Source organism: Telmatherina bonti, assembly GCF_933228915.1.
Source record: "Telmatherina bonti genome assembly, chromosome: 24".
Classification (NCBI taxonomy): domain Eukaryota; kingdom Metazoa; phylum Chordata; class Actinopteri; order Atheriniformes; family Telmatherinidae; genus Telmatherina; species Telmatherina bonti.
This window is the reverse complement of record NC_136633.1, coordinates 18,275,854-18,347,942: the sequence shown is the minus strand read 5'-3', so window position 1 is coordinate 18,347,942 and position 72,089 is coordinate 18,275,854. Positions and strand designations below refer to the sequence as shown.

Below are 72,089 nucleotides of genomic sequence, written 5' to 3'. Positions count from 1 at the left end.
GTGTTGTAGATGGAAAAGGGATGTTCTGGAACGTATTCACCGGACTGCCAGGGAGCTTGCATGATGCGAGGGTCCTGAGACTGTCAAGTTTGTGGCAACTAGCCAGCCGAGAAAACCTCTTCTCAGACAACTACAGAAACATTGGTGGGCTGCAGGTTGGTTACTACATCCTCGGAGACTCTGCATATCCCTTGCAGAAATGACTTAAATGGCATTCCAAGACACCGGACGCCTGACAGTGGACCAGCAAATGTTTAATAGAAGATTCAGCCAGGCATGGGTCATTGTTGAAAATGCTTTTGGCAGGCTGAAGGGAAGGTGGCGTTGCCTCTGAAGTATAAACTTTATTGGTGATGTTGTGTGCCCTCATTCAATGGTGTTGTGGGAAGAGAATCCTGTTTTGCAGAGCTGCTTGCTTATATCACTGAAGAAGGTAAACTGAGCGTGTGAAACAACAAAAGTTATGGTCTCATGGTGTGTGTGTGTGTGTGTGGGGATGGTTGGCCACCTCCCTTGCGCTCCCACGTTATGTTGCAGAATGAGGGGTATTAAAGCGGGGAAGTCCCGGACTTCGGTGGAGTCTGCTGCGGGTCTATCTGATCAGGACGCCCAGCTGGTTTTGGCACTCTCTACCGGGGTTGTGGGCTCCCCAACCTATCCGCGTTACGGTAAGAGCTGGAAACTGAAAAGTGCCTTAATCGATGTGCTTACTCTTGTGCTGCAAGGTTAATAAAACGCTGAGTTAATCATTGGGCAGAGAGTTTGTGTGTTCATTATTTGCCGACTTCCTACGATCCTGCAAAATAAATAAAAGTGTTTCATTACAGCCTCCTTAAAAGGAATGACTATGATGTACAACTGGTGAAAAGTATGGTGCTGACATGCTGTGCTCTGCACAACCTGTGTGAAGATCATGGGGAGACATATGAAAATTCATGGAACGTACCTGCAGCTGAACCAGCTCAACCTGGGGTAGCAGGAGCACCGGGTATAGAGGAGCAGGGGAGGGATGTAAGAGATGCTCTCATGCATTACTTGTTGGCCAGTAGTTAAAGATTTTACTTAACAGCCAATGCCATGTTCATAGTTTCATTCATAGTTAATAGTTTGTTCATTTGAGATTGTCTTTACATCCAGTTTTGGGTGATAATATTCAATAAAATGTTTTACTTTATGAAACTGTCTTTTGTTTTTAGACCCAATTTGAAAAGAATAATAAAAACTGAAGAACTGACAAAACCACTGTACTGGGATGTTTCTCTGCTCTTTCACACTTGATACAAACAAATAGGTCATTTTGCAGTAACAATCTGATCCTTTATTAGACATGTGTGTTGGAGCTTGGAAAACGTAGAACTGTGGTCCTGGAGGGATGGAGCTTGAAGTTGTTAAAGTAAAGCGTTTATAAACTACATTGTATTGGTAGAACTTGGACCATATAATTGTTTAAATCAGAGACGTATGTTAAATTATTAGTATAATACTGCTGCATTTGTCCGCTTGCTGCATTTCATCAAAATGTCAGTAATGAATGCTTGGTGCACACTCTTCACTGGGTTCATCTGTGTCTGAACAGGCAACATAGAATAATGGCACAGTCACTTAAAAAGATGTTTTTATTTCAAATTAACCAGAAATATGTACCAAAGTCAAAAAAGCCAAACACTTAAAAAGATATATTTACAATTAAATAAGTGTCACGTACGTCAACCACTCAGTGACTGGGCAAGCTGGCCTAACACTCCAAGAAATGCCTGATTAAACTGTGCATTTTGCTGCATCTCCTCACACCGTAAAGCAGCTTCCTGCTCCCTCGCCTCACGAGCATCACTGAGGAGCATCTGCATGTGATGATCCCGCTGGGCCCGGTTCAGCTCATCTTCATTCTTCATCTCCTTGAGGACAGTAACAAGGTCCGATGAAGAGTTGGCCCTTTTCCTTTTTCCTGGTCACTCAGCAAGAAAGGATTTTAATAAAAAATGAAGTTAATGAATTAATTTATATTCATTGCGTGGACATTAAAAATAAAACTGAAAAGTCAATACATAAATTTAAAGTTCATTAATCCTTTCATGCATGAATTAATAAAACAATGCAACATTTTTCACATTTTTGTAAAAGAAAAAAAAAACTGAAGTGGTTTATTTACAAAAAACCCCTGTAAGGGAAAAACTTGTAAATAGGTTCCCACTACAGGGTCACTATGCATGAAAGGGTTAAAAACATAAAAGTTTTACATCTAGAGTCATTTAGCATATTACCACACTAATTAACAGTGTATTATTATTACACTTTTCCTCTTTGAAATATGTTTTTCCAAGCATTACGCCTGGTCCATGCAATATTATCTTAATTTTAATCCAGAAATAATCTTCTAAAACTCAAAATACTGACCAGCCGTACACTTAGTTTGCAGCATCTGACCTTCTTTGTCTGGTGTAATAAATTACTGTTAAGTAGTACTGCTGTAGTAAATGACTGTTAAGTAGTACTACAGCCATCACTCAACTCTGCTCTAGTTTGTAACATTACAGCCACAATAGTTTTTTTTTCTCTGCCTTTTCTCTCATATAAAGCACTCCACTTCAATGTAAACACAGAAGCGAGTCCAGGTATGCACTATACATTGTAAAAAGTAGTAACAGTACGCACTACGCTGTAAAAAAAAAAAAGAAAAAAGAAAGAAAGTAACGGTACGCAAAGCGATTAAATTTAAAGCACTGTATCTGATGTTAATCTCTATCCACTTAGAGTTACAGACTCTGTTCTTCCTTACTAGAGATAACACGTTGCGACACGTTGCGACTTGTCGCTCAACGTATCTGGCGTCTGGGTGCGTGTCGGTGTTGAGGTAGCTGCCAGTGCCAGGGTGTTTTGGGAGTCTGCGAGGAGGACACTTGAACTGTCCTCGTTTTGGGAAAGGCAGCCTTAAACAGACACAAACACAAACCCAAATGACAATAAATAAATGTATATAAAACCAATTCAGAAACATTAGCTTTTAGGTAGTGTTGGCTTGCCAATTGTAGCTTTTTGCTTGGCTGGTGTTTTCATCTTAGCTAGCTTTCGCTTTATCTAGCACACTAAAGCTAATTTAGCTCCAACTGATATTAACTGATATAAGCCGATATTAACGGTCACACAAAATGCTGAAGAGTATAACACCACCATCCATTCCTAACTAGCTGTTATTATTGTTATTATTACTTTAATTTATGTATGATCTCCTCTACACCAAATAATAACTAATGTAAACAATGGAAACCCACTCACCATCCACCAATATACTCTCCAACGCAGCAGTGGCCGAATCGACACCAATCGTCCTTCCCTTGCTTGCCGGTCGCTGACCATAAATCGCTTCCATTTGTTGGAACCACTTCCAGTCTCTTCTATTCGATCCACTTCGACCATTGTGGTCCTTGACCTGCCGATAGTCGCTTTTGAGCTTTTTCAGCTCCTCTCGGCACTGCTGGAAACTCCTTTGGTATCCGTGTGTAGCCATGGAATCAGACAGCTCTTGAAATATTTTTTCATTTCGTGTCACTCCATCGAGTTCCCTTTGTATCCGTTCTTCAGCAACCAAACAAAGAAACGTCTCCACCTCAGCGTTGAACCACGGAACAGACTTTTGTTGTGCCATTGCTTATCACATTGTACTGAAAAACAACAACTTGCGAGTTGGAGTCGTTCTTCCAGTGATGTCACTCCCTGACCCTGACCTCTGATTGGCTGCACCCCTGACCAATGGCGGCATGCAGTCTGGCGACATCACGCACAACCCAACTCAGCTCGCTTGGAACCTGGGCTGAGGAGTTTCAAAAACTGTACTAGTTAACTGGTACAAAGGCCTAGTGGAAAACCTTACAAACCGAGCCGAGTCGAGTTGAGTTGAGACAAGCTGATACTAATGGAAAAGGGCCATAAGTCTCCTGTACCAAGTATTCCACACTACGGGGGAGGGTGTCATTAGAAACATGGCTTACAGCAAGCTGCAGAGAGTGACACACACAGCGAATAAGAACCAGATTTTTGAGGCCATACTCCTCCTTCAACACTGTATGGACCCCATTGTTAACCCCTGTCATAACTGAGGCATTTTCAGTCCCTATCCCCAGGAGTTTCTCTTTTTTTAGGGCCACACTTCTCCAGAAAAGCAACAACAGCACGGGCTATAGACCTGGCATCTCCTCTCTCCAACTCAAGCCCCAGAATTGTTGAGACGATTGTGTTTTTGGTGTTGCTAAAGTACCTGATCACAATCCCCAGGTACTTAGAAACGCTTCATCTGTTGACTCATCGAGGAGGAGGCTGAAACGCTGGTCACCCACATCTGCAACCAACCTTTTCACAAAGTATGGTGCTAAAACACCATTAATCATTTCTGTACACTTTTTCCTGTGCATTTTTAAATGAGTAGCTGCAGGGGAATCAGAGAAAGCAGCTTTACATGCTTCCCCAATGTGGTCACATGCTAGCATGGAGCAGTGTTCAGCAATAGCTAATGCCATGGTGACTTCAGCTTTCTTTGCTGAGTCTAACTTTTTATTTATGAATTCTAGTTTGCTTTGACTTGTACCATTATAAGGCTTTACTTTTTGGACATCTTTTTGAGTTGTCATGTGTTTTTCTTATATCGCAGAGTTTGGCTTAAAAATCAGCCTTATAATACAGGCAGTATGCCCTTGTGTCATCTCCAATAAACAGCTTTAACCAGACTTTGAATTCTGGGTTTTATTCCCACTCCTTTCTGTACTTTTGACTTCACAGTTTAGACTGAGACATAATGAGACGGAGATCAATGTGAGAGGCACACACGCAATGGACGAGGTGAGTAAATGATTGAGGCTGTGAGTGTCATATCAAATGCAATTAAATTATTTTGGCGTGACAGTGAAAAACTTTGCAATGTGCATCCCACTCTTTAAACCAGGGCGGGATCGGAGGTGCATTTGCACATGCACTGTTCATTTTGACTGTGTACCTTGAGTCGTACAGGTCCTCCTTGCTCCCTGGCTGCAGCTGCAGCCAGAGTGACTGTGAGACTGGCCGCCTGTGAGTGCTTCAGTACTGGGAGGGGCTTCTGCTGCGTGACAGTAAATTGCAGAACAATACGTGCCTTCAAGTCAGTTGCCAAAACCCCAGAAAAGTCTCCAATAACTCCTGTAAAAGTTGCTAGATTTGCTGCTAGGCGCTTTTAGCAAAAGAAGTCGCCGAAGGGGTTTGGAAAGTCGCCAGATTTAGCGAGAAAGTCGCTAAGTTGGCAACAGTGAATCTGTTCCACTGTCTTCTAACATAATTTCCAGGACTTCTTCCGCCGTGTAGTTTGTCTTCTGGAGGTCCATTCTCAATTTTTTATAATGATGTGTTGATAGCGAAACGCTGCGTAACTGACTACGACAACGAGCATGTTTGGTGGGTGTAATGCTCTCTGCAGATGCGCGAACAAAGTGTACATTTATGTGTGTCGCCTTTACGAGAGGCTGTAACCTTGGCTATGATTGGCCAATCTGTATGACCGACCCCTCATTTTAATCATATGATAGGGTAGATTCACGCTGATGTCATCATGTTTACATCAATTTGACCAATCACCAATGGTAGAAGAAGAAGTGTTTGTGACGCAGAATGACTGACACCTGTTGCTGTCCAATAAAATTGATGTTACCAGGCAGGAATCGATTTTGAACGGCTAATTACTTCCAAAACTAAATGGGAAACGTAGTTGTTTTACTAAATGCAGTTTTATGTCGGTGGATTAACATTTTGGAGGCAAAACAGCAAAGGTAGGACAGAATACGCAATGTTTTTCAAACGTGAAGCAAAAATTCAGCCTTTTTTTTTTTTACTCTAGTTGAGTGAATCTTTGTCCTAGCGAGTTGAAACTGGTATGTGTTATGCTGATGTCAGGTAAGTAGAATTCAGATGCGGACTCTGCTCAGAGTTCAAAACAAGATTTTATTCTCCCTCTCTGGGTCCAGATTATCTCCGAGACAAATGCGGAAGACAGGTTAGCAGGCAGGCAGGCGGGCAGACAAGCGAGGAGGCGAACCGACTGGCTGGGAAGCAGGCAGGCAAGGCAGGCAAGGCAGGCAGGCAGGCAGGCAGGCAAACAAGCAGAATCTCGCAGGGCATTCAACAATCTGGCGATGAACAACACGTTGAGCTGGTCTTAAGTACTGCTGTCGTTGATTGCTGAAATGAAGATCAGGTGCTGATCCAAGTGCCAGGATGCCAGCCACACCCACCAGGGAATGGGATCACAACAGTATGTCTGGAATCTGTGGGATGTGTTCTTTCAGTAGACGTTTTTTTTTTTTTTTTTTTGTTTTTTTTTTTAATGCTTTATTTAAATTCACAATATATCTTAAAATTCACAGTGAATGACATCGCAAGAATTTACAAAAGAACTCAATTGAGGAAAACAAAATAAAGTCATTGTTTGAATTTAAGACATTTAGATTCTTAAAACAAGAAAAAAAAATTGTTCAGGGGTTATTTTAAATAAAGTGTTTAAGCATGTTCAAGGACATAGGATCTAAACTTAAAAGACAAGAGACTCTGACATTGTTTTGTAAAACTCAAGTATTGACTGATTTTCCTCTGCTAATACATTTAGGGGTGTTATGTAGTTTTTAATTTCAATTTTAAAACAGTTTATGTTGGGCTTACTGTTATTCCACCAATTTTTATGTATATAATACCTTCCCATAACAAAAATAATATTTACCATTTTAGATGTTCTTTTTGGAAGATCTTCCATATAAATCATCACTTGCTGTGTGTTGAACCAAAAATTGCTGATCCACCTATAACCACCTGTAAACATCTTTCCAAAACATTGTTGTAATTGAACAAGAAAAGAAAAGGTGTTCAACTGTTTCATTTTTTGTCATACAAAAACACAGATTGACTTCAAAATTGAATCTTTTTCTTATGGTTTCAGCAGCAGGATGAATGTTATCTATCAATTTGAATTGAACTTCTTTTACCTTAGGTGAAATTGGCCATTTAATTTAAAATAACTTCATTTTCTGTTATCTTTATTTTTGTTGGCTTATTGATATTGTGGAACAGATTCTCTTGAAACATCCTTCCAAGTAATTTATTGTTACATTTGTTTTCACCAATTTTCAGTTCACCGATTTTTAAACCAGGTAATTTGATAGAAAAATTTGAACTTGTGAGTATATTTTTAATTGTATGTTTCAGGGCAAGTGGAATGGCTTTACTGATTTGATTAAATTCTCTATACGAGCATTCTAAATTAAATTTTTCTGCAAATGAATTAAATTCCAACAAATTGCCGTTTTCATCCATCAAATCGGTAACATATACAACCTTTTTGTCATACCATTTTTGTTTGAATAAAGTATTCCTATCAATTAATATGGTTCTATTATTCCACAAGGTGGAGCTGTGTGGTGTGAAGTTGTGGACGAACATCAGTTTCCAGTAGAGCAGAATTTGTTTATGGAAATCAGCTAGTTTGATCGGTAATTTAGTTATTTCAATGTCACATCTTAACAAAAATTCTAATCCTCCGACTTTTTGGAAAAGATATTTAGGTATGTGGAACCATATGGAATTTGGCTGTTTCAAATAAGCTTTTATCCAATTCATCTTTAGTACACCTATCATGCATTCAAAGTCTGCTGTTTTTAACCCACTGTGTTTATAGTCTTTAACCCTTATTGACTTTTTAAGTCAATAAGGGTTAATATTGACTTCTTATTTTTCCATATGAAATTAAAGATGATTGAATTTACTTTTTTTTATCATTTGTAGGGGAACATAAAGAGATTGGCAGGGATATACTAATTTAGATAAACCTTCTGCTTTAGTTAATACAATTCTGCCAAGAATGGAGAGATCTCTCATAAGCCAATGGTTGAGAGATTTTTTTATACTATCTATTTTGCCTTCAATGTTTAGTTTTTCTTTCATCTTTCTATTTTTAGACATTATTAAACCTAAGTATTTTACTTTGGACTCGACAGGGATGGAGCTTATGTTAGTCTCGGCACTTGTATGTAGAGGTAGTATTTCACATTTCTTTAAGTTAATGCACAGACCTGAAGCTTTAGTAAAGACTGATATTATATCTGTGTTTTTCAATTAAAGATTTATCTTTTAGGAAAATGACCATGTCATCTGCAAATTTACTTATTTGTTATTCATAATTGAATGTAGTAACTCCTTTAATATGAGGGTGACTTACAATTAGATATGCTTTTGAGTGCATATAATAAATAATTTGGCGAAATAGGACATCCTTGTCCAATACCTCTTGAAATCTTAAGTTTTGGTAACATTCCAGAATTTAGGGAGATGTAACTGTAAATATCATTATAAAACATCTTGATAATCTTACAGAACCCTTTTCCAAAACCAAATTTTTTGAGCACTGTAAACATAAAATCATGTTGCACAGTATCAAAAGCCTTGACAAAGTCTATGAACAACACAAGACTCTCTGATTGAATGTATGATTGGTAATCTATCATGTCTAGAATCAGTCGAATATGGTTGTGAATATATCTTCCTTTGATAAAAGCTGACTGATATTCTTGTATAAGTTTTCCAACTACATGTTTTAGACGATTTGCATAAGCTAAAGCAAGAAGTTTGTAATCGTTGCATAATAAAGTTATTGGTCTCCAGTGTCAATCATCAACAAATCCTGTTGTAGTTTTGGTAATAAGGTTATTAAACCTGTTTTTATAGTAGGGGATAAACTTCCTGTCTCAATACATTCCAAAAAAGTGTTATAGAATAATTTCTTCATTTCTTCCCAAAAATGTTTGTAGAATTCCAATATTAAACCATCAATCCCCGGTGATATACTGGTATTCATTTGTTTGAATGCAGTTTCTATCTTTAATATATTTAAATCTTCGTCATGTAAATGTTTGTCTTCTACATCCAGTTTTTTTTTATGTCTTCGTCAACTTTGTTACAAAAATAGTCACTGTCTGATTGATTAAATTTGGATTTATATAGGTTACTATAGAAAATATAAATTTTGTCTTGAATTGATTTCTGATCTTCAATTATATTGTCTTTTATCCTAAGTTTAATAATTCTTTTCTCATTTTGTCTTTGTTTTTCAAGTCCAAAGCAATAAGTTTAACTTTTTCACCTTTTTCAATCAATAGCTCTTGACCGAACATAAGTTCCATTTGCCTTTGTTGTGTAAATGTCATCTAATTGGGATTGTAGCGACTTTAATTTAGACATGTTTTCTACAGATAGTTGTGTTTTACTTGTTAATGTATTGATTTTGTCAATTAAGTCCCTTTCCTTTTGTTTCCTTATGCGTTTTTTGCCTGTGTCGACAATTTGTTTTGTCATAAACTTAAACCATTCCTATTTACTTATATCATTCATGTCTAGCTTTTCAACTTCCAAGATAAGAAACTTTACCTGGTTACAAAAATTTGCATTTTGTATAAGGTCATTATTGAATTTCCAGGTATTTTGAGAATTTGGTTGTTGTTTAGTTGTTAATAAGTTTAAAGTGATCATGCAGTGGTCTGTGAGCAGAGAGGCTGATATTTTACAATCTGAGATATCATTACATAACTCACGTGAAATCAGCCAGTAATCTGATCTCGAACATTGACTGTATCCTGCAGAGTTTCCAAGTATACTGGATTGATGTTGGGTTCAATGTTCTCCAATAATCCAATGTTGTACATAAGGACATTATTGTGTCGCTATATATCTGCTGAGAATTCCTATGAGGTAATCGGTCTAACCATGAGTCTGGGGCTATATTATGATCTCCTCCCAGTATTACTTTGTCTGAGTTATACGTTATTTTCCAGTTATTTATGAGTTGGGTTAATTTTGTACAGAATTTCACATTCATTGTTTGGTTGTTAAAACCATAAATGCATATCAAAAGATAGCGTTTGTCATTTATCTCCACTAACACCATTAACCCGTGACCTTCGCTGTCTTTTTTGTGATCAATTACGTTACCTGGGAATCTATTAAATAATATCATAACTCCTGCTGATTTTGATGTTCCATGTGCAAAGAAGGTGGTATCCCCCATTGAATTTTCCAGAATTTTTCATCAGAGAGAGAGTGAGTCTCTTGTATGAAGACACATTGTGATTTTTGATCCTTACAAAACAAAAAAATGGCTTTACGCTTTGTAGTGTTTTTTCAGACTACTAACAGTCAAAGACATAAAAGAAACGATTGTTCTGAAACTCTCTTAACTAATTTCTTTTTTTTTCTCTATGGAGGAATGAATGTGTTGTCCTTAATAGTATCTTATCAATATATGAGAAAACAACAACTTGAAAAAAAAGGTTCTCCAACTCCCCTTTCGTAAATCAAAACAGATTGTCACTGGTTTCATATTAACAATATGTGCTTACTCAAAGAAAAAAAAAAAACCAACTATGAAATGTTATGTAAACATATATCTTTCATTCTGGGCCTGAACATTTGCTTACAGTACTAGCAGTAGTTAGGGGTCAACTCTGCCTCCGTCTATTAGTGCATAACCTTCTCTTAGGGAGGCCTTCTTTCCATTTCTTCTGGCTTCTTGTACCTTGGGCCACAGTTTAGCACGAGCCTCACGAACTTCTTTTGAGAAGTCCTCCTCAAACTGAATGTTCATCTCTCTGCACACTTTTGCCTCTCTTGATTTCCTCCATACTTGATCATGAAAGGTTCACATGGCAAACTGGGCATCATGTTTGTAGCTGCATCGTTCTTCTTCCCCAGGCGGTGCACAGTGTCTACTGACTCGCAAAGTTTCTCCACTGACATGGGGATTACTCACTGCCTGTGTGTTAGCTTCTATTTGGGTTTCAAAGGATTTCAGACTTTCATCTTGTTCATCAAATCTTTTTATCAGCGTTTGAATTGCATTTAAGATAGTTTCATTTGTAATCTCACCCGGCTGGTTTCCCTCGTCTTGATTCCTTGGTTTTATTTTTTTGGGGTTTGGGCTTGGCAGTGGTGTGTGGCTATGGAGTGTTTTTTTTTTTTCTTTTTGGTTTTCTTCTTCCATCGCCTCTATCTCTTGAAGTTCTTCTTAGTCACATGCCTCTCGCAGGGCCGTCAGGTTATAGTCGTTGTCTGTTTGTACCTGTGTTTTAGCTGTTATGCTAACGTTAGCCATCTCGTTCTTGTAGTGGAATAAAGACCTCGAAGAATGGAGAAGACAGAAAAATAGCAAAAAGCAACTTCGTAGTCCTCAGGAGTTGTTCATACATTTCGTTTGGCCAGCTATTGCTGTTTTGTCAAAGAATAAATGTCTAGGACAAGTTTTAAAAAACTTTTACAGCGGAGCCTGCAAAAACGCTACTGCTCATTCCGCCATCTTAACTCCTCCCCTCTTTCAGTAGATGTGTTGTTTGTTCGTTTCCATGACACTGGGTGGACACGAGGGTCTATTATGTTTGTTTACGTATTCCTGCGAACTTTGTTTACTTGGTGTTTTAATTGTTTATTGTCCGATCTGTGTTGGGTGGTTATGGTAATGAGTTTTATGAGCTTTTAGCTAAGAGTGAGGACTATCTGTGGATACCACACGTCTATTTTTGTATTACTTACATGAAGTTACACCTGTGAAAACGGGATGTTTACGTGATGTTTACACGTGCAATCCCCCGTACAGGGGACTTGGCGAGGATCAGCGCATCAGGATCAGAGCAAGTTAACTCTGTGAAGCTGCCTGTTTAGCAGCGAATGTTTTGCTACAAGCTTTAGCAATAAACACGATAGCAGTAAGTACGAGTCAACCAGCACCATGGATAGTTGACCATGCTACTCAAACATGTCCTTGCCAACTATAGACCAGGACAGAGTCTTGTAATATTTGGCCACTTTTCACCCACCCCTCAGTATAGGATATAAATAAACAAACAAAAAAGGAAAAAAAGTGACAAAAATAGAAATCTACAGAACTTAATCAGACACAACACATCAACCAATGACCCAAAACCTCTTTTCTTTCTTTTTTCACCCCACCGTTTTCAAGATCAAGATCACGATTACTTTATTCATCCCCGAGGGAAAAGAAGTTCTTTTCTAATTTCCAGTTTTACAACTCCTCTTAAATCCTATTTGACAACATTGGATGTGCTTTCTTTTTCACCTTCTTTATTAAATCTGTTAAATAAGATGTCTTTCATTTTTCTTTCAAACAGAATTTTTCATTCTTCCAGCTCAATAGATTTCTTGTTTGCTTTTTATTTAGTCGTTATAGATTATTTCACTAGAAAACCCTTTGGTTGGCCTCTGGTTTTATATGTGCTTTATAAAAATACTTGGTATTGACATTCACGTGTGCAAAACATTCTTACACGGCATGATATACACAGAACACAGGAGGTGATTACTACCTCAGAGCAGTACAGAAATGAAGAGCACAGCTTGAGAATTTCTGCACCCAGCTGACAGCCGGCTTCTACCAGTGTGAGTGAATTAATGGATAAAAGAAAAGAAGCACTTTCTTGTTTTCTTTCTTTCTTAGCAGAGGGTGGGTGGGGGGGTCATAAGATCTCCTTTATGTTTCTGTACCGGTGCTGGTGTGGTAGGATTGCAGTGTTTCAGTCTATGACATTTCTGATGAGTTTTTTTCTAATCAGGCAGATGAGATGAGGCCTCTACAGAGGACTTCATAAGGATGCTTACTTCAAAGCATCTGAAGCACTAAGGAGTGGAAGTGGAGAATCACTCAGGACAGATAATATTGCTGCAGTATTTCCAGTGTTTGGTTGGATTTGACTTCAAAACATCCTCAGTGGAGAAATTTATATATACATATTGTATATGCGTGCTTGTTCTGCAGACCCAAACAAGGCTGACTTTGTCATTTTACCAACATTTTCTGTTAGGACCAGCGTTGACCTGTTCTGCTGTTAATCCATGAACACAATAAAGATGGAAATAAGGGAGCAGTGATTGAATTGCAATTTATTTATAAATCTGTGGCAGATCAGGGTATGGACACGTGTAGCTCTGTATGCTCTGAGCATGAATTAGCTGACAATATTAATCATAAATATGTAGAAATCTAAAGTTAATCTAACAGGAGCAGCTCCAGCAGGGGAGAACTGGAAGCCGAAGTGGACCTTCGGAAGAGGCGTTTGGAGACGTAGAGGAGACCCAGCAGAACCTGGAGGAGGGGTGTGAGGGGAGAAAGAGCCCAGCAGACGGCGTGGAGGCGGCAGACCGGACGTGGTGTGGCGATCAGCGCAGAGATCTGAACAATCACCGCTTGCTACGTCTCCCTGAAGGACGCATGTTGGTCTGACAGCTGCGTGTGAAGGTTGGTCGTAGCTGTCCTGCTGAAAGAGGACTCCCATTATTTCATTTTGGTTTATTTTTACTCCCATTTATTATCCGCAGTTCCCGCGACCAGCCGAGGGACGGCGGAGGACCAGAGACAGCCGATACGGGAGGCGGCGGGGATGGAGGTTGAGACCCCCCAATGCTGTGATGGCGTGAGTTAAAGGAATGACGTCTCTTCTGTGGACTCGCAAGTTCTATAAGCTTCGCACGACTGGGAATAATCCCACTTTCACTTCCTCCTCGGCGGTTCGGAGGAGGGAAGCACGGACACCGCGAGGACCCCCTTCATGCCGTGACGTCATGCAGGGGTCCCCGCGACAGCCGCGTGGAGTGTGGCCGTCACAGACCACTCCTCAAGACTTCCACCAGCAGGGACATTTGCGTTCACAGTAATTATTGGAGTTAATGCTGTTACATTAACAGTGTGGTGTTTGGCAAAGGTGTGTGTGTGTGTGACAACGATGTTCTGTTATTCAGCAGCTGTTTTGTAAATTGCCCTCGGTGACTTAAGTCTCATCATTTCTTCAGCTTTAATGTTTTTTTGTGCATAAAGGAAATTTGTCCTTTTATTTAAGACCACTGAAATAAAATATACATTATGTCTATCGAGCATTGATTGTCTCATTTTTGGTTTTACCTTAAATTATGCTTGAACCCAAAAGTATTGTGAGTGGTGGCTTGTGATGCAGTTTGTGCTAAATATTGAATGTTTTTGTGAAGCTTTATAAAGTAACATTTTAATTGGGACATAAGAAATCAATCTCTCATCATGTTTCATTACAAATTGTATTTTTATAACAGCAAGTTAATAATGGAAGTTGAGAAAACTTCACTAAACGTACCAAAATTCCAGTATTTCAGGGAATTAAAGAACAAATTCACTTGGAAATAATGTAATCTTTTGTGTTTTTATTAGGTAAAAATCACCTTGGACCAAAGTAAAACAAAAACAAACAAAAAAAAAACTTTGTGGTCTCTGAAATTGGTTCATTTTAAACACAAATTTGTGATTCATGCATAAAACTAAAAGTAAAGTTTGGTAACAAGGGTCCTAGTCTGAGACAACTGAGACATTTACTGTAAGAAAAATCGCAACCTGTTGCCCCCTCCCTTCCCTTTCACTTGATTATTAAGCCCGTGGACGTGCATTGCTTTTTCAGACTGTACTGAGAGGACAGCTGGGTCGTTGGATCGTCATGGAGATAATTCTGTTTTTTTTCTTCTATCAGGTAAGACAGAGAAGGAGGGCATTTCGTAGAAGCAGAATTTTCTATTTTAGGTAAAATGAAGAGAACAGAAACATTTTCCTCTGTATGCAAATATTTCTGTTAAAATTACATAAAAAACTAAAGAAGAGCCCAGTTTCCATCCTGATTACAACGCAGAGATCTATAACTATTACCAGGAAGATAAATATTTCTGTTTCTGTGTATTTTTTTTTAATTTTTTTATCATGGATGTGATCAGATATTGCTGCCTTTCTTCCCCTCACTCTACTCTACAGACCTACTGTAGTATTTACATGTATACAGCGAGTGAAAAACCTGCTTTTTGTCTTCTCACAATGTGGATAGAAACCAGCTGCCATGAGGATCTCATGCTTTAATATGAACTTATTCAGTTCCACCTGTTTGTTACCAAACACTGAATTTAAAGTAACTTTAAATGAAAATTCCCAATGTTTATTTGATGAAAAAAAAGAAAAGCTGAACTTAAATATCAACCGACAGAAAACTAAAAATGCAGATTTTTCTGTGTGTGGCATCTGGTACGTCTGCGTGCAGTTAGCCGTCTACCTGGAAAATAAAAAAGATTATTTCACCGAAAAATGAAAAGAATACCAACATATGAAAACAGGCCATTGAAGTATTTATCTTCCTTGCTTCATGTGATTTCTGGTCCTGTATGTCAGAACACAGCGTCTGCACATCAGGGCTGTATGCCGTCATCTTTACGCATGGCTGGAAAGGAAACCGAGGTAAAGTTAGTTTGATGATTGATATTGAACAGATATTCGGACACCCAGTCTCCCGACCCGAAGCCACCTCGTCGTGGGGTTAAGATGCACGATGCAACGGCCTTCTCAACTTCATACCATCCATCTATATTCGGACACCCAGTCTCCTCGTAATAAATTGCCGACCCTACGCTGCTTTGTCGTGGGGTTGTGACAGCAAATTTCACCTCAGCGGTCTTCACCACCGGCGGATAGTTAGGGAGCGTCAACAAATTGACGATAGCCGAATTTAAAAATAACTATCTCCGCAACAACAGGGGCTATAAATGTCAAAACCATTTTAAACAATTTACGATTTGTCTGTGAGTGCTACACTGCTTTTACTTTCTCCATTTTCATCAAGTCTTATTTTATATGAATTTTTAAATAATTCAAACATCAATAGGTTTTTACTCACATGACTTCCACACCTCAAATCACTGCCTAATTACTCATCCAGTCCTGCCACACATTTCACAGTCTTTATTTTCTCCATTTTCATCCCAGGTTATTTTATATGAATTTTTTAATATTTTAAAGTTCAATAGGTTTTTAGTCATGTGACTAACACGCCTCAGTCCTGCCACATGTTACACAGCCTTTATTTTCCTCATTTTCATCTTGTGGTATTTATTGTGAATTTTTAATATTTTAAAGTTCAATAGCTTTTTAGTCATGTGACTTACACACCTCAAAACACTGCCTTGGCTAGTCCTTGTAACTGTAACCAGCATAAAGTTATTGAAGTTGGAACACAAGAAAAATTTTCCATTTTTTTCCCCTCGTCTGAATTTCTCTTATACTTTGTCAACATGCTGCACATGGAGGGATGGAGATGTGGACTGGAAAATCAGATGGAGCTGTAGCATGAAGCCTTTCCTATGACAAGTTAAATTTGGTGACAATAGCAGCCACAATTATTACTCTATGAGGGCTTTACTGTAAGTATGTTCATGCGCTCCCCAAAGTGGCCATTTGGAGTCTCCAAATGGCCACTTTGGATACTCCAACTTCAATAAGCTATAACTCCAGAATACTTCAACACACAGTCATCAATGAGACCTCTAATGAAAGGTGGCTTCAAGAGGAATCTTGTTGTATATTCATATTTACTATCAGTATTATTGAAATTCACCAGGTGATGGATAAACACACTAAAAGCTTATTTTTTTTCTAATGTGCATTTTGATAAGAGTCAGAATAAGTTTTACGGTCATCATTTTTATATATGTAAACAATATAATGCCATGTTATGTAATGTAAACTAAATGTAATAATAAAAACACCATAACTATAATGGGGACTTTCCTACACTGATCTGGTTCAGTGTTGTTGTGATCGAGTGTGCATTGGTTAAAATGCAAGAAAAAATCCAGGGGAATCCTTTAGGCTCTTTTATTCCCAGCCATGGTTCACATACTAAATGGTACATACATGTGGATATGAGACTAGTAATACAAACTTCACAGATGATAAACTCACAACCAACTTATAAACAGAAATAATGCAGGTCAATTCCAACATAAAGAAGCAGCCACGCTCTGCTTAAAGGCACTGGATAGGCCTCAAAGTAATCACCACTAATTGCCTGGCTCTATTCAGAATTCAGAAATAAGATTGAGCACATTCCTGATGTCTGGCACCATGCACAAATCTAACATAGTGGGCTATTCCACCCATGTGAAGAGGTAGACACAATCAAATAATATATGTACGAAGCCTGCCGGACAGTCGTGGTTAGCTTACATATTAGCTTTGGTGCTAACAGGAATAATCAAGAAAAATAAAGCTTACAACATAATCATAAGACCATTAAACTTATGAAGAACCTTTAATGTCACACTGTAAGACACCCACCTGTCCCATGGACGCACGCTTAAGATAAAAAACCCACAAAAGAAGATGCCACCATCCCCGTAGTTTAGGACCAAACTAATAAAAACAATTATTGAACATTTTTGCTCACAAGCGGCCGCGCCCTCTGGTGGTCGGTCTGAAAACTGCACCCAAGGTACAACGCACAAATAGTCCTAATAGAGTCCTGTCTTCTTACCAATAACACAATACAATTTACATATTTACATTAGATATGAACTATTGTCTGATAAAGACTGTGTGTAAAAGTAAAATAAAAAAGCTGAAGAGCAGAATATGTAGCTGTTATGATGAGCAGGGGTCCTGGTGGTCTGAAGGGCAGAAATGTAGGCTTCCTCTGGAAGGAGCTGGTCCTTCTTCATCTGAAGAGCTGCTGGGTTTCCACTCAGAATCAGATGACAGACTAATAAAGACAAACAAGAAGAAGTTTTTATCCCACATTAGTACTGCGACTGTAATAAGTCTATGTTCTAACAGACACGCATCCCTGCACAGATTATGAAAGCGGCCCACACACACGCAGATAAATCAGCAGCTTATTTTCTTTCTATGGTTTTGTATTTATGAACAAATGTTTACAACTGGAGGGAAATATGGGTGCTGAACCGCTGCATCTCTTTCATCGCTGCTCTGTTTGCTTTCTTTTTTGCGTCTTTAGCAGACCCACCCCTCCCCCCCCCCCCCCCATCCCGACGCACAAAGTAAACAAGCCCCCCCGGCCCCATAAACAACAGAGTTACTTATCTAAACAGCTTATAAAGACACAGCAGCTGCATATAGAAGTTTGTGCTTACTTTTCATGCACTTCTCATTCAGGAACCGCATCTTCTTCTGCAGTCAGAGATGTCTTCCTCTGTAAAAAAAAAAAAAAAAAAAAAAAAAAACACTGTTCCTCCGTGTAAACGACTCCACCACCTCCTCGTGGGTGTATTTCCGCTTTTGGCGTGTTTTGAAAAAGTTCATACAGAGAAAAAGCGGACAATAAAGGCTTCCTCTGCTTTTGCGCACGGACGCACACAAGTACGCACGTTGTCACAAATGTTTACGCACGTACCCCCTGAATCCATTATACATCCCAAAAGCCGCACATCACCATGACGGGAATTTTATTGGAACTAGCATCAGAGCTGGTGGGCGAGGTCTGGAAGCAGAAACGTATGTGATTGTCAGACCACCTAGGTTGACACTCAGTGGGTATTATTGGCTAAGGAAGGACCATGGATCAATCCAGTTGGTCAAAAATGTGATCAATCAGAAGGGGAGAGCCTACCGGTGCGTCATGCACAGTTTTATTGAAAAAGGAAACGTCTCAGATATTGTAAGAGCGTGATATTAAAAAAAGTACGGAAAACGGCCGCCGACGGTTAAGGGGTTAATGATGTCGTATCAGATGGAAACTAGACGGAAAAACCCAACTCGGTCAGAACTTTGTATGTAACCTCCAGTCACACACCCATCTTACCTGAAAAACTTTCAGAGTGAAATTATGTCTCTTAGTTCCAGGTATCCTGTGTTCAGGGTTTGTTTCAATGAGTTTCTCTTCTTCACCGAGTCTCAGGATCAGGATGATGATGGTTATGACCTGTGATGCAGCCTGCATTAGACTTGTAGTGATAAGTGCTTCTTACAGAAGGTGACTGGAGAGCTGGAAATTACAATGAAATACTTTGCTGGCTGCTGCAAATGAAAGAAAATACACAGTAAAAGCTTCATAATAAGACGTAAGTGCTGCCTCAAAAGATTGTTTCTTCATTAAAACATCCTCCAGGTTTCTTGTAAAGTGGTACTATATGAATATAACTGAAGTCTGTCCAATAAAAGCTTCAGCATTAACTATAACTGCTGGTAGGAGCCAGGATAGAAATATGAGTTGTAGAAGCTTAGAAGTGTCAGAGAGAGAGGTGCTGGTTGGAGTTTCCTTGCTTTTACTGGTTCAGTTTAACTGCAGAGTATGTGGACATAAAGATCCTGATACAGCTGTTTGCAGCTGCAGGACAGAAACAGGATCTGAGAAATGATGCAAGAATCTGACAGTTTCATTTACAAACCAGAAACACTGTAAACTGGTCTCTCTGCTGGGTAAACTTGTCTCTCAGGTGGCTAAATTGGTCACTCTTATAGTAAACTGGTCCCCCAGCGAGGTAAAGGGGTTACAGAGATTGGATACATGATCACTCTGCTGTGTAAACTGGTTTCTCAGCCACGTGACCTGGTCTCTCATTTGGCTAAACTGGTCAGTCAGCTGGCTAAACTGGTCAGTCAGTTTACTAAACTGGTCCGTCAGCTTGGTAAACTGATTTTTCAACTATGTCACAAGGTCTCTCAGCTGGCTAAACTGGTCACTCTTTTGGTCAGCAACTTTCTCAGCTAAGTAAAGTGTAAATTGGTGTCTCAGCTCGGACTTGGACTGGACTCGGGGTGGAACCCTCCGTGCATATATATATATATATATATATATATATATATATATATATAAATGTGTGTGTGTGTGTGTGTGTGTGTATATGTATTCGTCAAAATACAGAAGCTGCTCACCATGCACGGAGGGTTCCACCCCAAGTCCAGTCCAAGTCCTAGCTTATTTACGAGGAATACAGTCCATTACAATATTGTGCCAAGATTTTTTTTGTTGGAGCAGCATTCTTGGTCCAGAAAAGGAGGATTTTTTTATTCACAGCAAAAATCAGATTATTGAAAAGTCTCCTCTGTTCACTGTTCGTGATCTGACCATTCAGGAGACCAGGTACTGGCCTCACATCCGTATTGGGACTCCAAAACAAGCAGTCAGTTTGCTCACCAGTAACTGAGAAGACAACTTCACTTCTCTCTCTGCGCTCTTTCTATATTTGCTTCTGTATCATTTCTTAACATCTTTTTCATCTGTGTTTTGTTTATGTTTTACAGACTCTGTCAACTATCACATACAAGTTAGAAGTCACTGCTAAGGACTTGGCAGGAAACCAGGTGGCTGGAACGGAAACATCAACAGCTAGCTTTAGCATCCCGGAAAAGAATGAACATGCTCCTGAGTTCACAAGTCGTGAGGTGAGAATCCTCCCTGCTTTTTCCTCTATCTCAGCTTCCACAGAATGCCATGCCATCTTCTTAATTCCCTTGGCACTCACATTCATCCTCTGTCGGCGTGATGTGTCGAGAGCTGATCTCTTTCCCCTCCAGAGAGGTAAAAGCTCAGAATCAGTTGGGGCTCTTTGTACAGAGTCAGGACACATCAGCTGAGCCAAAGAGCAGGTTTGGACCTGCAGTGAATGCAGTAGCCCATTGTCACCAGTTAAATCATGATTTATTTAATCATTCTAGAAATAATATTCTTTAAAAAAAGAAAAGAAGAGATCAAGTTCTTCTTATTTTAATCTGTCTGCCCAGACACAAAAAGCTTCTTACTTGGGATTGTTCTTTTTAACAATCAGAGCGTGAGGTCCTTTGAGCTCAGGTATAGCAATCCATGGTGAACTGGTCCTGTGGGCAGCAGTGGGGAGTTGCATTGGCATCAGCACAGTGGAGGGAAGCAGGGTGTGTGTCCACAGGAGCCGGGGTTGTCCTCCTGGTAAAGATTCTCATGCTGAGGAAAAGTGAGTCCATGATGATGTGTTGTTGGCGGTCACAGTGAAGGCTGGTCTAAAGGCAGGCGATGTGTCTCGTTTGGACCGTCAGCCTGAGTTCTCCTTTCTGCAGGAACGTAAAAAGACGGGGTTTGGCTAAGGTGCACTACTTTATTGGTGCAGTGATGTCAGACGGAATCCTTGCCAATTAAAGTTGCTGTTGTCCTGTGCTCCTCTTTTTCACATTCAGGTTTGGGAAGCAAGGTATCCTGGGTGTTGTGGTGGACTCAGGATTTTTTCCTCTCCTGACCAGGTGCTCTTTTATTCTTATGATCAGTTGGCTTGACTCATGGGGTACAGACCCCAACACTGCCCATCAATCTCAGTTCCCACCCTCTATCCACTCCGCCGCAGTGGTTGACTCGCAGTGACTCTCATGAACAGGAGTAAAGCTTGTTACATACTCCATTAGACGCGAGAACTGAGTTCTTGTTCTCCACGAGAAGCACGTCTGCAGCGGGGAGGGATCACTGCGGGGGGGCGATGTCTACTTTTATGTGCAATGAACCCGGTTGTTACCTCTGCCCGATTATGTTTTACCGGCGTCTTTTTGCTCAAGATAATTTACAAGGTTACGGAGGGATTTTTATAAAAATTTCAAGAGTTGTTGCAAATGTAAAAATTAAGAACTAAATCAATTTTGGTGGTGATCCGGATCACAGTTTGGATCCAGGAATGTTTTAAAAGGATTCTTTGACATTGTGCTTGGTCGAGGTTTCCACTCTCCGAGTGCTTTGTCAAATTTCATACTTAAGGAGCAACTTCATCCACGGCAGGGCGGGCAGTGTACGCGGCTGGGTCCGAGTGTTTTAATGCCACATGTAAGAATGTTCGTACTTTCTCACCACCTCGATCAGCTGTTTTATTAAAACAATCTGTTTTACCTGCAACAGTAAAAACGCGGAAGCAGCAACTCCGTTTCATGCTTTTCTATGTTAACGATGCCCACCTCAAATGTCCGACCAATCACACGATACTTCTCGGAGCCCCGCAAGAAAAAAGTTCTGCCAGCCCGGTGTGTCAAGAACCGTCTTCAAACGCATCCGCGAGAACAAAATGATGTCATTTTCTTCTCAGAGCCCTGAGAACAAGAAAAAAGTTCTCGCTTCTCCTGGAGTATGTAACAAGCTTTAGCTGTTCTTGTTTGTTTCCAGGATGATTCAATCATTTTTTTTACCTGCCAAAGTAGTCAATAAGTGTTTACTTATTGCAAGGGAGGGGGCGACCCAGCACTGTGCGTTGAGCCAACTAGGTGAACCAGTGTTTTCCAGTGTTGACAGTCTCTGGCCAGCTGTTCTGCATTCTCCAAGGTAACTCCGAGCTGTCGGAGGTCACCTGCAATAATGTCCAGCCACCGAGTGCAAGGCTTGCCTCATGGCCGTTTCCAGCCAGCAGCCTGTGGATTGAACTGGAAAATGGCTCTTGTTGGGTGACCAGAGGAAAGGTGGAGTACATGACCAAACCAGCGGATACGACGTTGCACGGCCAGGCAAAATATTCTTGGCGGGCACATGCGAGCTTTGAGCGCTTCATTGGTGACTTTCTGGGGCCATCTGATGTTTTCAACGGTTCCGAGGGCTCTGCTGTCAAAGCCAGGGTTCTGTATAAGGGCCATGTTTCCAAGCTGTAGAGCAGGATGGGGAGGACAGCATTGTAAATCCAGAGCTTTGTCTTTCTTGAGATGGTTTGGTGCAGCCAGAGTGGTTTCCAGAGAGACTGCAGAGCTGATACTGACAGGGATCTTCTGTGGATAATCTCTGTTGTTAGGTCCCTGTTTGCTGTCACTATGGACCCTAGGTACATGAAGCTTTTGACTGGCTCTTTAAAGTCATTGCCAATCTGCAGGTGAGGTGGGTGTTGCCCATCTCCAACACACATGAATTTTCTTTTTTCCCAGTTTACTCAATTCAATTCAATTCAACTTTATTTATATAGCGTCAAATCACGGCAATGCCATCTCAAGACGCTTTACAGACAGAGGGGAAAACATAATGAAGGCCAATTCATAACAGCCTATATAAGGAAACCAACAGATTGAGTTGAGGCCAACTCAATCTCCCATCCTGAGCAAGCACACTGGCAACAGTGGGAAGGAAAAAACTCCCTTTTAACAGGAAGGAAACCTCCGGCAGAACCCGGCTCAGGACAGGCAGCCATCTGCCTCTGCTGTGTGGGGGGAAGAGGACAGAAAGACAACAGACAACAGGAACTGCTACTCCCGGCCAGGGAGACCTGCTGAGACAGGAGACATATATGTTAATGATGCAACACTCGGAGGCCAAACTTCTCTGCCTCTTCACTATATATGCCCAGGGCATCTCTCAGCTGGCTTTAGGATGTGCTGAGCAGGATGGGGTTGTCAGTATATTCCAGGACGATCAGGTGGTAGTTGCAGAGGGACATGGTGAACGATGCTATTAAAAAAGTCAGGGGCAGCCACACACCCTTGGTGCACACCACTGGAGATGGAGAACCAGTCGGAGTCTCTGCCATTAATATGGACACAGCTCTCTGCATTGCTGTACAGTTGCTTAAGAAGGTCAATGATCTTAGGTGGTGCTCCAAGGGTCTGTAGAATACTCCACAGTGATGTGTGGTAGACAGTGTCAAAGGCAGCCTTCAGATCTGTGAACTTGAAGTAGAGATGGCGATCTTTACGGAATTTATAAAACTTCTCTAATAGCAGACGGATGGCGGAAATGTGATCAATTGTGGATCGACTTGGCATAAAGCCAGCTTGCCGGGGATGGTGGTTACTTCTGACAGCTGGAAGAGCACGAGCAAGCACACTCATCAATAAATTCTCATCAACTTCTGAATATTCCATTAGTTGGTCTAAAACCACCGCTCTACCCATCAACTGCTCCTTCTATAATACTCCTGGCACTGCTTTACAATCAGGAAATATTAAATACTTGGGAATACACCTCTCACTCAGACTGTCAGACCGTACAAAGCTAAATTATGTCCCTCTACTAAAAACAGTTGAAGACGATCTCACACAGTGGAATCTTTACCCATATCACTAATGGGAAGAGTTGCCACTATAAAAATGATGATTCTACCTAAAATCAATTATCTGTTTTCAATGAACCTCCATCCACCTGGTTTAAGTCACTAGACTCTCATGTCACTAGATTTCTCTGGAAAGACAAACCACCACGGATTAGTCTAAAAACACTCCAGAAGACTAAAAACAGCGGTGGCTTAGACTTGCCTAATTTCCAAAATTACTTTATATGCAACAGACTACAATACACCTCTAAATGGCTTAAACCTATCTATCTAGATGAACCATGGCTTAATATAGAAGAAGCTATATGTGAAGATAATGCAATTTCAGACCTGCCACTTATCAGCACAGCTGTCAAATGCCAAAAATGCTTTAAAAGCATCAATATCAGTTCCTCCCTAATGGCCTGGTGGGGATTTCTTAAACTAACCAAGTCCTTGGTTATTCCATGCAAACTTACAGCTATTTGGAACAATCCCGACATCCAGCAAAACCGGAAAATGATAAACTTCCCTCAGTGGAAGAATAAAGGAATAAAACAGTTTTGATATAATTACTTCACGATATGAAATCAGCAGCCCAAATTTTTAGAATACCACCAACTTAAATCTATTATAGGTAAGAAATACACCCCTGATCAATAAAACTTGCAGCTACCTATTAGGATTGCAGAATTCTTAAATCTCAATGCCCCGAAACTGTTATCTAAAATAAAATACATAGATTACTATCAAAGCTAGACAATTCCATATGTCTCCCAACTTCTAAATGGGAAGCAGACTTATCCAGTAACTTTGACCAAAATAAATGGTCACAAATCTGTTCAAATACATTTACAATGACTAAGAATTCAAACATGCAAACTAAATTCTGCATAGAACTCATTATACAGGACACAGGGTGTTCAGGATGGGTCTGTCACAATCAAACATCTGTCCACACTGCACTGGCTACTACCATGCTTTGTGGTCTTGCCCACCTGTCCAGGAATTCTGGACTCAGGTATGTAAATATCTGTCAAATTGCTTCAAATGTAACATCCCTACAAACCCCAAACTGGGCCTACTGGGTCACTTGGGTGAAATTAACATAGGATTTAATTCTGCAAACTTAATCCTCACCAGTTTATGTATCGCAAAGAAAACGATCCTTCTAAATTGGAAAAGCAAACAAAATCTGTATATCCAGCAGTTCAGAAATTTCTTATTAGATCACATCAGCATACAGATGATGTCTGCCTCCTCAAGGGATCAATCAGCTGAATTTCATTCCCTCTGGTCCCCTGTGATCATTTCCATCACTTAGTATGGGGGGAGAATGTGACCTTATTGCACTCGGGGTTGGTGGCCAGTTGGGGGTCTCTGGAGGCTGTGGGTCTGTGGTGGGCTCCTGGATGGGGATCTTGACTGCTTCACTGCTGGGGTGGCTAGGTTTCTAGCCCTACAGTGGACCTGGATGGGCCAGCGGCTGGAGTTGCCGTGCGGCGGCGGGGCAAGGTTGCTGGCGGCTGCTGGGTTGGCGGGCTTTGACTCCGTAACGGGTGCCTGTGCCACCGCGGGGTGGGCTGGGCGGGGTCCCGGGCTCCAGTGCCCGGGGTTTTCCCCCGTCTTTCGGGGGTGGGGGGTCGGCTTGTGCCGGGGGGGGCTGGGCTGGGCTGACCTAGACCTGCCGCTGCGGCGGGCAGCTACGTGCTCTGGTGCCTGGTTGTGACCCTTGGGGAGTGGGGGTGTTTGATAGTGTGGATGGGATGTGTGTGTGTGTGGACGGGTGTGTGTGTGTGTGGGGGGGGGGGGGGTCGTGGCGTCTGTGTGTGGGGGGAGTAGTGTCGTGTGTGTGGGAGAGTGTGGTAGTGTGTGTGTGTGTGTTGGGGGGGGGGGGGGGGAGTGTGGTGGTGATATTTGTGTGGGGGGCAGGGGTGTATATATGGGGGAATGGGTGGTGCATGTGTGTGGTGGGTTGGTGGATTCCCCTTCTGCCACCCCTCTTCTTCTCTGTCCTCATGCCCCCCTTTTGCATGTGGTGAGTTGGTCCCCTCTGGTTAGAGTCGCCGAAGGCTCTGGTTATGGGGATTGCTGCCCCTGGCTTGTCCTGGTCCTTAGGAGGCCCTGGGAGTGGGGGGCATGCCTACTGCCACTGGCGGCTCACCTTCTGGAGGAAAGTGAGCTTTCCTCCAGACTTAAATCCCTCGACCCCTCCTTCTCCCCGCTCTCCATCACACACAGGCAGGGTATTGGGAGATGTGCACGTGGCGCTGGTTGGTGAGAAAGGCCATCAAGGTGGTCTTGATCGCTGCACCCAGCCTCGGCTCTCCGCCCAGTTTTAATTACACTTAGACATCAAAACACCAAAACACCGACAACTGACAAGATTAGGGGGAAGGGCATGAAGTGTATGGTGGGCGGGGCTGCTTAGGTGGTCTCTCTCCCAACACAGCGTGGCACTTCCCTCAATTTTAATAGCAACTAATACACACTTCACAATCATTCATAAGTGGGGGGGGGGGGGGGGGGCAGGGGCGATAGGGTCCTCTCGTTCCCCCTATTCTCTGGGCTTTCCTAGGGGAGGTACAGGTGGGGGAAGAGTACCATCCATTAGACCTAAGTCTAGGCTGACCTGGCTGAAGGGGGATTGTCACTGGCCCTGGGGGGCTGCTGGGTCAGCTGCATCTGTGGGGTGGTGGGGGGGATGCTGGGAGTGGTGGGCGGTAGTTGTGGGGGCCCTGAGCGGGGCCATCCTGTCCTCTGCCCCCTCTGGGGCATCTCACATGGGACATGATGGAGGGGTGAGGTGAGGATGTGTGGGAGCGGGTGTATGGGGTTACAGATGGATGGTGGGATGGTTGGGGGGGGGGATTAGGGTTGGTGATATGGGCGGGTGGGGGGGTGAGGGGATAGGGATGTGTGCGGATGGGTAGATGTGTGTGTGTGGAGGGGTATGTTGATGGGTGGGTTATTTGTAATGAGGTGTGCCTGTGTTGGAGGGGTGAGGGTGTGTGTGTGTGTGTGTGTGTGTGTGAGGGGGGGTATATTTTGAGTGGGATGTGTGAGTGAGGGTGAAGTTTGGAGGGGGGGCTGTGGGTGGGGGAGGGGTGGAGGGTGTTTGGTGGGGCATGTGTGGTTGGGTGAAAGTAGAGGGATGGGGTGGTGGGGTGTGAGCGTGTGTAGGGGCGGGATGGCGTGGAAGGGTGGGTTGTGGTTTGTGTGACTTGGTATGGGTGAGTGAGTAGAGGTGGGGTGGGGTTGCATATGTGATGGGGGATGTGTGTGGATTGCGGAGGGGTGGATGGGGGTTGAGAGGGAAGTGCATGTTGGGGGAGGGAGGGTGTGCATGTATATGTGTGTGTGGTTTGGTGGTGGGGGTGGTGGTGTCCTGTACCAGGGGAGCACAGCTGGTCCACTGGGGTGCAACCTGACTGCTGCTAGGTAGTGGTCTGGGGATCCTGGTTCTCCATCGGTGTGGGCTGTGCCCTCTGCCTGCGGGGGCAGGGGGCTGCTTTTGGGCTCTTGGGGCCCTGGGGCCTGCGCTCTGTCTGCCCTGGGTGGCCGATGCCCAGCGGGGTCGGCCCTTGCCGTCCTGGGCCTGCTTGGGCATGTTCCCCCTGACTGAGGGGGACTCTGGTTGGGGACCTCCAACGCCCGGAGTGGGGTGGTTGGGGTCTGTGCCTGGGGGTGACTGTCGGTTGCCCGGGTCTCCTGGCCTGCCTCTAGCCGTAGGTGGGCGGGGTCACATTGCCATGATCACTCTTCTGTGAACACATTCCACTCTGAATGTTTTGGATGTGTCACAGTCACTGAGTCATCCAGCAAGTTTATTCATTAGCAGCAGGTAGCTCTCTTTCTGTCTTTTTGATTTAACTTGCTAGTTTCTGGTCCTCCTGACAGTCAATGGTTTTGTTCTCCACCGGGACCATGAATCTAGAGTTGGCTTGTGTGGGTGTGTATGTGTGTGAGTATATATGTATATCAGTCCCTCCAGGATTTTGCGGCACTTTTTTGTGATTGTTGCGGCCTAAAATGGCTGATTTTGCAGCTGCTTTTGAGAAAAGTTGCAACAGAAGTTGCAATGGCTTTTGATTTTTTTTTTTTTTTTTTTTTTTAAACACCTGAAAAATGGTTTGGAATAACAAATCATAAAAAAAATTAAAATCCAATTTCTGATAGACCAACATTTTATTGTTAAAAAGTAAACTGGAAGAATACTCCCTCCACAACATCACTGTAAAAATAAAAATTTCGTGTTCATATAGCTTTGGAGTACAAAAAGAAAAACTTCTTTACAGTCTGTGAAAAATAACTCAGCAATGACTGAATAAAATAATTTCTCCATTCCATATAAACTTGCTTTTACAACTGAAAAGTGTCATTAAATTTGAGCTGAAAACCAATAACCTAACCCTGTTCTCAACAGATAGTAAATTTAATAAATAAAATTCTGAAAATTAAAACAAAGTGCATCAATGCTTAAAGTATTTTTTTAACATAAGCAATCCAGGTAAAGGAAATGTTTTTGTTTTTTTTATTATCTAAATATTTCTTAAAATATAAAGAAAATATTGTTAATCTGACAAGTAACAATCCAGAAGTTCACAGTATTTTGCATTTGAATATAGCTTTGCTTCCCTGAATACTTTATATAAACATAAACTGAATGATAAAACTTCAAGTGAACCCTCCATCCTCTCAAAATCCCAAACATCTGTATATGCATCTTGATTTAAACCCTTTTTTCACAGCATGCATAGATTAACTGAAATAATGCAAGGATAGCAAAAAAAAAATCCTTTAGGCTGATTAAGGCTCAATGTCCTCCATGTCCTCCACAATGTCCTTTTCTATGTCCATTTCAAAAGCACCACTGGTGAGTCGTTGGTTGTGGTATAGGAAGACCAGGGCTTTGAGATTTTCATTGGTAACTGATCTCCTATGACTGGACAGCACCAGTTTGTAGATGCTGTTGCTTCTCTCCAACACTCTCCAGCTTCTCCTCGGGTAAAAACAATGCTTCAGATCTGTTAAAATCAACAATGCATTTAGATAAAAGACCGGATCTGATAGCATTGATCTTACTTCTGAAGTGGTCTGCAAAGTCCTCACATGCTGTTTGTGATGGTTGCATGGAGGACTTATTAAAACCAGTGTAAATTATCAATGGTTTTAAAAAGGAACTTTGGATTACTTTTGTTTACACTTATGAGTTTTGAGAAGTGATCAGTTCTTGCCTGTTTTATTATTTTATTATAAATTCTTAGGTGATCACGCAGGATTTCATAGTCCACAACCAGTTTAGTTTTTCTCCATCTTTTTTCTGCTCTCCTGTAGTTTTGTTTCAGCTCTTTTGTTTCTTCAGTTCTCCATGGTGGCTTCAATTTGGTTTTTATGGATTTTAATATAAGGGGAGCTGCTGTATCAATTGCTGTTTTTAATCTGTTATTAAACTGATTAACAACTGAATCTCAAGACGCAGGTAAGATCTCAGAAGGTTTTAGTTTAAAATTCTCAGCCACTTCAGAAATAATATATCATTTCCTCATGGTTCTCACTGGGGCCCCCCGCTGGTTAAAACTGGTGACGTTAAAAAACACAGTAGGGGTCCAATATGGCTAAATCCACGACAGAGGACACACTAACTGACAAGCCATAACTAATAATTAAATCCAATGTATGTCCTAGGTTGTGAGTCGCCTGTTTACTATGGTGTGTAAAGTTAAAACAATCTAATAGACTTAAAAACCCTTTTGTCATTGAATCAGAGGGATTGTCCATGTGTATGTTAAAATCACCAGATATGATGATAGAATGATAGGTGGCATGTATTGCTGATAAAAGTTTGGAAAATTCACTGATAAAAGCAGCATCATGTTTGGGTGGTCTGTAAACAGTGATGCACAGGATTGGGGGACATGATGCTCAAAGGTGGTGTACTGATCTAAAAGTATTTGTCTATTATTTAGGAGACTATTTGTTATTGATGCAGTACCACAGCATTTCTTGTTACTTCTAAAGGAGAATAAAAAATTTTAATTTGGTGGTGAGGCCTCAGGGAGAATAACTGTTGCATCTGTACCCAGCCATGTTTGAGTTAAAAACAAGCAATCAACCTTATTATCTAAAATCAGGTCATTGATAATGAAAGACTTGTTAAAAAGGGAGCGTACATTTAAAAGTGCCATGTTTACAGTGACAGGTGACTTATGGACTGTAGGGTTGAATTTTTGATGCTTTGGAAGAGTTCTGAGGTTATTAAGGTTAGCAGAGGAACTATGATGGAATCTGGTTTTATATCTTTGAGCAATGATTAAAGAGATTGGATGATTATTAATAAGAACAGAAGGTCCAAGTCCAGTATTATATGTGTCAGAGGGGGAACTAAAAACATAGGAACAGGGACCTGGGGGACATCAATCCTCTGGGGGCAGAGGAAGGCCAGATGTTCAGACTGAGCAACATACTGAAGCGGCCCACTCCTCAGCCGCAGGTGGGGGTGGAGCCGGAGATGAAAACATTCCGCTGGAGTGATGGCAATTTATTAAAGAGCTCCATGAAATCACGCTTTAAAAGCTCAGATTGTTGCCTGGAGGTGTCGTTGGTGCCCACGTGGATGATGACACGTTTTGGTGTCATGACGTATTTGTTTTGAAGTGCCACCTGGTGGTTGTTTATGGTAAACGTCTCCAAGCTCTTATTTTTTAAAGGAAGTTTAAGAGTTTTCAAACTTTAAGTAACTCATGTTAATTCAGGAAGCATGCTGTTCAGTCATGTTGATGCTTTGCAGAATGTTTTTGTCCCGAAAAAACATTCTTTTTTACAACTAAATGTTCATTGGACAGAAGACAGAGTAAAGCCTTGAAGCCTCTCTACGTCTGATGATCATTGAAGCTGTTAGCTGTCTTTCAAGTTGAGCAAAAGGACGCAAAATAAGGACAGAACAGTTGGAATCCAACACGTCTGGGAGTTTCTCCACCACGTCTGACACGGTGGCTCCGGGAAACGCCAGGGTAAGAGCTCCCCTCAGACGGACGTTCCGGACGATGGAATCTCTGATGACGAGCGTGGTGGCATGTTGTCGGATGGTTGTTGCTGCAGGTTCAGTCCCCCCGTCCTCCCCGTCATGCTCCCGTGGCTGAGGACGCCCGGAGTGCCATCTTACTGCGTCTCTCAGGAGCCGCCTTTGGTCGGTTGAGGGGCAGGAGGACGGCGGAGGGCGAACCGGCACTGGACCCTCGTCTGTGGTGGCAGCGGCAAGTGGGGGGAAGGCGACAGTGACCGACGCAACGTCTGTCGGGGTAAAAGTTGGGGAAATCCCTTGATCCGATGGGTGGACCTGCGTCTCCACATTCCCTGCAAGAACCGAGAATTTGTTGTTCAGAACAATGGCGGAGGATGACGACACCGGGCATGGAGCCCCACCGGGATTCCTGCTGTGGTTGCAGACCACAACCTCAGACCAGGGGGTCGCCTTGCCCGGAGTAGAGCAGGAGGGCCGGTGACAGATGGAGGAAGAAGGGTCCCAAATCACAGAGTCCCTCAGTGTGTTGGTGGTATTTTGCGGTTGCTCACCGGTCTGTGCGGTCTCCTGAGCTTTTATGAGCTGCTTCTCCATCTCCACAGGTAAGGGAGGGACCGTTTTTAGAAATTCCACATTTGTGGAAGAAATATTTCTCATAACCGGAGACTCTTGCTTTTGGCGTTCTGCCATGGTGGCCATTTTGGAATCATGTAGTTTATCAGTCATAAACATTGCTCATGTTGTTGTTACATTCAGTGTTCAGCTTCTGCTTCCCAGAACTTCTCTTTGTCCTCAGATATGGCCACATTGCACAGTCTGTTCAATCAGACGATACTCTGTCAGGTTGCCCCGTAGCCGTGCCTCACGCCACTGATTAATTATGTCAAGTGTCCTTACCGATATCCAAGGCTTTCTTGGGTAACATTGTGAATAACATGCTCTGCTTAAAGGTCATCAAGTCGGCCACTTTGTCACTAGCCAGGGCATTGAAGGTGTGGCGGATAGAGGGGCAGAAGTCTGTGGCAGTGTTTGGATCATTGAGTAGGGAGGAGTCCAGGCAAGGCTGGGTTTTGGGATGCTGGTTGGATTGTAGCATTAGCTGAAGCTGGTCCATCAGCAGACGGTGATCTGTGTTGCCAAGCTCTGCTCCTCTGTATACATGGCAGTTGGTGGCAGATGACCTCCAGCGTCTGGAGATGAGGATGTGGTCCAGCGCTTTTCTTGTTTTGCCATCTGGGCTGTACCAGGTCCAAAGATGGATACATTTTCTGGGGGACCAGGTATCTCTGCCATCACAGCAACACAGAGGTTGTTGTGATATTTCATTTGTCCCAAACCAGAAAGGTTCCTAAGCCTGACCGAGTACTAAAAGAAGCCTCATCAATCCTAAAAATTTTATATCAGCATTCATTCCTCAGTACTACAGTCTCAAAACATGGCTTTGTTATACTCAGTTTGAAGAAGAAATGGAGGATGGTGTGTGCACGAAGGTAAGAAAAGATGTGTACATCATTAACCAGCTACTATTGAACTTCCTCTGGCATTATGGTATTCATCGGAAGTTTTTGTACACAGTGCAGTTAAGTGCAGAGCTATGAAGACACTCAGCAGGAAGCCAAGGCCTCTTCCAATTTCCTTTTAAATTATACACAGCAGGTTATCTTGGAGAAGCACCAATCCATGCTGATAGGTACCAAGTCCACATTTTCACTCATCAGTTCAGACTCATTTCCTTTCATTTACATATTCAAAGCACATTTATATGGTGCATGTTTTCTTACATCTTTCAGTTTGCCTTCATATGCTCCTCTAAAACTCACCAGACAATCACCTGTTGAATTATTTTCAAGTTACATGAAGCTTCAAGTGTAAGATTTTTGTTGATGTTGTCCTCTTTGTTTAAGTCTGATTTGTTCTTAAATTTCTAGAAGCAGCATCTTCAGTTACCCACTTTCTGTCTTTCTTCCTCTCTCTGCCTGTTTTTTTTTTAACAGTTTGAGGCTCGTGTGCATGAGGGCATGACATGTGTCATAGCTTACCTGACAGTTGGGGACCGAGACGACCCAGGCGCAGGCGCTTGGAGAGCTGTTTACTCTATAGTGAGCGGAGATCCTACTCATAGCTTTCAGATCCAAACTAACCAAGACAACGAGGGAGTGTTGTCAGTTACCAAGGTAAAGTATTGTAACATAAACTTTTCTTTAGGTTTCTGAACTCAAGTAAAGTGAACGAACTTATGAGACCTAACATTTCCAATCCTCTTCCCAAATCAGCCGTTAGACTATGAGACCGCTACTTTCCACACGCTCATCATCAAAGTTGAGAATGAAGAACCTCTGCTCCCCGAGGTTGGCGATGGCACCAATTCCACCGCCACTGTCAATGTCACAGTTGAGGACATCAACGAAAGTCCCGTGTTTTTCCCAGACCCTATGATAGTCAACAGGATGGAAAACGTACCTTTGGGAAGCTTCGTGGCTTCTCTCAACACCACAGATCCAGACATACTGGACAATCAGAGCATAAGGTAAGGATCTTTGGAACCTTGGATCAAACTGGTTGAAAAAATATACCAATAGGTTCAGTTAGATGGGACATCTAGGACTAAAAGTTTGGGGGACACGGGGTGGGGGGACCTTAGCCCCCAGAAAACGCCAGAAAATCTATAGCTCTTCAGGTACTGGAGAAAATATGTGTCCATTTAAAATTAGCAGATTTTTCTCCTTAATTTAATTTTTATTGAAAAAAAAAAAAAAAAAAAAAAAAAAAAAGCATAATTTAAATATTATATTTAAATATATAGTGGTGGGCTGTCAGGGCCAGGGCCTTCTCTGCTGGCCTAAATACCATCAGAAGCACTGATATATACTTAAAACTTATATTCTCATTTTATTCCATGAAATTGTTTTAATTTATTCTCAACTATTCTCTTAATAACATAGCCTTTTTCTTGGCTGCACTACTTCCATTACCTGTATGTGAATGTTGGCATTTTTTTGTCCAATCAGATTTCAGAGTCTGCATTGCCATGCCAATAAAATCTGCCGAGGCCTTCAGAATTAGCAGTGCTGGCTGATATAATTTGAACTATATTAGCGATGGGTCTTTCTATTTAACCAGTCAGATTTCAGAATTTGCCTCACAGGGCCAGCTAGCGGGCCTACAATAACGTCAGTACTTTGTTTGCCACTTTCAGACCAGTGCTTACGATCGGTACCACTGGCTCACAGCTTCTGATGAGCTTTGCAAATTATACTGCTGGAATGCTTGTTATTTGCAAGTGGTCGACTTGCTGTTTGACGTCACAGAGGGTTTGCAAACTTGAGTTTTCTGACCATGGCAGCAGGACAGCAGCTACCGATAACTGTTCATAACTTATATGGACAGAATTTCTAGGCGCAGCCGAGGTGTTGAGGGGATCCGGCTTGGTGGCCTCAGGATTGGGTCCCTGCTTTTTGCAGATGACGTGGTCCTGTTGGCTTCATCTGGTCGTGATCTCCAGCTCTCCCTTGAGCAATTTGCTGCTGAGTGTGAAGCTGCTGGGATGGGAATCAGCACCTCCAAATCTGAGACCATGGTCTTCAGCCGGAATAGGGTGGATTGCCCTGGTCTGGTCTGGAGTCAGGTCCTGCCTGTGGAGAAGTTTAAATATGTCAGGGTCTTGTTCACAAGTGAGGGAAGGATGGAGCGTGAGATCGACAGACGGATCGGTGCGGCGTCTGCAGTAATGCGGACTCTGCGCCGGTCTGTCGTGGTGAAGAAGGAGCTGAGCCAGAAGGCGAAGCTCTCGATTTACCAGTCGATCTACGTTCCTACCCTCACCTGTGGTCATGAGCTGTGGGTCGTGACCGAAAGAACGAGATCTCGTATACAGGCGGCTGAAATGAGTTTCCTGCGCAGGGTGGCCGTGCTCTCCCTTAGAGATAGGGTGAGGAGCTCGGCTCAGAGTAGAGCCGCTGCTTCTCCGCTTCGAGAGGAACCAGTTGAGGTGGCTCAGCCATCTGGTTAGGATGCCTCCCTGGTGAGGTGTTCCAGGCACGTCCCTCTGGGAAGAGACCCCGGGGAAGACCCAGGACACACTGGAGGGATTATATCTCTCGGCTGGCCTGGGAATGCCTCGGGATCCCCCCCGCACAGTTGGCAAATGTGGCTGGGGAGAAGGAGGTCTGGGCTTCCCTGCTTAGGCTGCTTCTACTGCGACCCGACCCCGGATAAGCGACACGAAGACGAGACGAGACGAGGCAGCAGGATGGCACCAAGCCACTGCGGGGCATTTGCAGGCTGCAGTGCATTTGAGAACATTTGGGGAGGCCAGAGTTGATCTCCAACTGTATGAACAAGTGCGCAGAGAAACAGAGCTCCACAATGAAAAGTTGAAGAAAAATAGGGAAATATTGAGAGTGATAGACTGTGTCATATTTCTGGGTAAACAAAAACTTTCATTAAGGGGACATGATGAAAGCGCTGGATCCACAAATAAAGGAAACTGGAGCTTCTTCTTTCTCGCATTTCAATTTATTCACAAACAGTGTTTTGTGGGACATCAGGGATAATACAAAATGATCTGATCCATGATATTGGTGACTAGATGACAGAGAAGATAAAAAATAAGGTACATAAGGCACCCTTTGTCGCTGTTATGGTGGACGAGACAATAGATGCGAGTCACAGCTCTCCCTGGTCCTGTGCTATGTGACGGAGAAGGCAGGTGTCAAGGAGCATTTTATTTTACATATGAAGATGTTACAAGTGGCAGAAGAGCTGATGACATTGCAGCACTTATCATCCGTTTCATGGAGGAATATGAATGTCTGGATAAAGTTGTGGCGCAGTGTTTTGTTGGTGCAGCAGTGATGTCATCAGGACTAAATGGAGTCAAGGCCAAAATTAAGGAGAGGGTGCCTGTGGCCTTATTCATTCATTGCTATGCACATCGACTAAACTGAGTTTTGACTCAAGGGGTCTCGAAGATCAAAGAATGCACGATCTTTTTTGGCCACCTCAATGGGCTAGCTGCATTTTTCTCCAGATCCCCTAAACGCACGCAGCTACTGGATAATATAATAGTGTTACACAAACTCGTAGCAGTACAGCTCAAGAGTGGTTAGTACAGTTTTTGAAAAGGGAGAAGCCTTCAAAGAAGTTTTCAGCCACATTCTGGAACATCACTACGAATAAGATGATGACTGTGTGCACGTCTAAATGACAATCATTGAAGTCTTCCTGCGCAAAGAAAGAAGGATGGATTTTGTTTATAATAAGTCATCTCTGGTGAGTTTGATATATTTGATTAATTAAGAAAAAATGTTTTGACATGCTATAAGATCAAAATTTATTCTGGACTGCAGCAGATGATGCGCAATTGTGGTTGTAGTGTAGAGGTTTGGGTTTCTTGCTGTGTTGCTAACAGTATTAACCTCATCATTCTTCAAATAGCCTCTTTCTGTATTGCAACAGCTTGGTTATGTAGCGTTTTTAGTATTGATGGTTTATGAGATGGGAAATTGGTGGAATTAGGAAGTTTATTAAGTCGGGTAAGTCCCCACTGAAAGCCCAGGTACCAGATGCACGGCCCGCCATTTAAAAATGGTCATTCCCAAGATTCTACAAGGACTTACTGAACCATCACTCCACCTAATGAAGCCCCTGAGAGTATTAATCAAGCCAGTCACTGCACTTTAGATTGCTTCAATCAGAATATGTTTTTTTTTTCTCACTGTAACTTTTCATTTATAGAGAATATGGTGTTGAAATTTGTAAGATACTTTGATAAAATATCAGATTTATTAAAGCAAAATTAGGATACACTGTTCACAAAAAAGACAAAGGAATAGATGACATAAGTTTGTGTTTTCTTTTTTATCAGTATAGTCTAATCTGGAAATCAAACATGTTTAAAATAAAGACAAACTACAAGCACTGTACCAAAGTCTTTGAAAGACATATGTTTACTGCTCGGTACAGTGTATTTTTTTGGAATTTAAACAGAAAATAAATTACACACATTTACAGTTTTGAAAAAAAATACCTCCATACTGTAATATGTCAGACGGGGATACAGTTAGAGTGGCCATATCTGTATTTCACTCGAACGATAACTGTTGTGAATCAGCTGCTACTCTTAAACATTAGATAATTCTATTCTTGATCTATCAGTCTACATATTATATTCTATTATACCATGGTCAGTGTAAATGCTGATGCCGATTTGCATGCATTATTTTCTGTATATGCACATGTAGTTGGCTCAGTTAAATCACTGTTATATCACTATAATAAACTTTGTTGTGCGCAACTGAGGGCAGAAAACAAGACAGACAACTAGACAGTCCTAGCTGTGCTACATTCAAGGAAAGCTTGGAAATGACAACGTGGCCTCTTTTCAATGCCAATAATGAAATCAATGTATCTAAATTGTTTTAGGGGGTCTTAAAGATATTTTAGGGAAGCTCCAACCCATAGACTGTATATTATTCTATTCTATTCTACAGTCATTTAGCAGACGCTTTTATCCAAAGCGACTTACATATGAGTGAGAACAACACAAGCACGAAATCAAACAGTAGAGGACATCGTAGGAAGGTGCTAGTGGACTGTCCAGTTAGACGCAGGTCCTTCCATGAAGTGCTACAGGCTTTTTTTTTTTTTTTTTTTTTTGTTTACTCCCTTCCCACCCCATAATATCACCTATGTTATAATACGAAGACTTAATACCATAAAGTTTGTTGCAAAGAACTGGGCTAACCTTTCCAACTTCCCAATAAATACAGCTATACTAAGTGTTGAAGTGCTCCTTGAAGAGCTGAGTTTTCAGCTTGCTCTTAAAAGTAGACAGGGACTCTGCAGAGCGGACAGAGTTTGGGAGATCGTTCCGCCATCGGGGCATAACAGAGGAAAAGAGTCTGGCTAGTGATTTAGTCCCACGGAGTGGTGGTAACACAAGGCGTCTTTCACTGGTGGAATGTAGCTGTCGAGAGGGAGTGTAGGCCTGGATTAGGGAGTGAAGGTAGACGGGAGCCGTTTGAGTTATTGTTTTGTACGCTGGCAGCAAAGCTTTAAATTTGATGCATGCTGCAACCGCAAGCCAGTGAAGAGCGATTACCAGGGGAGTGACATGAGTTCATTTGGGTTGGTTGAAAACCAGATGCGCTGCGGCGTTCTGGATCATCTGCAGATGTTTAACAGAGCACGCAGTCAGACCTGCCAGTAGGGAATTGCAGTAATCAATGCATGAGATGACCAGAGCCTGAACCAACAGCTGAGTCGTGTGTTGTGTCAGGTATGGTCTGATTCTCTTGATGTTGGAGAGAGCATATCGGCAGGTACGGGCAACCGAGGCAACATGGACCTTAAAGGTCAGCTGGTCATCCACCATGACCCCAAGATTCCAGGCAGCAGGCGTAGGAACAACTGTGACAGAGTCAAGCTTCACACTTAATTGCGGATGTAAGGAAGGATTGTCTGGGCGGACAACGAGCTCTGTCTTGGACAGATTGAGCTGAAGGTGGCGAGCCTTCATCCATGCCGAGATATCAGCAAGGCAAGCTGATATTCTCATTGAGACGGTTGTGTCATCTGGAGGAAAGGAGAGGAAAAGCTCAGTGTCATCAGCATAACAGTGATGTTAAAAATGGACAAAGTCTCTGTGATGTCACCCGTGGGTTTCAAAAGAGCTGAATTAAAGCTCAATTGGCTGTTCTTGCAGTCGCCATCTTGGCAGCACCATGCTGTATTTCCTCTTCCGGAAAATACAAAAATGGGCAAAAAGTTAGTGCTGAGAGGGGGGCTGTGGGCATGGGAGTGGATGATTGACAGTTATTATACTCAAACCAGCTTGTAGTTAATAGCTTTCTGAGCTGACCTGGAGCGAACCAGCTAATGGTGGGTGTGCTAAATCTAAGTCACACTGTTAACCGACTGAAAACCAGGGTTTTTCTACACTTTGCTTTTTTGCACCAGGATATCAGGTATCTGTCAATCAAAAGGACACGCCCCTAAATATGCTGAATTTTGAGTTAAATTACTTCTAACTGGAGGAGTTATAAAAATATTAATTTCCCTCACAGTTAATCTGACCGATGACACCTGGACGTGTTTTTTTTTTGTACCAGGCTGTAAACATGTTTATTTCTGCTGTGAAGTCTTTTTTAACATAGGAGTCTGTGCGGATTTGCTCTGTTTTAGAGCCCCTAGTGGATGGATGTAAACTGCAACTTTTGGCACTTTCACATAAACTTCTTCTCTATTAACTGCCAGAGGTTGCTTCTTGCTCCAGCCCTTCTAAAACAGGCCTAATAATGCCCATGTCTGAGTTGTTTTAAATGAACCATAAAACCATGCTTAGTCTATGAGAAAACCACAAGTTAAAGAGCAAAAAGCAGCACTTAGTCGTAAAAATGTGTGGAATTGTGTCTTGTTGTCCCATCCATAACACTCCAAGTATGTATACAATTTGGATAAATGTATTATTTGACAAATAATTGTTGTCATTCCTGTTGTTTTTGCATTTCTTGTATTGTTTATGTCATGTCATGTTTCCTGTTGTATTTTAAGCTGGGATTTAACATGTTTTTGGACATCCCGTCTGCATCCTGCTTGGTTAGCCTGCACTTGGGTGTCACACTACCCATCCTTTTAGTCTTTTTCAAGTTCTGAGACTGGAAGTATTTCCCCTCTCCTCTGGTAGTTAAGATGATTCTGATTTCAAAGCTTGGAAAAAACATGACGAATCACGTAACATTCTGTTTGATCCTCTTCTTGCTATGCATCTTTATTTTTTTATTCTGCCTCCAACATCTGGTCCACCTTTGGCCCACACAATACTTGCCAGCACCGTAACTGAGCCATAAAAGCCTGAAGTAGTCTGGATCCAATCCAAAAGTGTGCTATCTGTGGTATCTTACAGCTGTCAGCACCTGTTTGCTGTGGTCATGGCTCTCAAGAGGCATCCTGTTCATTAATCATCAGCAACACTGAATGATATTTAACCGTTTTGAATGCTTTAATATTTTTAACTGTATTCGCTCTTATTCTGAAATTTCTGCTGCCCACCAGCTCTTTCTGCCCTACATGCAGTTCAGAATGTGTATTTAGAGGAGCAGCTCTGCTACTTCCACATAGTTTCATTATATTTTTACAACCTCAAGAGGATCTTTAAAAGGGATCAGCATACAGACATTTGAAGATATTTCAGTCTGATGATGACTGTTTTTGTTAATGCTCTTTGTTGACATGTCCATCAGTATAAAATAACAAAATACATGATCATCATCCGCTCTGTTTTATGAAACTGCATACATTCCAGGTGAAAACCTTCACATCCATCTGGATTCATGATGAGTCAACAAACAGACTGAAAGGTTGTGTGTCTCCAGGACTGGAGCACCACAAGAGACTGTACTTTCACCACTTCTCTCAACACTGTATACCTCAGACTTCTAATACACCTCTGAGTCCTGGAGAAATACTCAGAAAGAAGGTCTAATAACATTTCTTCAATTTTATGGTATCTTAAAGTACTGGTGTCCACTAATGACTTCGGGGATTACCACCACAACAGGCACCGACGACCTGACAGCCATAGTTCAAGCTGGCCGCCTCAACAATAGTGGCGTGGAATATAGTCCACTCAGACTCAATATCCCCCGCCTCACTTGGAACATGGTTGAAGCTGTACTGGAAGTGGGAGTTGAAGCTCCAGCAGATGTTCCCAGCAGACCCTGACAACGTGTCTGTACCTGCCAAATCCAACCAGAATCCTTCCCACCATCTGAGCAATCTCACCACCATGTGGTGATCATTTGAAGTTTTGCGTCTCTGTTCATCAGTGTCCAAGACATACAACCACAAGTCCAGACACAACTACAAAGTTAATCATCAAACTGCGGTGTAAAGTGTCCTGGTGCCAAGTGCACATGTGTACACTCTTATGCTCACACACGGTGTTTATTATGGATAACCCATGATGAGCACAGAAGCCCAGTAACAAAACACCACTAAGACTAATATTAAGGAGGCCAACCTCCCAATCACACCCTTCCAGGTGTTGTTTTGCTTGCCTTGCTCTGTGGGTGTGCCTCTTCTCTCAGCAACAAGATCCTCACCGGTTCCTCATCATGTAATCAGTTGTAGCAGGATAAAAGACCAGGTCAGCCATCCAGTCATCGCCAGATTGTCATTCATCTTGTGAGGATCCTTCCTGCCTGTCTGCCCGCTTCCAATGAAGTGGCATCACTGCACTATTATTCAAAAATATAACATGTTGACATTTGATAATTTTATTACTTTTTCTTTTGTGAAAAATATATTCAAGTGTGTTTATGGTCTTGCACCCACTGTAATGTGCCAGTTAGCGCAGGAGTACACCAACGAAGGGGTGAGAACCAGAGCTGGAGTCAGTGGTAACTGCAGAGTGAAGAGGTGCAGGACTGTCCTGGATCAGTCTGCATTTTCAGTGAAAGGGACACAACACTGGAACTATTTACCTCTGGAGCTAAAGTCTCAATCAGACCTGAGACTGTTTACATTAAAGCTGAAGCTCTCTTTAAAGAGCAGCCAAAAGTGTGAGCACTGAACTTTGACAGATATGTCATGTTGTCTTTTTTTTTTTCTTATATGTATTCTATTTTATGATGTATTTTTTCATGAACTTTTTGTTTTTTACTGCACTAACACCTTGAAAAGCCTGACCAGGGATGGGGTCCGTAAATCAGCCACCGAGATGGCAATGTATTCTTGTACTGTCCCTGCCAAATAAACAAATAAATAAATAAATTCTTTGTCTGTTTGCCTGTCTGCCTGCCAGCCCACCAACCTGCCTGCTTGCCAGCCTGCTACTCTTCTCCAGATACCCAATAAATCCTTATCTGTATCCACTCATTGATCCATGTCCGCGCTGTGATCCTGGAAGTTATTCAAACCATCACACCAGGTCTCACTACCATTGCCGACATGAGCGTTGAAGTCCCCCAGCAGAACAAGATATTCACCAGAGGAAGTGCTGTCCAACACTGTCCAAGGACCCAAAGAAGGAGGGTACTCTGTACTGCTGTTTGGTGCTTAAGTACAAACAGCAGTACAGAGTACCCTCCTTCTTTGGGGTCCTTGGACAGTGTTGGACAGCACTTCCTCTGGGGAATATCTTGTTCTGCTGGGGGACTTCAACTTCAGAAAGCTTCTGCAGCCGAGGATCGGACCAACAGGATTCCCACCTTCAGCCACCACAGTCTTTAAACTAATTGTATTTTTCTTTCTCTCAGACCTAATTCAGTGAAAGTATTGTCTGTGATGCATTCAGACTACCACAAAGTTTTAATCTAAATGCTTTGAAAGCAGGTTTAATACTTCTAAAAGCTGTTGTGAATTTATTGAAGTTCTGTATTGTATGTAAACAATACAGAGCATTCAGATATGTTGACATGTGCGTCTTTGACCTGTTTCTGTCTGAGTCGACCACTTAAAACAGGCAAGTAAAAACATGAAAGATGAGGGTTTGGTTGGTTTGAGCTAATTTTCACCTTTTTAAAGATAAGTCCTTTTTTAAAAACCCTTTTTGCAGATATTCTGTTCTGCGAGACCCAGCAGGCTGGTTGAGTGTGGACCCAAACAGTGGACATGTCAGTACCTCATCCCCACTGGACCGAGAGTCTCCTTTTGTCCATGACAACAAGTACACAGCTGTTATCATTGCTGAAGATAACGGTGAGTTTCCATGACTACATAATAAGCTGATGAGTGAATATCAATTCCCTGCTTTTCCATGAAGTCATTTTTTTTTAATTCACGCAGCAACCAAATAGGCATGGACCCCCACCCCACACTGTGCTGAAACCATGACTGGCTTTATGCTTCCTGTCTCCAGTGATGCATTCTGGCTGAATCTTTTTCTGTCCTGACAAAATCAAAGTAAAGATCAATTTCAATGTTTAGCCTTACTTTACTTTTTACAGGGTCATCACAGGGCCGGCTCTAGGAATTTATACATGAGGGGGCAGGCAGAAACATGAAGGGGGACATCATGTGTACACATGATGATTTAGTTTTAATTTTCTGTCTTTTTCATTTCTGTCTTGTTTTAATTATGGGTGACAATGCTGTAGGCATTAAGGCATGCATATTAATATCACTGCGTATATTCTACTTCTTCTGTTTACTTGCCTAGTAGAGATGAATCAGCTGAGGTGTTGTGTTTCTCAGACATTTTCAATTGATGAAATGATACAGAAACATCAAGGTTACCAGGATAAGTAAAACTACTCCTGTACTGTAGCTCCATGACTGAGTAGCTTTTTTTTTTTTTTTTTTTTTTTTTTTAAACAAAGGGTTTACGTTTTAAGATCTTATTGGACGACAGGATTTGATGACGTCCCTTTGTGCTCTTTAGCACCTGGTCTACAAAGTTAGTGTGTTTGGGCTCCAAAGCACTGCTTCCACATGAACAAAACTAAATGATAAAACCTTGAGTGGAAATCCGTGTCTGTATGACACAATTTTAACACTGACAGAGGCTTTGTAAAGTCAAAGCCTTGCAGGGCCCCTGTGTTCTTGGGGGCCCCACTTGGGGGGCCAGGGATGTCTGCTTTAAAACATTCACTTTTAGAATAATAGGTCCTTTATTTGTCTGTATATAAACAGTTAATGTCCAAAGTATGAACAAAAATATTTATGAAAAAATGAATGGTGAGAACCCACACCTTTGCTACATCCTGTAAACTCTAGTTTTACATTGTAAAGGTGGAAGAGGCTGATCACCCTTTACACATCTTGTCTTTGCGTCTTGAGACATCATATGATGCCATGTGTGTGTTTTTGTCTTTTAATAAACTCTAAAACACTGCCAAGTCAGTTTTTTTTAGAACCATGAATACCTGTGATTCATGCACCTGCAGTGCAGCAGTGGTTTGGTATTATTTGGATTAAATAAGTTTGGCTGTGTAGTTGGGCTCTTACTAAGTTGGGATCCTTGATTTTAGCTGAAAGCATTTGAACTTGTCTACATGAACACATTTTAAGCTTAAAGCAAAGCTCACCATGTTTTACTGCAGCCACTCTGTATTACTGCTGTTCTGGCATCTGTCCATATGATCAGCAGTTCTACAGCAGAGCAGCACATTTTAAGAAGCGTCTGTCTCCTGACCTAACATGTTTCCTTTGCTTGTTGTGTTTGCAGGGACCCCTCCAGCCACAGGCACCGGTACACTGATCATTCAGCTGGAAGACTACAATGACAACGCCCCCTACGTGATGCCGTCGGTAGCACGAGTGTGTGAGGATGATGTGAATGGAGTTGTAGTTGGTGGTTGGGACAAGGACATCCCTCCCAACACTGCTCCATTTAAGATAGAACTTGGAAAGCAGCCCGGCCTGGATGAAACATGGAAAGTTACCAGAGTTAATGGTGAGTATTTGATCGAAACTTACAAATGTTTAGCATAAAGATGGAGTTCTAGAACAACACATGCTGTTTGCATTGAAAGAAGTCTAAAGTTGTTGGTATGAACACATCTTTTAACACTTCAACAGGCCTAAATCCACAACAGCTGATTTCCTCACCAGTGATACTTTTTATGGTGGAATTGCAGTGTACCAAAGCAAGTGTGTCAAGGTACACGGCACATCAAAACGAGCAAAAAAGCTGTTTAGCTTCTCCACTAAAGAGGAGCCACCATCCTCAGTTGAGAGGCTGTTGGGTCTGTATTTGGTTATGTGCTGGATCCCCCACCACACTTGCCTGGAGTTGTTGTTCTTAAAGTCTTCAGTCCTCCTGCTATATGCAGCCTTTGCCTCCTTAATACCTCTCCTCAGGTCTGCTCTAGCTTTGCAGTAGAGCTCTTTGTCCCCTGACCTGAAAGCGATGCTCCTCTCCCTCAGCATCCAACATCCAAGCAGCGCTCTTCAAAACTACCCACCATTGTGTAACCTCTGATCTTGTGTTCAAGCTCTTGTTTTCATGAGTGCGTTCTAGTCAATACTGCAAGTTACACATGCAACACATTATTTCACGTCAAGAGAGGGCGGGATGGATGGTCCTCAATCACCTCTGCTGGATGAGACGGATCTGACCAGCAGAGAAAGAGTCCCCTCCCAGTGATATGGACTGGTCCTACCCTCATCTCAGCTGATGGACACTTTCAGTGCTTTTGTGTCCATCAAGAGAGCTGCTGCTTGTGGCTACCACAACAGTAGTTTTCCTAAGAAAACACTGTTTTCTAGAAGAGTGCCTGATTGTACGGAGTCTGATGTGACAGCACTTCTTCTCACCTTTAGTTCTACATAGTTCAGGTTAAACAGCAGCTTTCTTTCCAGAAGTCTCCACGTTATTCTCCAGTCCTGTGTTTTCAGAAAGCAGTGAGTCAGCCTACAGTTATTACTATCCATGCAACCAGTTAATCTCTTTTCTCTTTCTCTCTTCCTTTTAGACACACACTCCCGAATCATGCTTCTGCACAGTCTGAAGAAAGGCAACTACCGGCTGCCGCTGATCATCACTGACTCGGGGTTCCCCCCTTTGTCCAAAAGCACAGAGCTCAAAGTTGAGGTGTCTGCCTGTAAGAATAAAGAGAAGTCCTGGACGAGAGCCCCTTTGAATTGGATCAGCCTTTTCATCCCACTTGCAATTCTCCTGCTGATCTGTGTCCGTAAGTTCCATCACACAAAAGCTTGTTACATATTCCATGAGAGGGGAGAATGTTTTTCTTGTTCTCGAGGCCCTGATAAAAAAAAAAAAAAGACATTTTGTTCCCGGGGATGTGGTTGAAGGCGGTTCTCATCACATCAGGCTTGCAGAACGTCTTTCTTGTGGGGCTTCAAGAAGTACCATGTGATTGGTCAGACATTTGAGGTGAACACAGAAAACATTAGATGGACAGTTGCCACTTCAACATTTTTGCTGATGCAGATAAAAATAATTGCTGATTAAACAGCTGATCAAGGTGTGAAGAAAGTATCAATAATTTTTACAACATGCAGCTTTTAAACACCGATGCAGCCGCATGCAAAACCCTCCCTGCCGTGGACGAAGTTTCTTGTTAAATAATGAGATAACTGGGTTCCTTGCATATAAAAGCAGACATCGCTGCTTGCAGTGATCCCTACCCCGTCGCAGGTGAAGCTTCTCGTGAATGATGACTTTGTGCAGTGGAGTGGAGCAGTGGTTGTAACTGGAAAGAGGGAGACATGGAGGAATGAGACAAGCTTTGATGGGTGAAAGGAAAAGTGAAAGGGAATGTTTGACTTCAGGACTAAAAGATGAGGAAGTCTTAATTATTTCATCTTGGTTCTACTAGTTTGTGTTTGACTGTAGAATGAATCAACTACATCACCTGACAGTCTCATTCATGTTTTTTTTTCTGTCTTCAGCTCTCTTTCCTGCTTTTCTTTTCTTGTTCTCTTGACTTTAATAGAACATGTCCATTTTTTTTTCAATACTGAGCACATATATTCACCAGTCCAGGCCAAAAAGACCCCTCATACCTCATGGTGCCCTGCAGGCCCCTGTACCACCACCTCCTGGGTCTGAAATGATGGAAGCATATCACCACCAGTCAAGGCCTCTCAGATGGTCCTGGTTAGCTGATAGCAAGCAATAGGCCCCATCTGGTACAGGAGAAGATGTTAGTTTTTCCTCACCCAGCAAGGCAACAAGCAGTTATGAAAAACATGCTGTGGGTTGAGGGCCTTTTACACTTTTACTTTTTATGCATATGTTGTCAAGACTGTTTCTCCCATCAAGGTCCATCACCTTAGAGTAACATTTACGGATGAGGAAGATGAATACAAATGCAAATAGGAAAATAAGTAATAGTATTGCAGGAGACAAAATTCTAACAGTTTTAACAAGAAAAAATGACTTATTATTATATTTATATCAAAACTCAAATCCTCAGATGTACAAGATGTGCGCATGAAAGTAAATACTTCATATCAATTATCGTCAATATTTTATAGGTAGCTAGGATGTTGCTAACCATTGGTTAGTTCATTTAATTCATATCAGTTTGGAAACACAGATCTCAAGTTCACTTTTTATGTGTTTCATAACCATAATTCCAAGTCTTAGGCTTCAGTCATACCACTCCAGACAAGATTAAAACACCCAAGCAGATCTTTAAAGTTGCATAATAATCAAAAAGAAATACGTAGTTGCATGAATACATTTATTCAAATAAATAGAAGCACAAGTCCAATTTATTTCCTATTAAACACACTTTGTACAGTTGTGCAATAATAATAACAAAAACCAATGTGTACACTTTATATGAAACTGTTTAAAATTTAAATCAATCTTAATGCTGTTTTTCACTGTGATAAGCAAAGGTATAGGGGTGTGCACAGTTAACAAGATGCACTGTGCCAGTGAATGGAAATGGAGGAGATGCCAGAAACAAAGGTTAATGATGTACAATTGGTTTCTGGTTAAATCAGTATCCAGTTAATCAGCTGAGTTGGTTTCAACATCTCACCGTTGAAGATAAGCCTAGGGGGAGCAGGCAATGGGTGATCAGTGAAGTTAGTCATCGTTTAACACGTGCAGCATTACCTTGTGTTGGCTCTATTGAAACTAAGCGTTAGGGCAGGGATCCCCAACCCTGGTCCTCGAGGACCGGTGTCCTGCAGGTTTTCCAACTGGCCCTGCTGCACCACAACTTATTCAAAATAATGTGTATTTTGCAGACATGTGCAGAGCTTGTCTGAGTCAGGTGTGTCCCAGCAGGAACAGGACCGGTCGTGGAGGACCAGGGTTGGGGATCCCTGCATTAGGGAACAACCACACATTGAACTCTAACATTTTTTCTTATGACAATGCATAACTTAACCGAGAAAGTCAGCATGTTACTTCAGATGCTCACCTGAGCATGCTACAGCTACAGCAGTGAGTGGAAAGGAGATTCATTACCGCTGTGACACCGGAAGTGAAATATTGAAGTTGATGCAGCTTTCATGATCAATGGGTTACATTAAACTTCATCTTAGCGTTCTCCGTGGCCATTTCGGTCAGGATAGCTTGCACATCAGGTCAGTCATTTTCAGTTTAGATTGCAAGGTGCTCCAGTTGTGTAATGAATTTGTCGAGATCAGCAAGAACACTCTGAAAGTTATGTCGCTTTGCCTCAAGTTTTGTGTATGATGCCAAAAAATGCCATTTTATGCTCTGCTAGCTTGCTTTTTAGCAATATTGCAAAGCCACTGGTTGAAGAGTCATCCTCTTCCTGTTCTTTCTTCTTCAACATAGACAACATAATGTTAAGCACTCAGCACTCAATATTATGTATATCATTGCTGTCCGATGAAAACCATTCATGTCCACTTTTGACGTTTTTGACTTTCTATAATATACGGCATGTTCACATTCTTCCCTATCAACTGACACTTTGGATTTCTATGTCAGCTGTAAGAGCTGTGAATCAAGAAGCACGTATCTCCCGCGTCCGGCCAACTCATCCGCCTCCATTGTTAGGAATACTGTATGACAAACAACACGACTTACCTGTAACATTTGATGTCAAGGTAAAGTATGACCATAAACTCAATGTTTGACCATTGTATTTAGTATTTAATAGGCATTCTCGGTTGTTATCTGTACGGATTAGCTCTAGGAGTTGAACTTATTTTTGTTGTTTACAACTCGAGCCTGATGACTCGAGCCTGACTGATGAAGAGCATTTGTTTATACCGTGATTAGATGGCCAACAGTTAGCATTCTTTTGATATCAATATATTTCTTTTGTGCAAACAATTTTTTTTTGTTTTTGCTGTTGTAAGCCTCCTGTAACGTTGTCTGGAAAGGATCATTTGCGATGTCTGTTATCACAGACTTTATACTTTCATATATTATTTTTGAACAGGTGACTGTGTTGTTTATTTGTATACTAGATTTCTAACTGAGATGTATTCAAGGTCTGATGCATGTAAGCTTTCTCTTTTTCGGGACAGAAACGTCTCTCTCTTTAGAGGAGCTTTGTGCGATTGCCAAGTAAAATATGATAGAGCATTTGAGGCAGAAACAAGGGTCAAGTGAAAAAGGTTTGTGGGAAGAAAACAAGGGTTCAGTCAGCCACTGCAGAGAATGCAAACTTTTTGCAGTATTAAGTTATGTCAATATTGCATTCAGTTAACTAAATGTGTTTCTCTTTCACCCAATCCCCATCCCCTTATAGAATCATTCACAAATGACAGGGATGACTCTCCGGAGTATTTCCCAGAAGAATTTGAAAATGAAGGTAAGTATTGTCAAAATATTTATGGATAACTTACACACAGGAAACTGCACAGGAAAGGTTTCATCGATCTAGATTTATGGTGTGTTCAGAAAAAACACCTTTCCCTCCCTTTTTTCCTCTCCCCCCCCTCAGGAGCATCTTTGGCGTTGGACACAAAAGCGACAGTTTAGTGACCAGCGTTGAACGCATTTTTGACGCTCAAAACGTGTTTGGTGTGAACACACCATTAGTCATTGATTCATTCATTTTCCTAATAGCTTCATCTAATTCAGGGTCGTGGGGGAAGCTTGAGCCTATCCCAGCAGCCTTTTGGGCGAAAGGCAGGGCACACCCTGGTACCCTGGACAGGTCACCAGTCCATGGCAGGGCAACACAGAGACAAACAACCACTCACACTCACTCCTAGGGGCAATTTAGCCAATTAATGTAACATACATGTCTTTGGATGGTGGGAGGAAGCTGGATTACCCAGAAAGAACCCATGCATACACAGGAAGAACTTGAAAGCCCCACACTGAAAGGCCCCTGCCACATGATCAAACCAGCGACCTTCTCACTGTGAGGCCACAGGGCTAACTACCATGCCACTATGCAACAGATCTAGATTTAGTATCTGCAAAAAGTATTTAACCCTTAAGCTTTGTTTCATTGCCGCTGTATTGCAAAAACAATCAACCTGTCAGTGGCCATATATGAAAACGGTGACTTTTAGAGAATGATTGCACATTTGTAGACATTAAATAGTATATATTTGACATTCGGTTTACTAAATATGTTCCTCTGTGTCTTTTTAAAATTCACTTGGAAGTGAACAGCATGATATCCCTATCTTCTGCACTAATTGATCTAAAAACGAAAATAATACTATATAATAAAAGTTATTTTATTATTATTATTATTATTATTATTAATAATAATAATAATAATAATAATAACTAGAAAAGTGCTCTTCTTGAAGAAGAGCAAATGTAAATGCCCTTCCATGCTGAATCATTGATATGCAATTGCATAACCATTTGGAGAAGCAGCACAACTATGCAACTTAATTTACCACAGTAATGCAGCAGGATTCAGAACCCACAAACACCTGAACAAGAGCCCATTTCTTTAACCACTGCACCAGCACAGCTCTCCACTGTGCCTTGGCAGAATCATCAAAATTTTTTATCATTGGAATGGGAATGTTTTTTTGTTTTTTTTTTCCAGACAGCCCACACTGTAATTGAACAGTTTTCAGCCAAAAACAAAGCCAAGGTCAAAGCTCTTTGATCAGATCAGTCCACAGCACTCTCTGTGCAAAACTGACATACTATTACAGTGTACAATGTTCAAGACTGGATTTGAACCCATCCCATGTATACCAATGTGTCTCTGTGTACCAGTGTAGAAAATGGACCAATTGTTGAGCTGCATTTTCTGTTTTGTCCAATCACTGGAATGGATTTTAAAAATTGACAAAAACCTGAATAATTTGGAAAAGTTCAACTGTTACAAAGACCAAAAGTCACAGCACAAATCTCCTGAATTGGCTGAAGAGTTTGATGCTTGAATGGTTAAAGTGAAACTGAAGGTGTAGCATTTCAAACATTTTGCAGGAAAAACAAACTTTTTCATTTTAACAATAAAAATTTAATATGTAACTGTAATTGCCCAGAGGTTTTTTTTGTTGTTTTTGTTTTGTTTTGTTTTGTTTTGTTTAACTTGAATCATCACATTGTTTTAGTTGTACAACTCTTCAAAACAAGCATTGCACATTGTTATGTTATATGTGCAGACAATCCACATTTTAATTGCAAGGCTTGCAGTGAAATCTAAGCACTTTGATGGAACAGTATGCAGTACTCTATGTGCACCATCTGGCATATCCCCATCCCTTGTACACCAATGCGTTCTTGTGTACCCATGCTCAAAATGGGTACACTGAGCTGAGCTGCATTTTCTGATTTGTCCAATCACAGGAAATGATTTGCAAATATGACAAAAACCTGAATACCAGAACATTTTTACATGTTTCAAAGACCAAATGTCATAGCACATATCTCCTGAATGAGCTGAAGAGTTTGACATTTAAATGGTTGAAGTGAGGCAAAAGGTGTGGGAGGAGTAGTGTTTCAAACATTTTGCAGGAAAGATAAGTGTTTTATTTGAAGCATTTTATTAACAACTTAATCAGTGTGAATGCAATTCATTGCATTTGTGCCACTTCAGTCTATCAAATATTAAACTCTTCGGTACATTCATGAGAATGACGCTATGACTTTTGTCACAGCAAACTTTTGTAGATTTTGAGATATTTAGCATTTTGTAAAAATGAATTCAGGCTATTGATTGGCTGAAAGCCCTTTAAACTAAATGTGGATTTGACATTGAAAAAATGCAGCTCAGCTATTGGTCAGTTTTTGCATAATGAGCTGGAAATTGCTTCAACAGGGTTCAGAGCTCTGCACCAGTTTCCAGTGGCCGGTACATGGCAGGCATATAAATACTGACAACTTCCATTTTGTTTCTGGTCAAGCAGAGTTTTACAACAGTCCTGTACACATAGAGAGGTTTCTCAATATAAATCTAGCTTGCGCTTCTTAAAAATCCAACAAGTTTTACATAAATTCATGGGGGACCTTTACTTTTATTGAACCTGTTTTCATTCACAATGTGTCAAGTTAGGTGATTGCTCCCATCTGTGTTCTTCAACCAGCAGGGTCTGTTTGTTACTATATAAATTAGCATAGTTTCGGCTCAGAGTTTTTGCAATGTTTTTTTCTTTTTAAAAGTGGGCGTAACCTTGTTACATCAAGTCAACCTAGTGCTTCTATTTTGTCATTTTGGCCTTTGATCCATTCATTCATTCATTTTCTGAACCGCTTAATCCAATTCAGGGTCGCGGGGAAGCTGGAGCCTATCCCAGCCAGCTTTTGGGCGACAGGCAGGGTACACCCTGGACAGCTCGCCAGTCCATCGCAAAGTCACACAGAGAGACGAACAACCACTCACACTCATTCCTAGAGGCAATTTAGAGTAACCAATTAAGCTAACATGCATGTCTTTGGATGGTTGGAGGAAGCCGGAGTACCCGGAGAGAACCCACGCATACACGGGGAGAACATGCAGACTCCGCACTTGATCCATTCAAATATTAAATTTCTGACACCTGTCGTACAGGGACCGGACAGCCCGTACAAGGGGGTCCGGTACCCCATACTCCCGGAGTACCCCCCACAGGAGCCCCCGGGGGACATGGTCGAATGCCTTCTCCAGGTCCACAAAGCACATGTAGACTGGTTGGGCAAACTCCCATGCCCCCTCCAGGACCCCAAAGAGGGTATAGAGCTGGTCCACTGTTCCGCGACCAGGACGAAAACCACACTGCTCCTCCTCAATCTGGGATTTGACTATCCCGCGGACCCTCCTCTCCAGGACCCCTGAATAGACTATCCCAGGGAGACTGAGGAGTGTGATTCCCCTGTAATTGGAACACACCCTCCGGTCCCCCTTCTTAAAAAGGGGGACCACCACCCCAGTCTGCCAATCCAGCGGTACTGCCCCCAATGTCCACGCTATGCTGCAGAGGCGTGTCAGCCAGGACAGCCCCACAGCATCCAGATCCTTAAGGAACTCTGGGCGGATCTCGTCCACCCCTGGGGCCTTGCCGCTAAGGAGCTTTTTGACCACCTCAGCGACTTCAGCCCCAGAGACAGGAGAGTCCATCCCTGAGTCCCCCAGCTCTGCTTCCTCGTCGGAAGACGTGTTGGAAGACGTGTTGGTAGGATTGAGGAGGTCTTCGAAGTATTCCTTCCACCTACCCACAACGTCCCGAGTTGAGGTCAGCAGCTCCCCACCTCCACTGTACACAGTGTTGATGGAGCACTGCTTCCCCCTCCTGAGCCACTGGATGGTGGAGCAGAACCTCCTCGAAGCCATCCGGAAGTCTTTCTCCATGGCCTCACCGAACTCCTCCCATGAGTTTTTGCCTCGGCGACAGCTGAAGCTGCCTGCTGCTTAGCCCATATAATATTAAATTATTAACCTCATTCAGGAGATATGTTTGGCTTTTTCACATTTAAACTTTTTCAGTTATTTAGGTTTTTGTCAACTTTTCAATTCTGTTTTGTGATTGGAGAAAACAGAAATTCAACTCAGCAATAGGTTGGTTTTCTTTTTTGGCATAATGAGCTGCAGACTGCTTTATCAGGGTGCCCCGTGACACAAGTGTATAGTGGTGTACAAGGCCAAGGTTCTCAACCAGCATTCCACACAAAGCTCCCTAAAAGTCAGTGTTTGAATATTATGAGGCACATACAGAAGCCTTTGAGTAGCTCTGTTGTTCAATTACCTCCAGCTGTGTGCTGCACAGACTAGAAATTACAGTCTAAGAGGAGACATAATATGCTGGAGTAGCATAATGCAAATTGCAACATCATTATTAATGTGAGAAATCGAGAATGCTATAATTTCAGAATGCAGATAATTTGAAAAACAACATAAGCATATTTGACTGGTTATTTACAAGGATTTCAACAATCAAATACCATTTTTTTTTTACTGTGAATTTAAATTTATAGTTATATCTGAAACCTCTTATCAAGTCAAACTTTTTAGCTGGTTCAAAGGTCTTCACCAGTTCTCAGTGTCTGGTACATTGTGGTCCTGACTCCCATTTTCTTTGAAAAAATATCAAGTCAACTCAGTACCTCATAATAGTACCTATTCATAGCACCTAAAAAAGAAAAGTGTTCCTATACATGGCCACTAGATGGCAATCTAAGACCATAAATGAAAAGAAACTCCGTGCTTTTCAGTTGACCAAAAGATCAATGGCTTCTTCTTCTTCTTCACAGCAGTTTAGTTCAACCTTTCCCTTTTAGCAATCCACCTGATTACATGCTGGTGGGAGTTCTAAAAAGGAATTTTTTATGCTAATAGCAAAACTCTTCAATAGTTCTGCCAGTACCTTGAACATCCTCATTTCAATAAAAATGTTCTAACTTTTTCCACACAATTATATCTGTGCAAAATGGTGGCCTAGTGGTTATGAGAATGGGCTTTTGCACTGGATGTTGAGGATTTGAATCCAAACAGTAACATTTCATCAAATAAACCCACACAGTACAACTTATCACCTCTTTCCACATCTGTATTAATCTGTCTTCAGATATTGCACGGACATTGACTTTTTGTGCAGGTAGTCCACATATTAACTGCACATCTTGCAGCTGAAGCTGTCTAATCACAGGAACGGATTTTAAAAACTCACAAAAACTTGAATAACTCAAAAAGTATGAATGTTACAAAGACCAAAAGTCACAGCACATATCTCGAGAATTGGCTGAAGAGTGTGATGCTTGAATGCTTGAAGTGAGACTGAAGGTGCAGGAGGAGTAACATTTCAAACATATTGCAGGAAAGACAACTTCATTCCGTTTGAAGCATTTTAACAATAAAAATTCAATATTTAATGGTCATTTCCACACAGTTTTTTTTTTCCACTGGAATTAACACTTTGTATAAGCTGTGCAACTTCCCAAGACAAGCATTGCACAGACACTACTCTATTTGTATGAACAATCAACACTAACTGCACAGTTTGCAGTTAAACTTAGACACTTTGATTGAACACCGTGCAGTAGTTTGTGTACAAAAACTACCATAACATCATGGTGCCCAACATTTAATGCTGGATATGAACCCGTGCCTTGTATACCATTACGTACCTGTGTCCCGGTGTACAAACTGGACCAATCGCTGAGCTGAATTCTGTTTCGTATTGAATGGATTTCAATACGTTGACAAAAACTTGAATAACTTAAAAAGTTTAAATGTTACAAAAATTGTAGAAATTTGTAGAACATATCTCCTGAATGGGCTGAAGAGTTTGATACTTGAATGGTTGAAGTGAGACAAACGGTGTAGGAGGAGTAGCGTTTCAAAGATTTTGCAAGAAAAGACAATGGAGACCGGGACTGAGACGAACCAGACACTGCAAACCGGTGCAGAGCTCTGAACCCCCGTTGAAGCGGATTTCAGCTCATCATGCAAAAACCAACCAATCGCCGAGCTAAATTTTTTCAACGTCCAATCCACATTTGGTGTGAAGGACTTTCATCCAATCACAGGACTGAATTTATTTTTACAAAATGTTAAATATCTCAAAAAATACAAAGTTTTAAAATAAAAAAAAAAATCGTAGAACACATGTCCTGAAGAAGCTGCACAGTTTAAGATCGGAATGATTGAAGTGACTTGAACTGTGCAGGAGTAGTAGCACGGCAAAATTTGGTAGAATAATATATAAGAATAATAATAATACGATAGAAAGAACAGGAACTCAATAAATAATAATAATAATAATAATAATAATAATAATAATAATAATAATAGTAAAAGCCTGAGACTTGGAAGAGCAGCATCCATTGCATGTCTTGCAAATATTTGGCCAGTCAAAAGTCCTCTAAACTGAAATGCAGACAATTTGATGAGTCAAAGAGAGAGAAGATTTTCAAATTCTTCTGGGAGAAATTAGTCTGGATTTTAGTAATTTCTTACTATTTCTTACTGCTTTCATCTCTTCCTCCTCTCCTTTTCTTTTGTCCCCCTCAAAGTTCCCCTGACCTGAGAGTCTTAAGACCACATGGCTATTGGCCATTTTGTCCTTCTTCTTGTCAGTCATTTTGTAATCTAGTAAATTAGCATTAGCATTAAGTTAACATTAGCATCAAATGGCTAATGCTAGCTGAAGCTTGAGATTCCTATTTCCTGTTGAGTGTCGACCGTTTTGTCCTTCTTCCTGTCAGCCATTTTGGTAATCTGCTAAATTAGCATTAGCATTGGCTAAGCTAACAATACCATTAAACGGCTAAACTTAGCTGATGCTTGTGCTCAATTCTCTCCCTCTAAATTGCCCTTCATCTGTTCAGGCTATCTTGTAGCCTGCTCAGTTAGTGCTAGCATCAGCATCCGAGCTAACACCATTAACTGACTAACGTCCCACTCCTCACCATGTGCTAAGCCACAGCAACCTCAAAATAAGTGCCTTACAGCTTCCTATAGCCAACCCATTCACTGCTAACCTAGCCTGCAACCTGCAGCTGGCCTCATTCTTAAGGATTGTTGCCAAAATGACCCCCCACCACCCCCCCTTCTATTTCATTTCTTTGCCTTACACACACACACACACACACACACATCCATATCACCAACCTTCATTTAATGTCTCATTGTATTAACAATTTTATTGATATATTTTGTAGTTGGACTGACAATATTTTATCATAGGAAATTTGATCGCATCACATCGATTGAACTGATTGACGTTAACCTGTTGATGAAAATCTTGCGTATCTTAAGTGGAAGTTGTCTATGCTTATTTGCATTTTTCTGTGTCAGATTGCAGGTGACAAAAGTCAGTGCTTGATCCCAACCTTCACTGCTGACTCCTGAGATTGTGGAATTGTTCAGTATCTTTGTTCCTGACTTGTCAGGTGGTGCCCCAAATTTTTGTTTACTTGGTAAATCTAACATGCATCCTCAACACTTGTTTATGGACATCTGTTGATGATAAAGTCAAATACTGAACACCCCCTCAAGCCATAACAACACATTGCTCATTGTCTTGAAGCACACCCATCATATGAAGAAAATATCCTGTGGAGTGATGGATGCGGGTACCAGAACAGAAATCTGCTCTTGAGCAATGCACTCCGCAAATTTGCTACTGAGGAGTAGAAGCCAGTGACACAGAAGTTCCTTGAAAAAGGTCACACACAAATGGAGTGCAATTCAGTGCATAATGTGAAAAAGAGAATACGGAGGCACCGGGACATCCACGTTCCAGCGATCACGCAGTGATCTGTGGTGCTCGATCCAATCCCAGACCATACCAAGTGAGGTATGTGGACCACACTTCTTTTACAGACTTCCGCCAAGTGAACCTCTTAAAAGTCCATTTGACCAGGTAAAACTGATGGTGATCCGACAGTAAAGCAATCAGGTATTTTCTCATGCACAATCTCACATAAATGTTATCTTCTTGCCTTCTGTTTCCAGATATCTAATATAAGACTATTGTACTCCACTAAGACATTAATAGATCTGCTTTAATAGATATTTCAAGATCTGCTTGACATATTCATGAAATAATGATCTTTTCTTGTTCATTTAGTTTATCAACTAGGTGCAATGTGGATGGCACAATGGACTACAAGATATGCCACTCAGACGACTGTCCAACCCCATCTCTGAGGAGGAAGAAGAGTATCACAATAATCACCTCACTCTACAAAATTAATGAGTTAAAGTTCAGACACCTTCAAGAGCTGAAGAAGGTTTTGCCAAAATATTTTCACTCCTTCTACAATGGACTTCACAAAGAATTATGGCAGTTGGACGGAATCAAGCCACATGCGTTCTCTCTCACACACTTACACACACAAATGTAAATAGTCCAATGTTGTTAGTGTTTTTTTTCCAAGTGATATGTTTTTGACCGTAAATTAAAGTGACAAGTGATTACTAATTTTTAATCAGTATTTATTCTTACATAATTTTAATTGTGCCAAGTTTATTGTCATAATTCTGTCAAATGATTGTGATGAATTTCAGTCATTATTGGGTGTTTATTAAATAAGTGACTTAATTTGTTCATCATTGTCTACTGTTATTCAGTGCAAATGTATAAATTGGTGATTACCATGTTTAGCAATGAGTTATTTACTTTGCATAGAGTCAGAAGTTTCAAAAGAACAGATGAAAAAAATCTCCTAATTATTATTATTGTTGTTATAAAACCTTCATTTAACAAGGAGAACTTAAGATGATGAATTTCTGGTTTTAAGTGTCCTGGCCAAATTTAACTCAATTTGCAAAAGGGATCAAATCGACTGCATCAGTCGATGTATCAGAAACCAGCTATTTCTGTCTCCAAGTTGCTCATCATCAACAAGTCAGTGTTCCAGTGATAGAAGATGTTTTAGTTTAATGCTGTTTTGTGGCTCATTCCACAATAAGTGGAGCTGCAAAATTCAATGTATTTTTTAGGTGACTTCAGGGACAGATGGAAAAAAAGATCCTGATCCTGTGCTCCTCTGCTTGATGTGTGTCTGAAGGTATGTATTTTGTAAGACGGAAGTAGACCAAGAACAGACTTGTCAGTTAAAATATGTCAACAATTGAGTGCGATCAACCAAGGAAGACCATTCAGAGTATACAGGCAGCAACAGGATGTAAAAGTTTTGAAATTGGTGATGAATCTTCAAAGCTCCATGATTGAGTTATCCAGAAACTAAGCTTTTAGAAGAGGCGTGCAAGATGCCACCATAGTCCTGAGATATAAATGTAACAAAAACCAGTCTTGTTGATTCAAAGAAACATTATTTTATCCAAAAGGTATAAAATTTTCCGGGATGAAGCTCCTGGCCTGGATGAAAGCATTAAAAGATTGCAGTGTTTTTTTTGGGTTTTTTTTACTGATCAGTGAAAAAGGAAAAAGTCTCCCTAGTTATCCACCACAAAAAAAGGATACACTTTACATCGAGCAGTTAAAGTCGTGTTATGCAATTTTTCAAAATGAATAATCAAGTCACCCCGCTTCCTTCGGACTAAACCATAAAAAAAAAAAGAAAAAAGAAATAACCATGTGCTACAGCGCCACTGTGTCCCAGGAGATCAATATGGTGGATCTGACTCTGGATCCATCAGACACACATAAAGTTGTGGGTATTTGGCTTTTTATGATTAGAACTGTAACAGGTGGACTTAATTTGACCCTGTCTGAACATTTAAATGCAAATGTACAACTTTTCAGGGTTTCCGTCCTTATTTCATTACAAGTTTTTTAAGTTCTTCATTGGAGAATGGAGCGCGAAATCTTCTGGTTCTTGTATCTATCTAAACAGTCCTCTTTGTGATCCTCTTCACCTTTAGCCATAATGAAACCTAAACCACAGCCAACAGATGACAAGTTCATGATGCCTTGACAGTTTATGTTGAGGTTGTTGAGGTTTACCCACCACTGTGTTAGGTTTAGTTTCAGTAAACATTTTTAGATGAAGGCGTCACCATCACATGATTTTACTGAGACATCCTACATTTAAGACATCATATCAACTCTTTACATATTCTGTAAACTTCCCTCAGAAGCTGAATATCCCTGGTCTTTGTGGCTCACCAGCTTACCATTCATCCATTCAGTAGAGATTCTTGGTCTCAGATGCTCTACCAGTTTCCAGCCATTCTTACAAATAGACACAGCAGCTCCCGCTTCCTCTTGTCAAATCTGTTCTGTCTGGCAGTTCAGACAAGCCGGTTGCTGCAGTGCTGCATTCATCAGCGACTTGCAGGTTTATGTTTAGGGTGCCTCCAGTGAATCAAGTGTGTTGGAGCAGGGACACATTGAAAACCTCCAGAACCACAGCTCTAGGAGTTTGGACTGAATGGAGTAGACATGCTCTACAGTATCTCCTTCTTTTTCTTTTCCTCTTTAATCCATTTGTTGTTTCCTCTTTTCCCCTCATCTGTCCTTCCCCTGTCAGACCTCTGTTCTTTCAGCAGCCCTGTACATCCTGCTGAGACCTCCCACCATCCTCTGCAACATTTACAAGCATCGACTTATCCTTCCCACATGACCCAGGCTTAGGAGAGGACAAGAAGAAGCAAGATGTCTTCTCACCACCACCAATCCAACAAGCAAACACACACACTGCTCATGGTACAACTGCTGTGTTGCACCACTCTGTTGTCAAGTTATTTCTTCTTATCAAAATGTTTTCTCACTTCTCCTCACTTTTCTTTTCTTCTGCTTCTCTCGTCACATCTTTTTTCCTTAACTCTTTGACATTACTCTTTATCTTTACTCTACTTCCTGTTTTTCATCCACAATTAATCAGGACGCTTTCACGCTACTACACGCCATCATCCTGTTCCAAACAAGCACTTAACTCGTCATGGACCATTTGTGCCACTGCACTCTTCAGGCATCAAAATCTCCAGCTCATTCAGCATATGGGTGCAGTATTTTATGATGATTTAAACTTTTATACTTTTTGAGCTACAAGAAGGCTCACCCAACAAAACGAATGCATTTAAAAAAGTTAAATTACTCAAAAAGTATAAAAGTTAGAAGTAATTATAGTCCTAGCATGCATATGCAGAAAGTTGAAAGGTTGAAGTTACACAAATGATTAAAGTGTTTAAGTTCTACAGAAAAAGAAACAGGAAAACAGTAGTCAAACTTAGAAAACCAATGTACACTTAGACTGTTCTGAGTCACACCACCAGTGTCCTTTGCTAGCCGGACCAACCTGTGAATAACAATACCCCAGGGCGTCAGCAAGTTCAAAACCAGCAAAAACTCAAACAAAATCTCAAGCCAAAAATAAATGTAGCAAACTCAATGTAATAAAATAAAGATGTCAAATCTAGCAATGAAACAAAACAGCAATGAAAAATCTGGATGTATAATAAAGAAAAATTCATTCTAGTAAGGCCCTGTGATGGACTGGCGAGCTGTACAGGGTGTACCCCGCCTTTCACCCTCAGACTGCTGGGATAAGCTCCAGCTTCCCCGCGACCCTGAATTGGATTAAGCGGTTAGGAAAGTGAATGAATGAATTTCCAGTAAGGAATCTAAGAACATTACAATGACATTAAAAACAATAAATCTAATAAAATTAACTAATTTTCAACCTTTAAGCACATTTAAACACCACTTTGTGCTTTTACTAAGGCAGCTACTATGGTTTCAACACTTGCAGAAGGGGCTGTGGGGGTCAGGTGCAATGCAAGCTAGGCGGCAGCCTACCTCTCATGGCTTGGGCTCTGAAACCAGTTTCCTCTAGAAGGGCTGGAGCTTCTTCCACTCTGGAGTTGCTCTTGGTGAGTGGGTGTGGGCATATTGATTACTACCCAACTTGGGGTCTGTACTTTGGGATTTACCCCAGTGAATGAGAAGGTAGCTTCTCTCCACCTTTGGTTGGGGGGATGGGTCCTGACTGTTGGTTGTGCTTATGCACCAAACAGTAACTCAGCTTACCCACGTGTAAGTTTTCCGGAAAGTCAGATTTCCGGTGAGAATGTGACTATGCCAAGTCTGTCCTTTATCATTATGTGTTCATAGCCTTAATAGACAGAATAAGCACAGCCAAAGTGTTTAGGGGATCTGGTTTGGTGGACTCAGGCATGAGTCACTGCTCCTTACAGATGATGTGGTTCTGTTGGCTTGCAGTTTTGAATTCCAGTTATCACTTGAATGATTCACAGCCAAGGGTAAAGCAGCTGGGATGAGGATCAGCGCCTCCAAATCCTAGTACATGGTCCTCTCTGGGTCTGGAATAAGGTCAATAATATCAAGGTCTTGTTCACAAGTGAGAGAAGGATGAAGTATGTGACAGACAGGTGTATTAGTGTAGAATCTGCAGTAATGCAGACTGTGCATATCTCTGTGATATCTTTCGGCTGGCCTGTGAACACCTTGGAATTCCCCGATGAGCTGGCAAATGTGCCTAGGTAGAGGGAAGTCTAGGCTTCCGGGCTTAGGCCAGTGGTCCATGAATGAAAATGTCAGTTTTCTAATATGCACCACTATGCATTCCTGAAGGGTATTACCTCACAATTGTAAAGTGTTTCTGTTTCTAACCATGCACTTATTACTGGCCTTTGTTATTGGGTGGTTTAACTGAACAACTGTAGTTTTGCTAGTCTCAAGATAAAATCGATTGAGATTTAAGGGCCACATTTACTTTAGAAACCAGCAGAAATGTTTTACTTATTTACAGTTTGCCTGACGACACTCATTGTGTACTGATGTTGGACAAATCTGTGGCACATTAAAAATGATGAAAGCTGCAAAATACCACAGATTGTCTGTATGTGGAAAATCAGTGGCAAGTTTAAAACATCAGACAAGTATGGCAAGCATAACTCCAAATAGTAACCATAATTATTTCTGCTTTGTCTTCAACAGTTAGCAAATTGGCTTCCTTCAGCATTACATTAAAATAATAGTTTTCTGTTGATCACATTGATCCTCCTTTAAAATCTTCTACGATTATACTTCAGCTTCGGTTTCCACGATTAATATAGTTTTTTTCTGCCCCTTCAGTGTCATCTTCACCTTTTGTTCTTTTCAGTTTATTTATTCAACATTAACACATTCACATGTGCTGTTCTACTAGAACAGCAGTTTTGCAGTTCATCAAGCTTTTCTTTAGTTTCTTTGTGTTTAGTTTCAGCACCTCTTTGTGCTCTGCAGAGTTAATGGCAACAACCCACACCTGCAGCAGATACCTGAAACAAGGTGTACGTTAATATTGTAACAGAAGATTCAAAATACATTTCACACCAACCCACAGATAAATCCTCCAGACTCTCCTGCCCAGTTTCTCTGAAACCTGTTTACCCCATTCCTGGTAACCTCTTTTTACCATTGCTTCATTTAGCTGTGAGAACAAAGCCTGCTTTCTGTCTGCAGTGGTTGTGGTCATTTAAGACAAGGTGGTAACTGTAATCCTTCAAAGTGAAAAACTGGTGTTTCTTTGCTTTGCTTCTGCTTGTCACGGTGTGCAAAAATCTATCTATATTTTTTATGTCAACCTTGAATAAAAATGAGTAAAATTACTGTATAAATACAAAGTAATAATTAACTCATTTATGATGGAAGTTCTTTGGACAACCAACAGTGAGTAAATTAAAAAAAGATAAAACCATTGTTCTTTGAATTAGGTATTGTTTTGTAGCGTTGATGTGTTCACAAATATCTGATCCAGTTGATGACTGTATTATTGTTATCTGTTTCTGTGTTTGATTTTTTTCAAACCTTTATTTTCCATCTGGTCACCCTTCCTGTCCCGTGTTCATTTCTCATTACAAGTTAAAAAAAAAAAAAAAAAAAGAAAGATGTTATAATAACAAAAAACTGGTGATTTTAGTGCAGTCGTTTTGGTGTTCTTCTTTCTCTTGAGCTCATCTTAATTTAGCTCAATTTAATTTGTGTGGGATTATTTGCAAAGTTACTTTGCATAAAAGATGACAATCTGAATCAACTACATCTGTATTTTAAACTAATCTAATAAAGTCTTTCGTGAAAGTTCCACAGTGTTGTTTATATGTTGTGTTCTTTATATTCAGGATGAGCTTTTTGTGAAAGGACCATTTGCAATCTACAAAGTTGGAATTAATGCTAAAGTTAGGGGTCCTGGACAAAATAAAAATAAGGTCACCTAAGCGAGTGAAGAAGTGTTTGTTTAAATTGTAATAATAATAATGTGTAAAACACACAACAATATTTACAGTGAACAATGAGTATTATTTTTAACAATGTGGTATTTTGTATTTATAACATAAAAAAACAGTTTGTTGTGCACAAAAACATCCATTAACAGAAGTAACAGGATGGTCAGCCTCTGTATTCAGACATCATGCTGTTACTGGTCTGTAGGGGAACCAACAGGAAGAAGGGGATGGGTCTGCAGTCCAATGAATGGGGCAGGCTACAGAGCCTCCCACTGCACAGGCAGAGATTTTTAGTGCAATCAGTCTCTGATTGTGTCTCTAGGCCTTGTGCAGCTTGCCATCCAGGTGCAATCAGAGCTAGAACTAAACATGGATATAGTAACCTGGCCAGTTTCCTCTGTGTTCAAACAAACATGACAAAAAGTTTGAAGACTAGTAGAGCTTTCTGCAGTAGGTCTGATAAGTCTGATAATAACTTCCTACCAGACACAACCCCTTGTGTGTAATGGCATACCTACAACCGCTGCAATGGGAGATTCCGGGGATAATTTTGCAATAACGTCACATAATGTCATAATAATTCAAACTTTGAGGATAATGAAGTTTATGAAATGAAAATGTGTTTAAATAAATGTTTGAATGTGAAAAAAAAGGATCTTTTGCTTATGACTGTAGATTAATTTGGTGAAATAAGAATAATTGGGGGCTTCTTGTCCTCCCCCCTCTGTTATATTTCTTATAAGGACATCTAAACTGTAGAAGTCACAAATATTGTTTTGGGGGAATGGTCACTGTGTCGATGATGTGTTTTATTTGGTTGTAATGGTGGTGTGGAACATTGGTCACAAGGATGTAGTCGGCGACAGCTTGAACTGTCAGTGGGGTTGTCAGTAGTCTTGCAGAGAGGGGGAGGAATGCTTAGTCAACTACAAGAAAAGAAATGAAACAATCACTATCCCTTAATATGTGTAAATGTAAAACCTCAGCACAGAAAGACAGAAATGAGTTATATCTATTTATTTAACCAACACTTTTATCCAAATTATCTAAAAACACAAATGGTGTAAATAAATAATACCTCATATTAACCAGCAGGCTAAAAGAGCCACTGATATGTAGAGTGGAGACACATATTGGAGTGTATAGAATATACAATAGAAGGAGAGAGGAGCAGAGAAGATATGTGTAGTGAGGAGAGAAGGTGGTCTTGGAAGAGTGGGTCAGTGGCCCTGCAATCACAAGGATATGTTTGAGGACATCGATACTCACTGAGACAGTGGGGTCATCAACAAGAGCGTAAGAGATACAGATTTGAATTCAAATAGTGGATTATGACTCCTCGTCAGATTTGTCCTCATCATCCTCGTCAACCCAATCAATACTGCAATCATAAGCGTTTTTAGCTCATTTTGGGGGTGCTGAAGCACCTCTAGACCGCAGCAAAGTTCACCTAAAATTGGAGTTGTTTTTTTTCTTTTAGTGTATGCATTTTTTTAAAATAAAAAACAAACTATAAAAGTGTGGAAACTATATACTATCTGGTTCAAAATGTAAACAATTTGATATATTGTCTTACCTTCCTCAACTCAGACAGGGAGAAATCTTGGCACGTTCTGCTGAATGATGTGCTGCCTATGTTGTTGATCCACAATAACAGTAAGTGTCAGGCTATAACCAGGATTTGTCCCACAATGCTCAACTTCTGCTTCACAGCAACACATTTTTATGATCACCAGTCCTCTTGATTGCTCCTGTGCTTAAACTTAGGTTCCTCTTTATGTATGTTGAGGTAGCATATAGCCAACGTTTTTCTAGCTAACATTATAGGTGTTAAGTATCACTATCCTTTTTGAACAAATGAGCGAAGCTTGTTGCCATGTCAATCGCATGTGTTTATAAAAGACAATGTGCAAATAATGGCAAGCTACGGTGGCCGGGACATGCAAAACAAAATTACATCCAGTGAAGCACTTTTACATTTTCACAATACAAATTTAAATCTTGTGAAACACTTATATATATATATATATATATATATATATATATATATATATATATATATATATATATATATATACATATATATATATATATATATATATATATATATATATATATATATATTTATATATACATATGTGTGTATATACAAATATATTTATATAACTCCAGTATATATATATATATATATATATATATATATATATATATATATATATATATATGTATATATATATATATATATATATATATATATATATATACATATATATATATACATATGTATATATATATATATGTATATATATATATATGTATAGTTTTGTTTTGTTTACCTAATTATTATTATTACCTAAGCAAAACACACTAAAAAATATTCAAAAAGCTTACAAAACGTCATGTCAATGTATCCTGACATCACATGAATGTCATATAAGTTATTTAAGTCAGCACAGACCTATGTATAGCATTAAAACTCCAGTCAGGACGTACTATTGTTTACCACATTCCCAGACTAACATGTAAACCTGCCCTTGTTGTGTTGCAAACACAATCTAATATATTCTGTGTCTGGTAGCAACATATTAGCAAGAGGATAAAAAAAATGTTTCATTACATGTACAATAACGTCACTCAAAGGGACCTGCATACCTTTGTCTGTAGAGCTTTTCTCCTCTTTCCTTCTCTTTCTGAACTGGACGCCTCATGGTTTCTTTTGCCCATCATACCACGCCTTTGGCTCGACTAAACATCATCACCTTTCCATCCGTCAAACACCCAGAGCTAAGATTGATGTCACGTGATTTGAATAAATTCACCTTGATGCAGGCAGATCCGTGTTTTCTTTTTCTTTTTTAAACCCTATTTTTTAAATAAAAAAATTTCACGCAATGAATGTAACATCATGCACATGTGTTAATTTTATGAGTGAAATATAAATGTATATATATATATATATATATATATATATATATATATATATATATATATATATATATATATATATTTGGAGGCACAACCTGCTCACAACCTCTGCAGTTGCGAGTTGATCCCCCTCCCGTCCCCTGCCTTTTCTTCTGACACACACACAAGCTGTATAGGCCTACATGACTTTCAGCAGCAAGTTGATGTGATAGTAGCGCGTCCAGCACTTATTAACTTGATATAGAAATGCGTGGTATTAGTCTGGAGAACTGCCGATTTTTGTTTTTTCTTAGGACGCTCGTGTGCCCTCAAAAAGATTGTGCCCTGGGCGGTCGCCCACATTGCCCATAGCAAAGACCCTTCCTGTTTCAAGTTGCTATAATGTATAAATACCTCTCCATCCTGAACTGGACAGTCCATTTTAATTTCTGAAACAGGATCCAATCCATAAAATTATACACCCTCAGTGTAATTAACCAAGCAATCTAAGTTAACCCAGAAGAAGCTGATTCTTAATGTCATATTTCCTCATCTACTTCACATGTATGAATATGTTTAAATAACAGTTTGATAAATATCCTTATGCAAAAGTTTTTTCCCCACCTTACTTGTTGAGGTTCAGATCTGGGGGTGCTTTGGTTTGGTGGTCCATAGGGCTGAGAGGGAAAGCATACGGTTATGTTCTTTAGGAGAGAAAGATTTATTTCAACAAAGTCTAAAAACATTACTTAAAATAGAGTAGCCAATGGCTGGAATTCATTCTTTTAAGTTCCTGTCTACACTTTAACAGTTTTTGGTCGAGCCAAAGAAAATGTTCAATATTTAAAAACACTGAAATTAACTATATTTCACACTGAACTGTTGAAAGTCAAATTACCAGAGTGTCAGCCAGGTTGAATTCAGCAGTGCTCATTGATGTTATGATGATTTTTTAACCTGATTTCTTAACCTCATTATTCTCCAGCAATAATAAAAACAAACAAAAATAAATAAATAAATAAAACATTGTCTACAATACAATACTATCCAAACAATACTAGCTTATGAGATTTTCAAACCTGACTCGAAGTGTGACTTTTGGCAAACGAAGAGTTTTATTTTGGAATAGGCCTTTCCAGTTTCTTTTTTCTACTCCCCTAATTTGAAAGGTGTGTCAGACCCCGGCACATTTAAAACTTCTGAACAATCCGGGTACAGGAGCACAAATGGTCCAGTCGCCATATCTTTATTGAATGCCCACATTTTCTAACAGCATCTTTCAAAAGATTTGGTGCACATATTTGCAGATCGGTGAACAAAGGCAATGTTCTCCCTCTGGCAGGTTTTAAACTCATCCCATGCTGAAGTGGCACAATCAATCCCATATTTATCTTGAAACATAATAATACAATGCATTATTCAAGCTCGAATACAGTGCTGCACAAGTCCAACAGACAGAGAAACACAGATACTTCACACACAAGCATGAAAGAGAGGCAAAACATACTTGTATATGTTTGGTTGTCTGTTTGAATCTGTTTTGGCCAACATGAAATGACTGGCACTCCTTTGACTTGGCACTTTGAAACCCCATGAACTTTTCATAAGCTGGGCATGGCTCTTGTTCTGGAATGATTCAGTTTCCATGTTTCCAAGTGTTAGGTGCAAGCAGCTCAAGCATCATTCATTTGTATGAAGTAAAAACAATTTGCAACATGACCAGGGTGGAAAATTTATTTTTTCTTCCACCAAACTGCAATTCTGTGAGTTATGCAAATGTGTGTTTATCTTCTATCAACTGAAACTTCAATCTAATAGTTATTCCAACCCTGGATATAAAGTCAGTCCTATATAGGATTTCCTCATTTCAAAAGAGAAAATTTTAGTTTATCTGGGATTCCAGGGTATCTGGTCTGGCATGATCTAAGATGTTATGTGCTGTGTGAAACTGACAGGTGCCTATTTTGAAACTTGCCTCCAGGCAGAGGGGTCAAGTTTGAAAAGACACATGAAAATCATAGACACATGAAAAGATTGGCTACATGTATTTTTATTAAAGGTGGATTAATTAATTGTCATGACTCGTCTTCATCGGGCAATAAATCCTAAAAAGGAAAACTCACATTTTATTCATTCACATTAGTAGCTTAAGAGAAGCCTGGAGCTTGGAAAACATAATCAAGATTATTTAATGCAGTGTTTTATGATTACTACACGTGTGTGATCAGTTCAAAGAATTGAATCACATATCAAGATAAAATAAAGAAAAAGAAGAAATTCAATCAAAACAATTAACCCAAGTAATTTAGACTAAGTTAAATCGGTTAGAAAACTTGTAAAATAAGATCAATGAGGTTAAGCATCTAAAGTTTCCTTCAATTGGGGAAAGAAGTTTGAATCTCTTTCCAGTCTCCTTCTCAGTCAGGGGAGGGGGTTGTTCTGGCGCAATGAAGTCTGGTGCTTTGATGAAAGGTGTCATTTTTGACAAGAACCAGGGTTTGCTCAGATGCGACTCTCGGCATCCCCCCGACCTGGAACTATAAATTGTTAGATATTCCACTTAGAAAATCTCCCTCTGTAAACACAGCTGCATTCTGTAGAGAGAAAAGGTGTAAATTTCTGAGTGTCGTCCTCCCTTGGGTCAAATGGTCACCCTTCTCGTCCTGTGTGGACCAGTCTTACTGCAGAGAAAGAAATGACAACTATTGTTTAATCCAGTTCAAATGTCTTTTAATCCTGGAAGGCCAAGATCACTACAGACCACATTTTTGACCAACTGGATTGATCCATGGTCCTTAGCCAATAATACCCACTGAGGTGGTCTGACAATCACATACGTATCTGCTTCCAGACCTCGCCCACCAGCTCTGACTCCAGCTCTGACACCACTGCCGTAAAGCCAATAAAATTCCCGTCATGGCAATGTGCAGCTTGTGTGTGGGGGATGTAAAATGGATTCAGGGGGTCTGTGCGTTAACATTTGTGACAACGTGCATACTTCTCTGTATGAACTTATGCAGAACACGCCAAAAAGCAAAAATACACCCGCGAGGAGGTGGTGGAGTCATTTACATGGAGGGACAGTGATTTTTACAGAGGAAGACATCTCTGACTGCAGAAGAAGATGCGGTTCCTGAAGGATAAGCATGAAAAGTAAGCACAAACTTCTATATGCAGCTACGGTGTCTTTATAAGCTGTTTAGATGAGAAACTCTTTTGTCTATGGGGCTGGGGGAGGGGGGGTCTTGTTTACTTTGTGCGTCAGGATGGGGGGAGGAGGGGTGGGGGCGCTCGCATTGTTTTCTTTTTGTTGTTTCTTACTGTTGCTGTATTTCCAGTGGTTCTGTTTGGTCTTCTAAAGACGTGAGACCTGGTTTGTTAGAAAACTTGGGGTCTCGGCTCCAAAACGTAAGACCCCGGACCGGGGTAACCATTCATGCGGGTTTCGTTCAGTCCGAGTGTGCGTGAAAGCAAAAAGACCAGCGATGAAAGAGGCACAGCGGTTCAGCACCTACATTTCCCTCCAGTTGTAAAGATTTGTTCATAAATACAAAATCATAGAAAGAAAATAAGCTGCTGCTGATTTATCTGCGTGTGTGTGGGCCGCTTTCATAGTCTGTGTGCGCATGCGTGCAGGGATGCGTGTCTGTTCGAACATAAACTTATTACAGTCACAGTACTAATGTGGGATAGAAACTTCTTCATGTTTGTCTTTATTAGTCTGTCATCTGATTCTGAGTGGAAACCCAGCAGCTCTTCAGATGAAGAAGGACCAGCTCCTTCCAGAGGAAGCCTACATTCCTGCCCTTCAGACCACCAGGACCCCTGCTCATCATAACAGCTACATGTTCTGCTCTTCAGCTTTTTCACTTTACTTTTACAAGCAGTCTTTATCATACAATAGCTCAAATCTAATTTAAATATGTAAATTGTATTGTGTTATGGTGTTTTTATTATTACATTTAGTTTACATTGCATAACATGGCATTATATTGTTTACATATGAATATATATATGACTCTTATATTATAATGCACATTAGGAAAAAAATTTAGCTTTTAGTGTGTTTATCCATCACCTGGTGAACAACAAGATTCCTCTTGATGCCACCTTTCATTAGAGGTCTCATTGATGACTGTGTGTTGAAGTATTCTGGAGTTATAGCTTATTGAAGTTGGAGTATCCAAAGTGGCCATTTGGAGACTCCAAATAGACACTTTGGGGAGCGCAAGAACATACTTACAGTAAAGCCCTCATAGAATAATAATTGTGGCTGCTAATGTCACCAAATTTAACTTATCATAGGAAAGGCTTCATGCTACAGCTCCATCTGATTTTCCAGTCCATATCTCCATCTCTCCATGTGCAGCATGTTGACAAAGTAGAAGAGAAATTCAGAAGACGGAAAAAAAACTGGACATTTCCTTGTGTTCCAACTTCAATAACTTTATGCTGGTTACAGTTACAATAAATTTGAAGGGTAAAATTTTAGTGTTTTATTTATGAAGAGACCATGCTTTGAATATACTCCAAAGGGTTCAAGAATAGCATCTAATTTAATTTGGGTATGTCTTTTTCAGGCGTATTTGGCATTTTGGGGGGTGACTGTTAAGGGGTTAAGGCGCCTGATGCCGATGCTCATCAGACCCCAGAAAAGGTGTTGGTTGATATCAACAGCAGGACGGTGGCCATGGAAGTTGGATTCCGCTAAGGAGTGTGTCACAACTCACCTGCCAAATCTACTAGCCCTGAAAATGGATGGTGCTGGTGCGTCGGGCCCATACCCAGCCATCGGCAGCAACAGGAGCCCCGAGGGCTAGGCGGTCCTGGATTGGGCTGCCCCCTCCTCCAATCCCCGCTGGACGGTGCTGGGCTCCTGGTGGTCCTGGCTTGGGCTGCCCGGTCCTCGGGTCCCCGCTGATGCGTTCTGGGGTTCTGGTGGTCATGCCCCGTCCTCGGGTCCCCGCTGGACGGTGCTGGGGTCCTGGTGGTCCTGCCTGGGGCTGCCCCGTCCTCGGGTCCTCGCTGGCTGGTCCTGGGGTCCTGGTAGTCCTGGCTGGGGCTGCCCCGTCCTCGGGTCCCCGCTGGCCGGTCCTGGTGGTCCTGGCTGGGGCTGCCCCATCCTCGGGTCCCCGCTGGCGGGTCCTGTGGTCCTGGTGGTCCTGCCTGGGGCTGCCACTTCCTCAGGTCCCCGCTGGACGATGCTGGGGTACTGGTGGTCCTGGCTTGAGCTGCCCGGTCCTCGGGTCCCCCATGGACAGTGCTGGGATCCTGGTGGTCCTGTCTTGGGCTGCTCGGTCCTCTGGTCCCCGCTGGCGGGTCCTGGTGGTCCTGGCTGCCGCTGCCCCGACTTCTGGTCCCCGCTGGCGGGTCCTGGGGTCCTGGTAGTCCTGGCTGGGGCTGCCCCATCCTCGGGTCCCCACTGGCGGGTCCTGGGGTCCTGGTGGTCCTGCTTGGGCTGCCCCATCCTCGGGTCCCCGCTGGTGGGTCCTGGTGGTCCTGGCTGGGGCTGCCATGTCCTCTGGTCCCCGCTGGATGGTGCTGTGGTCCTGGTGGTCCTGGCTTGAGCTGCCCGGTCCTCGGGCCCCCCATGGATGACTCTGGGGTCCTGGTGGTCCTGGCTGGGGCTGCCACGTCCTCGGGTCCCCGCTGGCGGGTCCTGTAGTCCTGGTGGTCCTGCCTGGGGATGCCACTTCCTCAGGTCCCCGCTGGACGATGCTGGGGTACTGGTGGTCCTGGCTTGAGCTGCCCGGTCCTCGGGTCCCCGCTGGCGGGTCCTGGTTGTCCTGGCTGCCGCTGCCCCGTCCTCCGGTCCCCGCTGATGGGTCCTGGTAGTCCTGGCTGGGGCTGCCCCATCCTCGGGTCCCCGCTGGCGGGTCCTGGGGTCCTGGTGGTCCTGGCTGGGGATGCCATGT

The 72,089-nt window shown here is 41.4% G+C and overlaps 1 protein-coding gene across 1 annotated transcript; it reads left to right on the top strand.

Moving 5' to 3' along the window:
• Positions 1–32,298: 32,298 nt before the first annotated feature.
• LOC306774115 (cadherin-13-like) lies at positions 32,299–66,577 on the top strand (the record flags this gene model as incomplete). The annotated part of the gene is made up of 8 exons (XM_079264098.1): positions 32,299–32,322; positions 32,827–33,006; positions 33,106–33,359; positions 42,390–42,532; positions 44,001–44,228; positions 45,250–45,468; positions 48,988–49,050; positions 66,489–66,577. 8 exons carry the CDS (start codon positions 32,299–32,301, stop codon positions 66,575–66,577), a joined length of 1,200 nt encoding a protein of 399 aa, XP_079120224.1.
• Positions 66,578–72,089: the final 5,512 nt, after the last annotated feature.